General features: G+C 31.6%; 1 long non-coding RNA gene across 1 annotated transcript; it reads left to right on the forward strand.

The window, feature by feature from the left end:
- The first annotated feature begins 41,754 nt into the window (after positions 1-41,754).
- On the forward strand, positions 41,755-56,964 carry LOC123661938. The gene is made up of 4 exons (XR_006744413.1): positions 41,755-41,765; positions 42,201-42,204; positions 44,625-44,627; positions 56,689-56,964. It is a non-coding gene; the product is annotated as an uncharacterized LOC123661938 (long non-coding RNA).
- The last annotated feature ends 15,125 nt before the right edge of the window (positions 56,965-72,089 follow it).

Below are 72,089 nucleotides of genomic sequence, written 5' to 3' on the forward strand. Positions count from 1 at the left end.
GCGTTGAAGAAATAAAGGTTCACTGCTCGTTCCCCGTAGGTGATAGCGTGATAATATGTAGTCTATATGTTGACACGACTTCTTAATAATATTCGTGCCAAATTTTAAGTAATTCCATGCAGTACTTTTTGAGTTTATCCCGGACATACATACAGAAAAACAGACAAACAGACAAAAAATCTACAAACCATATTTTTGGCTTTGATATCGATTGTAGATCACACCCTAAGTATTCTTTTAAAAAATATTTAATGTACAGTTTTGACTTTCCTACCATTTTATTATATGCATAGATTAAGGGTCTTTATGTATTGAGAAGTTTTATTTTATTTATTTTATTCGAAAACCAATAGCCTTACAATTCGTATATATATAATTTAACATAATATTAACAATAATAAGGCCAATAATAGGTTTTCCTATCTATACATCTTAGTATTGTTACAAAAGGGCAGTATTAAGAGCCGATATTAAAATGACTTGAAAAACAAAACAAAATTAAAGTTAATAGGATAGTAACATAAAAGAAATTTAATTACATTATTTAAAAATACAACGTGAAAACAAATTTAATTTGCCCCATTAATTAATTTAGACGTTCTTTTTAAGTATGAAATACTGTTAAGGGTGATAAGCTAATTTCGTTTGTCTTTTAAATTTGGAACTCTTGGTGTATAATGAAATTTGTTGGGATACCCTCGCCTCAAGTTAAATTTACCCTGTAGTTATGAAGAAAACAAAAAGAAATTCATTAATAAAGAAGAAAAATAACACTAAATTAACATTAAATTTTCTATATTAATGTTATAAATAGATAAGATTAGATTTTTTGTTTGTTTGTAACGAAAAAACTCAAAACAGTAGTTTTTTTTGTCAAAACTATTGAATGACTATGGACTTACGTTTAAAAATCGGTACTAATATTATAAAGGGAAACATTTGTATTACTGTATGTTTAAAATTTTGTAACGATGCTCAAAACGACTGGACCAATTTTAAAATTTATTTTTTTCAATTGAATGCTACGTTATCACTAAGTGATAAATAATAATGATCTATAATTTTTAATGAAGAAAACGAAAAAGACAATATTGTGTAATCCACTCGAACGAAGCTGCGGCCTGAAAGCTAGTACAGTATATACATTGAAATTGTTTGAATAAATTTGAACGTAAGATAATTTTGTTAATGTCTAATGATAATTAATGTCGAATAATATAACGTATTTCTAGTTTTTCTCTTGACTACAACCCTCCTAGAAAATACTACAAATACACAAAAGAAGAAAACAACAAATAAAAGAAAAATGGAGGAGGCCTTTACCCTATAGAGGGGTTCTCATTTATTTTAATCTAATTATTTTAATTTATTGATCAATTTTTTTAAAATATTTTCTATTCATTGTATCTCGCAATTATCAATCAATTTAAGTACATATTATATCGTAATTTCAATTTTTTATAAGACTGCAATTTTGAATGTAACTTTTTAATATTAATTTTAAAAATTTTAAACATTTTATTGCAAATATGATTTTAATTTAATTTATAGAGATTATTTTTAGTGAATTGGAAATATAATCAAATAAATCATATGATAATAGTTATATACTTTGTCAACGATAATGAATGCTAAATGAAAGGAGAAATAAAAGGAAAAAAATTTATTATGTATTAATAACGTATTTACCTTAAAAGTTGGCTTAAATTTTTAATCATGCCCCACGACTACTGCGGGAAAATTAAATAAAATTAAATAGAATTTTAGTGAACTCACACGATATTTGTGTTCATCTAATAAATGGATATTCTTTAATTTATTGTATACGTGATCAAGAAAGTTGTGTAGGTGTGAATACATATTAACAAGGAATGTTAATTACTTATCGAATATATAGGTGGGTCTGACACATTATGCATGATATAGGTACAATGCACAGCACAATTTCTAGCGTTTTATTAGAATGGTATGGGTGATTAACTACTTGTTTTTTTTTTTAATCAAAACATCTCTCGTATCAAAATTATCTAACTCAAATTGTAATTAAATTGATTAAAAAAAAGGTTTATTTAATATATAAGAACTAAAAAAAATACCCTTTTACAAAAAGTTTACATGGACAGTACTTATACTAAAAACAATGTAGTGAAAAATAACTTGTTGTCTTTGTAGCTCCGGTTAATCTTCAAAAAGTCTGGAACAATTTTTACGTGATTACTTATAAATTAGTCCCCAGTTAGTATGATAAAATAGTCCCCTATGTTAACTTTATTGTCGAAACAGTTTTTCCATAAAGTTTGAACCAAAGTAACAATATCTATGTGAACAATATTGTGGTTATCAGCCATTGCGTTCTGTTCGAAGATTTTACACTATAACTATAAAAAATTATCACAGACTTAAAGACCAAATGCTGTCCTAAATAGACTAATTTAACTTGCCGACGACACGTTTGCATAAATGGTTTGAAATTAGGAAGATCATTTCTTAGAAGCGTGGATGATATGACGTGATAAAGTTTGACGATGCCTAAAGTGTTTCAACTGAACCCTTCTTTTGCGAATCGGAATGCGCAGTCGGATAGCATCGAGATTTCCAATTAATAATTGAATTCCATTATAATAATTTAATAACTAATATTTATAATTATTATCACATAATTATCCTGTTAATACTTAATTAAACTTGTGTAATATGGCGAATTTAGTTCCCTTACAATATGAAAAAAGTAATATGAACGTGTTGCTGTGACAAAAGTAGAATGAAAATTTGAACTCTATATGTATGTAATTTTATTTATTTATTTATATACTTTATTTTCCAACAATATAAACAGTTGTAACAAAAGGCGGACTTAATGCCTGGTGGCATTCTCTCCCAGTCAACCTTTAGGCCAAACAGAAAATATTGTAGGCGTATAATTTTATCCTTACATTATTTATAAGTAAAAAAATCAACAATTTGATAAAATACAGATTAATATGTGACTCATATATTTGGTCCGGAATTCAAAGCTGCATGCTTAGCTAGAGATTCGTTCGTTTCTCACAGCTAGTAGCCAAATTTTCTCGATTTATTTATATGTTTTTTATGAATATATCAATAGTATGTCCTTATCTTGTAGGTCATCCAGTGCTAATATGGTAAAGACAAAATATTAATATACAATAAAAAAGGAATTATGAAAGACTATACGTACTGTACACATTTGTTATAATATAACTATATCCTAAGACCTGGCTTTGAATGACGCGAGTTTATTACGTTAAATCCTAAGTGATAACCCCACCCCACAAAGCCAAAAGGATAGATTCACTTTCCACCGACCGTACCGTTACACAACCTTTAGTCGACCGAATATTTAGCTTGATAAGCAGTTACTTATGTCGCCTGTACCATTTTTTAGCTTATTTTAGTATTTACCACTCCTGAATGAAAAAATAATAATTTTATTTCACTTTATGTGAGTTTTTTTAGTGATACCTTATAACTTTTTATTGCGTGTACCGATTTTGATGATTCTTTTTCAATTCGAAAGCTGGTACTTGTCATGTAGTTCCATTTTTATTTGATCGAGATCCGATGCGTGCTTTTTGAGTTGGCCCTAATAATAAGTAGTTAGTTGGAATCGACTACGTTGATCATATTATAACTTTTTTTATTTGTCAATGTAACTGAAGTAGGTTTTTTGTATAAGGACAAACAACTATTATATAATTTGTCATTATTACGGAAAGTTGTGTGACACGCATCATACTTTTACGGTTCATAGGAAAGGATAAGTCTTACTAATCTGAAATGCGATGTATTCAAAAGTAGTAATAATATACAATGTAATAGCGCAAGTAATCTAATACAAAAAAGTTTTCGTCTAATACTGGTCAAATATCACAACTAAAAAAATTAAAATTTAGAGTAGATAATTGCGTTTGCTCGCAAACGAAAAAAAAAGCTTCAATTATATCGACAAGTAATACAACGTAAGTAGAAAAAAAATCAAGTAAATGCGCATTATCAAAGATTACTCAAAAAGTAGTCATCCGCTCTAGATCAAATTTCAAAAAGACTACACGACAAGCATCAGCTTTTGATTAAAATGAAGATCATCAACAAGTACAAAGTTATAAGGTATAAACAACGCAGGTTGATGTAAAAATAGTGAAGTAAATACGCATTATTAGATATAACTCGAAAAGTACTCGAGAGATTTTAATTAAATTTAAACATGAATTGCACCACTTTTCAATCATCATCAAAATCAGTCTACCCAGTCAAAAGTTCTGAGGTAACTTACATTAAAAAAAAAACAATTGAATCGAGAACCTCCTCCTTTTTTGAAAGTCAGTTAAAAGTAGGCTGATTCATTTTTAGCAAGAGGATAACAATTCATCAAAATTCTGTCTTAGCACTTTTACCACCTTTTTAGACCTACCTGGTTTTTTGTTATTATCATTTTTATAATATTCTTTTAACAATAAGTATTTATTTAAGAAACAATATAATATCATAAATAAGACAAAATATGTATCTTTCTCGAATCTTCTTGCCTTAATTTTGAGAGTAAACTGAATTAATTCGTTTTTTTTTTCTTTACAGGAATCTTGGGAAGATGAAGCTCTGTTTATATTTACTGCTGAGTTTCTTGGGTAAGTTTCAATTTATTTTTTTCACTTCGTTCTTGATAAAACATTATAAAAAATTAGATAATGAATATGATATTTTGGTTTTGGTCTATTATTCTAAATGATGTTATTAATACTAAAATACTATTTTTATATTTGGTCTGTTATCAATTTCTATTTCTACCAGGATAATAACGTACAGCGTTTGTTTGTGTAATCAGACGTTGGAAAGTCAGGTGTAAAATTTCGTTACGTTGTTCAGGTTCATCATACTTACCGTTCCTATATATCACTTATAGAAGTGAAGTATTAATAAACCGACAAGTACCAAAACTCAATACAAGTAAAACAACGTCAAATATAACATAAAAGTAACATCAAAGAAGACAATTCCAAACTTCCCAGTTCACATAATAAAAGATCAGTCTTTACAATTTTGCATATGTCGGAATATATTATCTTGTTTCGTCTTTGTCGTTTATTTTCAGTTAATTTTCAAAAAGTGATGAAATAAATTCAGTGTTCCCGTGGATCGGTATTTCTTTGGACATACGTCCCTTGGGCGTGGACTGTTACCCCTAAGTTTATTATACTGCGTAAAATATACGAGTATGAAGTATTTTTTATAACTATGAAATAAGAAATATATTTCTAACACACATAAAAAAATACAGTCGGATTGAGAACCTCGTGCTTTTTTTGAAAGTCAGTTAATCTTATATATAAAATTCTTGTGTCACAGTGTTAGTTAAATTACTCCTCCGAAACGGCTGGACCGATTTTTATGAAATTTTGTGTGCATTACGGGTAGGTCTGAGAATCGGCCAAAATTTATTTTTCATACTCCTAAGCTATAAGGGGGGGGGGGGGATTATGGGGCTTAATAACATACCTATATGGCAAAACGTTAGCGGGGTCAGCTAGTAAAGTATAATAATACGTACTTTGCGGTTTTGAGTATTACTAGATACTCCACACATAAACTAGAATGTATCTCACTTAAATTTCATTCTTGAGCCGTAGCGTTAATAAAGTCTATAATTTTTCCCCATTAATTATTGTTATATTTAATTTAAATTGTTATATACCTCCTACTTTAAAATATATACTAAAAAACTATAACTCTCAATATCAAAATATTATATATATATATAAATCAATGTTTGACGGTATGTCCTTTATAGAATCGTAAACTATGCATTTGATCATGTCATGATCTTCAGCAAAGTTTTGTGCATTAGCCCACAAAGGTTTCTGAGTTGGTACGACCAAAAAAAGAATTTAAAAAAAGCGTAGCAACGCGTGCAGGTACAGCTAGTAAAAAATAAATTAGGTATAGGGTAAAATAGTTTATAAAAACACTTTAAGCTTTAATGAGCCATATACATATCAAAGTTTGTCGAATAAATGTTTGTCAAACAGAAATCTTCAGAATATCAAACGAGGGCCATATACAACATATATATAATGTTCTGCATGTTAAATTTTAGTTAGCTACTCGTTGCCCGAAACTCCCGTCATCGTGAAAGAAGTCTGTTTGCAATCTGTTAGTGAATTTTACGCTTGGTCGAGACACGCGATATACTCTTATTGAGTAAGAGATATTTGAGGAATATTCGTACTCTACCAAAACCCAATGATATGTAACGTAATGTAGTTTTATTTTTACGAAATACACAACTAATATAAGATTTCATTTATTCCTACTCAATATATATAAGACACGATGAATACAATCAAGGTACAATCAATGTGCCATTGGTTGTTTGTTAATTACGCTGTGCCAAAAACTAGGCCAAAAATCAGAACCACTACTTTTTTAATAATTAAAGAAACCAAATTCGGTAACATATGATAGAATATCTTGTAAAAAGATATATAGAAACAATATCTCTCATTTTTAATTGAAGTGACATTCTCATACTTGACTGTTTCGCTAGTTTTGTATTTTTTTTTTTGGGTATAGGTACGTGCATTTACTGTGTGGCTACGGCACTAAAGAATTTAGCCACCCCCTCTCTTCTCATGGGTGTCGTAAGAGGCGACTAAGGGATAACAAGGTTCTACAACCACCTTGGAACTTAAGAAGCCGACCGATGGCGGGATAACCATCCAACTGCTGGCTTTGAAATACACAGGCCGAAGACGGGCAGCAGCGTCTTCGGTGCAACAAAGCCAGTACTGCGGTCACCAACCCGCCTGCCCAGCGTGGTGACTATGGGCAAAACACATGAGTTCACGTTATTTTTGGCGTAAACTTGTGGAGGCCTATGTCCAGCAGTGGACTGTATAGGCTGTAATGATGACGTGCATTTATATTGATCATTACACATATAATTTGATGATTAATTAATTTATTTTTAATAATCTATAAGTTATCTATAAGTTTGTTAACCCGTTTATTAAGGAAAGTAATAACTGATTAAGTATATCAAGATACAATTATAACACGAAACTCAAAGTAAGTAACTATCTTGGTCTTGTTTATAGTTTCTAAAGTCTAGTTTACAATAAAATTTAACGATTATTATTGATTATTGGAATAGATACACTGTGAATAATATTGTTTATTAAAAATTATTATCCAAGTTTTGGAGTCAATTAAGTATATCAAATCAACTCTCTAATACCCAGGCCCCTGGCCTGTAAACCTGGCGCTAGTAAAATAATGGATTTTCATTCGGGATATTAACATTATTATTTTATTAATTATAAACAATACACTTGTTCAAATTTGTATAGAACTCAAATTAAGATCTAATTACAAACTAGACAAATAAGTAGGCGTTTATTAGCCACATTTCTAGTACATTTAAAACAACATTTTGTGTTCCTTTCACTCGGTCGTTCTGTTTAATTAAGAAGAACATATTTAATTTGTACACCAAGCCGAACCTAACAAAGGACCCAGTCGGAATGTTGTTACGTGGTAACTTGAGGAGAACAATGAGAGATAAGACGGGATAAGTTTTCTCGTAAACCCTTTACCGCACGCAGTGTTACGCGACACAAAAGATTTTTGAGAGGTTGCTTGGAAATATAGAACAAGTACAACTGCGGGACTTTTTTTATTTCTCTGTATTTTTTTTACTTTAAAAAAAAACATTTTAAATGCCTGAGTATTCTATTATAAGTATAATTAATACTATTGATTATTAAAAAGTCCTCATATTTTTAGCGACTTAAAAAAAGGAAAACATTCCACAATTTTCCAAAATTTTTCTTGCCTTTTTTGCGTTATTTTAGACGATTATGACCTAAGTTTTTTTTTAAACTTAATAATGTACATAGTGTCTCAAAGATAGCCTCAAAATTAATTAGAATCTAAAGGAACCTCTAGAGATAAAAAAATAGATTTCTGCAATTAGTGGCGGCAATTCATTCGTAGTTAAAATTATCATTGTAATGTTTTACCTATACCGCTTCAGCCTGTACTATCTCACTGCTGGGTATAGGCCTCTTTCCCCATGTAGGAGGAGGATCAAAGCTTAATCCACCCCGCTGCTCCAATGCGGGTTGGTGGATTTTTTCCCTACTATGAGTAACGATCGCTATCAGGTGTACATGATAGCAACCGGGACCGACGGCTTAACGTGCTCTCCGAGGCACGGTGGGGAGACCCACAAGGACTGCACAAACACCCAGACTACGGCAAACACCTGTATGGCCAATACAAATGTTTGTCATGTGCGGGGATCGAACCCGCACCCGCCAGCGCAACAGGTACAATCCATGGCTGTAACCGTTGCGCCAAAGCGGCGTAGTAAAGGAAGATCGAAACTTAATCCATCACACTGCCCCACAGCGGGTTTGCGGATAGTTTCCCTACCGCGACTAACAATACTCGTAACAACTAGAACCGCCAACTTTACGTGCTCTTCGAGGAACGGTCGATATACTCACAAGGACAAACATCCAGACTAGAAACACTAATTAGTACAATTACAAATATCTGCCCAGAACGGGTATCGAACTCACAACAACCGTTGTTTTCGGTGACTTTATACACCATTCTACCATTTGATTTATTTTTATATATTTTTACAAATACTAGTAATTGTAAAAATATATACAAACTTTAACATTGCCTCATATTGAACCACTGTCCCGAGCTGTCGCCCTCCCAAATTAGTTTTATAATGTAATAAACCCACCATTTAATGTTATTACATAGTGGCCAGTATATGTAATTAAATTCCTCAATCCACATTTCATTTTAATTAATGTTTACATTAGTCTCTTGAGCAAACGCTCGTTTCAACTAATTGAATAATATTATTTTGTTTAGAATATGGACTTTATTATTAATTAAGAGATGTAGTACGAAACTTTTACGATTCTTACTATTAGTTCACACCCTTAGTTTAATTATTTTTATATATATTTTGAATATCTTGTTAAAATTTTGATTTGTTTCAAAATATTGTCTTTATTCATTCAATTTTTAAATATATACATTTTTTAACTTGTGGTGGAGGACACTTGATGTTAATATAGGTTTCTCGAATTTTAGTTAATTATATAATTTTAATAACTTACCTAATTAATATTTTATATACGATAAATTTACCTAAATAGAAATAAACTTTAATTTTTTTAATACTTTTTTACTTCTTACTTTACTTATTTTATTTGAAATATAGTTTGTTTGTAAGCTGAACTGGGTTGAAACATGTGTCACATAGAGTTGTCAAGATAAAGTTTGTGCGCTGCCTGGTACTCGCACAGTGAAGGCAGCTTTAATGTTAATTGTTTGTCTAATACATATTGTGTTTATATATAGAGCTGTGACTGAACTGACTGAACTATAATCGATACTGAAGCAAAAAATATGTATACTTTTTTAACATTTTACCAACCTGTATCCTGTTTTTTTTCTAATTTTTTTTTCCATGTAAATTGTAATTTTAACAGCAGCCATTAACGTTAAGGTAGTTTAAACAAATCTGTTGTCACAATAATGTTAAAAATTGCGAAATTTATTATATTAAGTATATAAATTAAAAAAAAAATTAAATAAAATTTATTATATAAAGTAATAATCTAAAATGGCTGCATCTAATTTTTTTAAATTAAATTTAAATAGAAAACATCTGCGAAACCTACCAACAAACTTTAGTACACATTGTAAAAGAAAAAAACCCACTTTGGACAAAGACATCGTATTCAGTGCAGACCTTAGTTTTTTTCACCTTCAGCGCTTGTAAGCGTAAGATCTAAGAAAGAAATATGCATATTACTCCTCCAAGGATATCCCAAGGATATTATAACAAAGCCGTACAGAATGCTTTGTGCTAGTCTCTGACAAAGGTCGTATTTATACGCTTACCTTAGATTAAGACCGCGATAGCAGTAAAAACAAGAGAACGAAAGCATTAGATGTGTGGTTTTGATCTAAATTTCTGTATGCTTATGATTCTTTGGTTTTAGAAATCTCTTCACAAAAGAGAACTTATACAAAAGTTTACGACTAACAAATAAATAACATCGTAATTAAAAATATGCAAAAAACTGAACTTTGCTTTTTATATATTGTTAACAAATTAATAATACTTTTATATTTATATAAATATTTATACAACATATATCTACATAATTATAAGCATAAAAATTATTCCACAGTGTAATTATAAAGCTACTCATTATAATGAAACAACTTTTTCGGATTTTATCGCGGCTTATTAAGTTTTTTATGGATACTTTACAGCAACTATGGTCACGGGAGTATCCGAAACTTTGGGCATCTAAAAAACTTAATAAACCACGATAATATCCGAAAATGTTGTTTCATTATTATAACATGTAAATATTAGAAAAAAAATATAAAACTACTCATATTTAGCTACAAATAAATTCTATAATTACGAGTATAATTTTGTTTGCTACACTATCGTAATTTTAAAGCGAATCTAGTTGTAAGCCTATTCTAAATTTAGTACTATAATTATGTTAGGGCGTATAGATATATCAGCTACGCAATTGTGTACAATACACATAAAATTATCGAAGCGATGAGTTTCTGTTTCAACTGTAAATAAAATTATTATTCTGTATATTCATTCATGTTTTCATATGCAAATTACTTCAATGTACTATGAAATAATATTAGACTCGTTTCATAATGAACAGTAAACTTTACTGCACATTAATTGATTATTTTTATAATTATACATACGATTAGTTAATGGTGAATTTTAATAAATTACTTTTTCCGTTGGGTATTCGGTTCTCGCATGAGTCTGGGTGTAATATTTGTAGTATTTCTATCTATATTTATCAAAAAAATTGTTTGGTTATAACAGTCAGCTGTTACCAACACAAACATTTACATTACTTACCGTAAGAACAGATGACCGTGTTAGTGTGTTAACTATGTTATAAGACATTTACTATTTATTTATTTTATTTTATAATATTTCATGACGAATTATTTTAATACGCATCGAATTTGAGTTAAATTTAATTTAATATATTATCTAATCTGCGTAAAAATAAAATGAAATTTTTTGCTTCATTTCAATTTTTTTGTTAATCACTAGCTTTTATCCGTGGCTTATCCCAGGTGGTTTGAATTAAAATTGTTTTGAGAGAGTCTATGTTATGTAAAAAAGTTCTATGTTAACCATTCGAGACATAATACCTACAATGCTTATAATATCTATATATATCAAAATGAATGTTTGTCTGTATGTCCTTTATAGAATCGTAAACTATGCATTTGATCATGTCATGATCTTCAGCAAAGTGTTGTTCATGAGCTCACAAAGTTTTCGGAGATGGTACGACCAAAAAAAAAGCGTAGCAACGCGCGCAAGGTACGGTGAGTTCATTATAAAATTAAAGTTTTAAATGTATTCATCACAGCTTCTTAATGTGTAAGTAAGTCTAATAAATAAAACAAAATATAACATTAGCTACACCGTTTGCCAGCTCCAGTAATTTTAATATGAAAATTTCGCGATAAATTTTCTAGAATGGATGGAAAGTGTTTCGAGAACAGCTTGTTGCATCAGATCTTAATGATTCGTGAAATTTAAATGACATATTAACGTCTTAGGGCTGCTTTAAATGTCCGCTCCGGAAATTCTCAATGTACCTAGTTTTATTTCATAAATTTTTATGAATTATTTATTATTTATTTTAATGTTAATTTTTGCAAATAAAATAAGATTTTCTTTTAAGCGAGACTTATCGCGTTTATCGGCTATATGAAGATTAAATATTACTATAACCAGGCTATCTAAAACTATTTTAGAAACAAGCGATCGTGTTTGTATATTTAACTTATTTATTTCGACCACGTACCGGACGCCATAGTGACTTTACGACAAATAAAATAATTGAAACTAGTGTTCGCCCAGTTGTCAAAATTCGACCATAATTAATTTCAAATATAAGATTGAACATAATTAAGGTTCTGTTGTCAAAGACTATAATAATAATAATAATAATAAACAAAAGAGTATATATGCGTGTTGTGTCAAATACATAAATATAGTAGTGTATTTTTTTTCATTGATTTAATGTATTTTTATGCTTAATTTAAAAAAAAATATTAGCATTTTACACTCCTTCTCTATATAAACTACTAGCATCCCGCCCCGGCTTGCCAAAGATAATTAACAAAAATATCAAAATATTTTTTTCCTAACTTTTTTTAAAATATATCATAGACTATATCACACATATTTTATGCAAACAAACGAACAATCAAATCTTTCCTCTTTATAATATATATAAATATAGATAAGGGTGCGAAATTTCATATTCTACCGTACGTGCAATTTTCATACAAAATAGAATACAAAGGTTTTGCTTTACGTATTAATATATAGATAAAAGTATTATTAAAACTAAAATTAAGTGTTAGCAATAAGGATATTATGGATCATGGAATCAATTATGGGTGTTTTGGAAACATATGTTTATCACCCATTAAACTTGGTATTAACATCTTAAATTGATGTCATTTCGTTTTAACGGTTAAGATAGCATTATGTAACAATTTACACACCCCTTCGCAAGAAAATATTCTTTTGGAGAAGATACTAGGTGACGAGGATAGTCAAACTTATGGTTCACTAAGTAAAAACGTAAAAATAAATAGCAAGATAAGTTTGACATTCATGGTCGTCTGCTCTTAAACTAGGAAAAGTAAAATATATTTTTTAGTTAATAAACAACTATATAATATTTTATTTTATTGTAAATAATAACAAATCATTTAAATATTGCACCCAGAAACGAAGCAGGAATCCATAACAACAAAAGCTAGGTCAGTGCCAACTGTGGCAACGGAACAGGCTTGTCGTCAATTCGTGTAAATTGCTATGTTGTAAGATAAACGTTAAGATTACTTTTTAATCACGTTTTCTTATATCCATACTAGATACTTCTAGTGCGGCATATTATTTCGGAGATAGTTGGGGGTTGTTATTATGAGTATAACTATATATATTCGCATCGTCATAATCGTGAACCAGCACTCCTGCCTCCAGCAGGAGCCTTCCTGCTGTGATCCTGGACTTTATAGCGCTGCTGCTTCCAGATTCAATTTCTTAGAGCATTGCAGGAATATAATTTTGGTGAAACAAACTTTAAATTACAAATAACTGCGTTGTTTAGCCAGCACATTCCATTTGGAAGCGACTCTAGATCTTCCAGATTCAATAGCCAGTGGCTAAAGCGAGTGGATCGAAGGTCATAAACTATAAAATGGTCTATACTTCCTACATAACCAGCGCTTTTCTTACAAAATAGATATTTATATATTCAACTTCAATACGTAATTATACCCGATAATTATAATTCCATCTTAAAAGCTTTGTTTGATGATCAAGTGGAAGGAACGTAAGATCAGCAAAATCCTCTTTACAGTAACTAGCGAACTTGCTCAAAGTCTCAGCTAAGTGCCTTAAAAATTTAAGTCAATTTTACTCGTAACGGGCGCTCTCTTTTGTAACTCGTCTATGTAATTTGTCTATGTATTCCAGTAAAATTGTATGAGGCTTCTAATGCCCTGTGCATGGTTTAACTGCTTATAGTTTTAGTAAGATTATACTTAAACAACAAACTTGGAGATGTGATCTTTTGTTATAAATATTATATAAAATGAGTTAATTGTATTGAACCATACATTTCCTTTATCACATGAACTTTAGCTGATTATTTGCTTACAAGAAGAACATTGCACCTGCTTTGCCAATTTAACTGAGGTAGGGCACAGCAGGAAATTTCCTGCTCAATATATGAAGCAGCCCGACTGGGGTAGTACCTCCGCGCCCGCCTATTTAGACTTTACCGTCTTTATAATTACGAAATATATTAAAATAATAATTTTCTATTTTTGAATAAATTACACGAGCTTGATTGAGCTTTTGTTTTCGTTTTATTTCCATTTCTATTCAACAAAATATGTTATTATTTATAGGAGCTTTAAGAAATTACGATGTTATGGAAATATGTAATATAGTGGAATAGAATGTCCTTTTCCATTTGTCACCTACAGAAATTAAGACTTCGAACACCTGGAAATTCAACTGGAATTCAACATTTGGAAAATCAAACTATACGGCGTACGGAAATGCATATTCATTATTTTACTAATTTATATATAAATATGACGATGAGTAAGACAAAATGATATGCGTATATGATAAAAACATTAGAGAAATATAAAAACTTTTTCATTACAACCTTTATTACCTATATTACAAACCTATATTACAAACATAAACTAATTTCTTATAACAAATGATATTACAGACCTGTGCACGTGACTTATAGAAAATAAATCTCTCTGGAATAATATGTAAAGTGCGCTACGAGTGTACCGGCTTGGTTCATCTTGTACCGAGCTCGACTCTTCCAACGCGACCACATTAGCATTCGTAACACATAAAGATAATAGTTGGAACCGTATTACGTTCTCCCTGCGAGAAGTAGTTAAAATTATACATATATGTATACAACAAAATTGCACTAAGAATAAATTTGTGTAACTTAAGTTATATGTTAAGAAACCGTCGGTTTGGCCTAAAATGCAGAGTACAAAGTTTAAAGTAACAGCCCATTAAGGCTTTACTGAAAGGAAAAAGCGATGTACACTGCTGATAGAATAAGGTTAAGAGCTCGACTGAAACAAGAATGTGAACAAGTCAAGTATGCAGTGTGTTTATATGTACATATGCTCTGTGTACACGAGGAAGTTTTTTTTCTATTTTAAATTTTTATGTTTTCATTTGGGCAAATAAAAATAAGTAGGTCAGTTCGTTAAAAGAACGTCACATTAGTCGTACGCGTCAATTTGTTTTTAATAGGTACTATTAGATACCTTTATGTATTATTTTTTCAATACCCTATCTGTTGTGGATTTTATATCATGTTACAACGAGTTAAGGTTTTAGGAGCACAGGTTTGACTTAATATGTCTTTGAACTTTTAAGTATTGCTTTCTTTAAACATAATCTGTTGACTTTTTTTGCACCGAGTATAAACTATAAAATGCTACTGCATGCTGTGTAGTTACCCTCCTGTCCAGAGTGGTGACTATGGGCAACACACATGAGTTCACACCATTTTTGGTGCGAACTTGTGGAGGCCTATAACCAGCAGTGGATTGCGATAGGCTGAAGTGACGATGTGATGATGAAAGTAAGACTTTAAAAACGTTTACAAGTTCAGAAATACAATTGGTTATAATTTTTATATAAATAAAATAATGTACAGTTTTTACTGTGGAATATCCTTAATATATTACAGAGTTCGGTTTCTGTATTTTAAAACATGGCAACCATGCAAAACATATAATTCAAGGTCGAGTTTCAACAAACTTATCTCTTTCGACCACAGTCCGTTAGACTGACCGTACCACCGTTCTTATTTGAATGAGCCCTTTATGTCATTAGATCCCTTGTCGAGGAGTACAATGACGTATTGCTCATTATACTGGTCCATAATACTGAATCTGAAAGCTAAACCATTTTTTTTGTTTCTTTATTTAAACTCTTAAATCGCTTTGGACTTGTGGAATTGTTTTAAAATTTTATTTCTGCGCTAGAGATAATGATCGTTACGGTTTATTTTTCGTTAATATAATGATATATTGAGATCCCCTGTACACCAGCTAAAATCCTTATAATAATAAATTACAAGATCTATCAATCTTTAGACCTCATAAACCTTCCTTTAAACATCATGGAGTTAATAAAGCAGTCGATAACTGAGATGGCCCAGACGTTTAATATCAGAATGGCTGAGTTTCAAAAGGATCTTCAGATTGCTTCAACTCCACCATCAAGCCCCGTCTCCCACATAGCTGCTCAATTCACTGCGTTTCGCTCGTTTGTATTGTGTGCGCTTGAAAGTCTGCAAACTCAAATCGAGGCTATTTCGGGGCAATGCGACCAGATGGAAATGAGAACTAGGAAGAAAATGCTACTTATCCATGGTATACCTGAGGACAAAAGCATTAGTGGTATAGTAACTGTTTCACAAATCTTATCGAAACACCTAGATATACCTGATATTTCAGATGATACAATAAGTCGTTGTCTAAGATTTGGACGTCAGGATCCAACAAAACCTCGGCCAATCCTAGTGAAATTCCGTGAGATATCCTTAAAAAATAAAGTTTGGTTTGCTAAGAGCAAACTGAAGGGAACGGGTATTACAATCTCCGAATTTTTGACTAAGACTCGTCATGATGCCTTTCTAATGGCTCGAGAGCGTTTAGGCATCTCTAAATGCTGGACTAAAGATGGCACTATCATCTGCATTGGTCCAGACGGGACGCAGCATCGCATAACGAATGCTACTGAACTTCAGAGAATTTTGTCTGCTCAAACTGCTTCAACAACAGTTTCTGGTTCGGGCGCTGTTGTTTCCAAGAACACCAAACCAACAGGAGTAAGGCCAAAACGCTTAGCAAAAAAGTAACATAGTATTTTATAACCTTATTGCTTCTTTGTTTATGTCTCTTTATCAATATTTGTCACGTATTACTAATAACTAACCTTCACTTTTACCCGGTGTAACGTGATAATGAATATATCCGATTAGTCGATGTATTTTATTTTGTTATTGATTTTATTTATTAATTGCAATTCAAACTTTGTTTATGTGTCGGTAACTTGTATACTGCTATCTACCCTCCATATATAAAATACTATGTAATACGACAACTGACAAGTCATTTTAATTTGAACACAGATTAAATGTATAAATTGTTTAAAAGTATAACAGATAATTAATGTAACGAGCTGTTGTCAATAGATATGAGTTAAAGAGGACATACTTAGCATATAATATGGGTTTTTATTGTAATCGTAGTTTGTATTTCTTCTTTTAATATTATTTCTTTTTTATTATTTTTTTTTTTACTTACCGTTTTTTCCTTCGATTTTGTTCTTTTTTTTGTTTTTTTCGTCTTTTTTTTTTAATGTTTGTAATTTGTAATGTAACATTGCTCAAGTCATTTCTTCTAACAGCTGGTGAAAGAGGAGAGTAATTTTTTTTTTTTTTTTTGTACTTTTTTATTTTATTTTATTTTTATTATTTTTTTTTTATTTTGCAATTCATTATTATTGCTACCTAGAAATTATTGTCTGTATTAAATTATTGTCTATATTATATTATTATTATTATTATTATTATTTATATATTTGATATTTTTATTTATTTTTAATACTTATTACATATATTTATTTCTGTATTAAAGTATTATTTATTTATTGCTTTCAAACATCTAGTATACGCTTGTTTATTCATTTACCTATGGCAAATTATGACAGCTTCCTTGGCGACAATTTTTTGTCATGTTCTTCTGGTGACTCTGACAGTGATGAAAGTTTTCACAGTACATCCTACTCTTCCCTAAACGAAATTCTTAAGTCTCATTTCTCTGATGCCCAGAAAAATTTTAACGTGCTCCATATCAATGCCCAAAGTATTCCGGCTCACTATCCTGAGATGATAGCTTCATTTGACGCCCTTAATGTACAGGCAATTCTTATCTCTGAATCCTGGCTCAAACCTTACCTCCCTTCTACATCCTATTCTTTACCTGGCTTTCATTTGATACGTAACGATCGCAGTGATAGGACTGGGGGTGGTGTCGAAGTTATGGTATCTAATACTAAAATCCTTCTGGGTGTGTTTTACAGTCCTAACTCTAACGTAAACTTCTTTTCTACTTTTGAAAACTTACTCGAAACTTTTATTCCTGTATATGATCACAATATTATCATGGGCGACTTTAATACGTGCTTACTTAAGGATGATCATCGTAGTCGTCTTTTGAAATCGATAGCTAATTCTTGTAACCTTAAAATTCTTCCCCTTAACGCGACGCACACTTTTCCAAACTGTTCTTCATCTCTTTTAGATCTCATTCTAGTGTCTTCCCCTGATTTCGTTCATAATCATGGTCAATGTTCTACTGCTGACTTTTCCTATCATGATCTTATCTTTCTATCGTATAAATTAAGACCTCCTAAATTAAAACGTAAAATTATAATGCAGCGCAATTTTGGTGGAATTGATACAGAACGGTTTTTAGAAGATGCACAAAAAATAGATTGGTCCATTGTATTGGAGGCTGAATCGACTGATCTTAAAGTGTCAATGTTCAATTCTCTTCTTACCCATCTCTACGATATACATGCACCAAGTAGACCAGTTAAAATCCGGCACTGTCCGGCTCCATGGTTAACTGACGACATTAAAAAGTTAATTGCCAAGAAAAATCGTGCTAAGTTAAAACTGAAAAGTGACAATTCTGAGTTGAACTGCGAAAGATACAAGAGGTTGCGTAACCGCTGCAATAAGTTATGCAGAGATGCGCAGCGACACTACATCCACAGGTCCGTTGACAATGAAGATTCTGCCAAAGTGTGGAAATTTCTTAAAGCCATAGGAGTTGGTAAATCATCAAATCTTCAAAATCTTCCAACCTCTATAAATCTTGATTCGCTAAATAAACATTTTTCATCTAGTAACATGCTGGATAGCGTTAGCAAAACGATGACAACAAATTTTATTTCCTCTTTACCAACTCCTGAATATCCAACATTTAGTTTCTGTCCTTTTGCCCAGAGTGATGTTAGGAAGAATATATTGTCCATTGCATCGAATGCGGAGGGTTGCGATAGTGTTAGTCGTAAGATGATTATTCCCATCTTAGATATAATCTGCCCCATCATTACTAATATCCTAAATTCGTCTATCACATCTGGCACATTTCCACAGGACTGGAAATTGGCTAAAATTATTCCTATTCCCAAAAAAATTAAGCCAACAATTTTTTCCGATTTTCGTCCTATTTCGATTTTACCTTTCCTTTCAAAAGTTTTAGAACGTCTTGTTTATCAACAAATCAGTCTGTTTTTAAACAAAAACTGTATCCTTAGTCCTCTCCAGTCAGGTTTCCGCCCCGGTCATAGTACGACTACCGCTCTCGTAAAAATTACCGATGACATTCGCTGTGCAATGCACAATAAGCAGCTTACCGTACTGGTCCTTCTTGACTTCAGCAACGCTTTCAGCAGTGTTGATTTTGACCTACTGGTAAGTGTGCTAAGTTCACTTAACATATCTCCTTTGGCAGCGGACTGGTTTCGTAGTTACCTGCAAGGACGTCGGCAGCGCATACAATTTGACGAAAGTTTTTCTGACTGGTGTGACGTCAAAGCCGGTGTTCCGCAGGGTGGTGTGCTGTCTCCTCTCCTGTTTTCTATTTTTATAAACTCTATTACTTTCAATTTAAATTCTCTCTACCACTTATATGCAGACGACCTCCAACTTTACCAAACTTCGAATCTTGAGAATCTTCCTAATACTATAGCTGCGATTAATTCAGATTTGGCTACTGTCTCCGAATGGTGTAAGCAATATGGTCTAACGGTTAACCCATCAAAAAGTCAAGTAATCCTGATCGGTAGTCAGAAAATTACTGCAAAAATTGACTATACAAATTTGCCTCTTATCTCTTTTGATGGTGTTAAACTACTTTTTCTGGACAAAGTGAAGAACCTTGGTATCTACTTCGATCAAGCATTATCCTGGACTCACCAAATTAGTGAAGTGAGTAGGAAAATGTTTGCTGCTGCGGGGTCATTGAGACGTTTACGTAACTTTCTCCCTATTCCAACCAAAATTGCGCTTGCGAATTCACTTATGCTTTCGATTCTGGACTACGCTGACGTATGCTATCTCAACCTCACTGAATATCAGTTAAATAAACTTGAGCGACTTCAAAATGTTGCGATTCGGTTCATATTTGGCTTGCGTAAATACGACCACATTTCGGAATTTCGTAAAAAACTGAACTGGTTACCCATTCGTCTTCGCCGGAATTCTCATATATTGTCTCTTCTGTACTGTGTACTATTTCATCCGTCAACACCTGTTTACCTAAAGGATAAGTTCGAATTCCTTGGTTCACATAGTGAAATTTTAAGGTCATCAGAAAACCTTAAGCTGCGTGTACCCCTTCACAGAACAAACTTTTATAAAAACTCCTTTGCTGTGCAAGCTGTTTTGCTATGGAACGACTTACCCGTGGCCATAAGACGAGCTGAAAGTTTGTTTCTGTTTAAGAAGCATTTGAAAGCATATTACCTCAGTCTTTAATTATTTTAAACTCACTACATTCAATTGATAAAAGATCATAAAATTTGCCATGAATCTATATATTATACGATTACTGTATTTATATATTAGTGTGTATGTAAATGTTTTTATTTTATTTTTTTTATTGCGTACGTATGTGTATAATGTATATGTATATATAATTGTTATATATTCTATTTTTTTTTCTTTTACTTATTTAAATATGTATACCACCTGCCCATCTGAAAAGCAATATCCCTTTCATTATCAGGTTGTCTGGAAGAGATTGCTTTTTAGCAATAAGATCGCCTGGTTGTACAATTTGTTACTATAATTGCTTGTAATTTTAATTTTGTTCTTTATTTAAATGTGCAATAAAGTATATTATTATTATTATTATTATCGTTGTAAAAAAAGGTTGGATGTGCATCAATGGATTACCATTATGTTGGCTGATTATGACCTAGGGTGTCTAATTCTCGGGAGCGGCAAATATTGTTTAAATTTTATATTTGAAACATTACTATATACTCTTGTACAATTTCAAGGCATCAAATTCTCAGAACTTGACTATTTAACTGCATCTAAAACACCAATCATATATGTACATATAAAAGTATAAAAGACTGATAATGTCTACACAACGATCACAAACAGAATCTTATATTACCTTTACATTTATATTTTTTTATTTATAATTTCTTTCTTCCTATTCTAGTTCCTTCTACATGTATTTTTCTTCAATGTTATATATCATTTTTTATTATTGATCATTTCAATTATTAAATTTTTAAAAATTAGTCATTTCTTATAAAATATGTCATTCAAATTAGTTAGTTAAAAAATTTTTACATTACAATTTCTATTTAATAATTATTATTTGTTGTATTTACATCACGTTCTCAAAATTTCTTCCATTATCGTGTCTACAACAATAAATTATATATGAGACATAAACGAACACGTTACATTGTACAAGAACAAAAACTGCATACTACTGTAGTGCAACAGTTAATTAGAATAAAAAATAACATAAGCCATGGATTGTACCTGTTGCGCTGGCGGTTGCGGGTTCGATCCCCACACAGGACAAACATTTATATTGGCCATACAGGTGTTTGCTGTGGTCTGGGCGTTTGTGCAGTCCTTGTGGGTCTCCCCACCGTGCCTCGGAGAGCACGTTAAGCCGTCGGTCCCGGTTGTTATCATATACACCTGATAGCGATCGTTACTCATAGTAGGGAATATATCCGCCAACCCGCATTGGAGCAGCGTGGTGGATTAAGCTTTGATCCTTCTCCTACATGGGGAAAGAGGCCTATGCCCAGTGGTGGGATATTACAGGCTGAAGCGTACAAGTGAAACCATAATCTAGTCAGGAATATAATAATTAAATAATCTTTAAAATTCTGTTTACGTTCTTACGGATACGGCCATTAAACGGAAAAAATAAAAATAAATATTATTTGTTAAATAAGTCCTAAATGAAGGAACAATATTTTTAAATTTTGCCTTTGCATACCAAGTAATGATTTATTTTATGAGGCTGAAAATTAAAGAAACCTAAACGTGAGAGGAATAATGAGAGATAAATTAATTAACTTTCCAACCTTTCCATAATTACTTTTTGCGTTGCGTACTTACGTGTCCTAATACACTTTTGTAACTGTTAATTATTACACAGTAAATTTTTTTGGGACTCTGTAATCAAATACTGGACTTGTTTAACTTTGTATTTATTATCTGCCTTAAAATATTTTTCGTGTTGTTTTGATAAACGTTTCAATACAAAATATGGTATGTTTCTCAAAATAATATCCTATAGTTATAACTATCAATATATTCTTCTATTATTATTCATTACATGCAAATTTTTAAATACATTTGTCTTATAATATGTATTAATATTTGATACGATGAAACTAATTAAAATAAATTTAATTTTTTTTTATGTAAAATCCAAATAACTACTACTGAGCGGTTACCATGATATTAAAAAAACTGAGAAAAATAGAGGGGGTGTAAAAAAAAGAGGACTATTACGCGATTAGATTAATAACAGAATAAAACTTACAATACTGCATATGTACGATGACATGAATGTACAAAACGACTGACTACAAAATCAACAGAAATTGAACTAAAATGTAAAAAAGATTTTTTTAGGATACTGAGTAATAAGATCCCGGTGAAAAAGAAACCAATGTAACAGTTTTTAACTTGAAGCTCAACTTCAGTAACTATATTATAACAAGGTTGTTTTCTAATTTCAAAGTCTCCTGTAGCTCGAGTTTGAAACTTTTAACAAAATTTAAACTAGACCAAAACCGATAAACACTTTACAATTCAAATATTCTGTCTCTTGTTTAAGTTTAAGACTAGTTTTGATTTTATAATTTATGGGAGATTCGCGTGATTTAGACACGTTGGTTACTGTTCCACGTCTGTTGTTTATAAGCTATAAAAGATAATATGAAATCGATTCCTGGATAAACAGGCTTTCTGGTGTATTAAAATTTCAAAATTAGATTGGTAGGTAATATTGAGGGTTAAAGACGCACTTTTGATAATCCTGGTATTTTTAGTATTTTTTATTTTTGGTATTTTTTCAGCTGACTGACTGACTGACTGACTGGTATTTTTAACCCCTACGGTAATCACTTATCAACTGCTGGACAATATCCTTTTTTTGCCACCATAGTGGTATAAAAATAATTAGTTGACGAAGCGTTGGCGTAACGGTCTCAGCACTGGTTTGTGGCTGTTGCGCTGGCGGTTGCGGGTTCGATCCCCGCACACGTCTAACGTTTGTATTGGCCATACGGATATTTGCCGTGGTTTGGGCGTTTGTGCGTATTGTGTGTTTCCGGACCCCCAATAAAGGAGATAATCCTAGTGGGGACCGCTGAGTGTGAGGCGTTAATTTTTTTATTTTATTTAATTGGTGTTTAAAAAAACGTTACGACACAAGTGATAGCAATTAAATAGTAAGTATAAATTTATGTTGGATGAAACCGACCTTGTCCTGCCGGTTAACGTAGTTGGTAATAACCCTGTTTTCCAATATATAATAGGGTCGAAGGTTATACTGGGTATAATATTTACATGTCACTGGACATAGGCCTTCTCAAGTTCGCGCCAAACAATCTGGTTTTCCGCAATCGTCATCCAGCCACCACCGGCAATCTTACATAGATCGTCGTTACGTTGATCGCGGGCCGGAGGGCGCCTCACACTGCGATTGCTAACACGCAGTCTCCACTCCAGGACACGTCGGCTCCAACGACCAACGGTCCTGGGACACAGGTGACAAGCTCACTGCCACTTGAATTTGTTAATTCTGAGGGCTATGTCGGTTACTTTCGTTCTCTCGCGGATAGTCTCATTTCTGATCCTATTTTTGAGAGAGCACCAAGCGTAGCCAGCATTGTATATGCTATGTATACATTTAAATAAATATAAAAATACAAATATCAGTCACGTAATTACTTTTTTTAAACACAGTCATAAATTAAATTGCCTACAATATATATATACAAAGATGACCGTACGTGTAAACAGCAACATATTTATATGTTTATTTATGTTTTACACGTTTGAAAAATATTATAATGATGGAATCTTTTTCTACAATTTTTAATGTATTTTAATTATTATAAATATAATTTTATCTTGAAAGGGTCTTAAAGGGTCTTGATCTGAAGCAATATTATGCCATTACCTTTTTGAAGAAAATTAAAGTATGATCACTTTAATGCGTTCTCGAAAGAGAGATCAAAGGGACAAAGCAAAGTGTACACAATTGAATATTGTGCAGACCTTTGTGTATATTTTATGCTGCGCTTTTTAGCTTAGGGTGGTTTATAAAATTAGGTGGGTATTTACTTTTGGTCACTAAGTGATAAGAGTTTTACTTTTATTTTTAATATTTCTTTGTTTGTTAAAACATAATTTTCACTCAATAAGCATTGTTTGCAAATAAATTAATTTTGTCCTAGTGTTTATAGTATTCTAATTTTTAAGTTTTGCATTTTTTTTTATCATATTTCTGAAATTGAATTGGGAAACTTGTCCAGAGATTTTGGTGTAGTCGTTCGGAAGTTGTGCGCGAACATATTTTGGACATTTATTTTTATATACAGAGATATAGTAAGTAGTGTACATAATGTTATAAAAAAATCTAAAGAAAAAGCCTGAAATTTTCAAACGATTTAAATATTTCGCATGCTACGTAAAAAATCCACAGCCAACGTCGCGTTTATGGGGCTATGAAATACAGCGATTATCGTAAAGGCGACATTTTCGTCATTCAGGGCATGCTATTAGATAGCGGTGGGGGAACTGACATCCTTATCCCATAATATGGCGTATGTATTACCAGACGAAAAGCAGTGAATCCCTATTTTGTATATTCAGATACACATACGTACATATATGCTAAGCTTTCATCTAGTAATTTTAACAAGATTTAGAGCGTGTCTTTCTTTTGTGTGTTAAAATATTTTTGTGTTTTTTATTATCGCATTAGTATAAATGAACTAATATTCTTAAGATGCTTTGCAGCAAATTAAGCCCGCCTTTTGTACAATTCTTTAATGTATTGTGCAATAAAGTATTAATAAATAAATATTTTCTGTGTAATAAAAAAGTATTAAACGGCATCTAAAAATTATATAATTTAAAAAGAAAGAGCAAATAGGAACCGACAGTCAATTTGTAGTGGCGCCGATGACCCTCTTATTATCGGTTTATCATTAATAAGAAAAAGCGACATTGTGTCTGATTTTTGTATTGTTTATTTCTCTTTCTTGAAAGCAAAATCCTTTGTTTCAGAATATTACGTAAACTTTTTAGGCTTTTTTATTAACTTGTTTTTCTATCCATGTTTATAGACTTTGAAAATAATACGGAAATAACACTTATTATGTACGAACTAATGCAATAAATAATGTTATTATGGATTTTTTATTTGTTGTCGTCATTTTGTGTTAGTATAATTTATAATAACTTAGATTGATAGTGTGTACAATTGTATCTTTACATTTTTTATTTTACTTGTTCAAACAACCTAATTTTGAAGAAATTTATCTTTTTACCGATGTATTTTTCTACTGAGACTCTTTTTCTACTGATATCTATGAATGGATCATAAATTATCTTGTCTGTTTGAATAGGATTACACTATAACTGTTACCATATTCTCTAAATTACATATGATGAGAGAGTCTCAAATAAATCGAAAAAATAAAACTTGTTACATTTTTTACATATTTACATCGATATCATCAAGGTTCCTATTTTTTTCAAAGTTTATACTAGCAAAATAGTTGTATAGAAATATGACGAATTGATAAAGGACCTGATGATGAATTATTTATTTATACATATTTGAGAGAGCGCTTCATCAGTTATTAGTTAGCCAAAAGTGATACGAGATTGCTGATGGATGTCATTACGATAAAAATATGTCATTATGTTATATATGTGTGTATATATTGTTTTACACCAAAGTTATTCATAAAAATTAATAATTTTTTAATACTTATTTTTTATAATTATATTTTTTTTCAATCTCAACAAAACACGTATTTATAGTTAGTTGTGTTGTATAGACTTGGTCATTGATACAGGATTTTCATTCTATTAGGAGCCGATAAATGTGAAGAGATTATTTGAAAATTAACAAATCATACGTTTAATTATTTTTTTAATAATTTTTATTTAAGATCATTACAACATGCGATGAATAAACGCAATAACGTATGTGTTTTTTGTGCTTGGTTCATTCTACTAGGAACCGAAAAATGGGAAGAGTTTTTTTGATAACTAATCACACTTAATATCGCTTATATTTCACTCTATTAACTTAAAGTTAGAATGTATAGTGGAATTTAGGTATTGTCTTTTCATTACCTGTAACTAGGAGTTACTTAGTTGTAGCGCAGCGGGCGCTAACTCAATTTTGTTGTTAGCGCCAACTTGTTCACAAGTTTTAAAACCTATTAGACATCAGACACTATAAGGTTTTCAAATACAGGTAACTGTGTTTTAAAATAGGTTAAACATAAAGTGATGAGAAAATATTATTCTATGAAATAAAATTGCATTTTTAGTTTTAGATTAGATTTATTTCATTCAAATTGTTTTATTTAATAATTATCTGACTTGACAGACGCTATGCTGTCCTGTGAACTGTCGAATACGTGCAGTTAAATGGTCTTTATGTTTTCAACATTTTTCTAATTTTGGCGCGATTCAATTTTTCATTAAGTAAGAACCTTTACAACGCATAAGAAAAAATTATGAAAAATCCGAAGGAGTCCAGCTATCATCGAGTTTTGCACTTAGCAGCATACATGTATAATATAATAAAATATGTTATCCTGTGTTGAGTATCTAGAAACACCAAACAGACAGAACAAAAACACAATTGTAAGCATGTGTTTGCTTTTCATACCATCTACTTATAAAAAAATGTTAGGCCATTGGCATTACGAAATATCAAAAACCGCTGGACCCATAAAGGTAGGAGAGGTAATTTATACTTAGTAGACGTCTGCTAAGAACGGACTTTTCAATAGAGTCAGATTGAAGGGATCTAAGGGCTCTTACAACTTGCTTGAAATTTGCAGGAATATAGTAAGTAGTTAATAAATGTCTACTAAACACTAATTTCTAATCCCTAGATTAAAAGTTTAAATAATAATTCGTTATTTTTGAAGCTGAAAACATCAAATATTATTTCGGGACTATTAATTAAAAATGAGTGGACATGTTTAATTTTTTGTAATAAATCTAGCCTTAAATGGGTGAAATAGGGCATGAAATTTGTATGGAAATCTGAAAATCACTCACATCACAATCATTGATGTTTCTCATAAAAGTGCCTATTATTTATACATAAATATTATTTTACTCTTTCTTTAGACCCTTTCTTTAGGCTAGATCATCATTACAGCCTTTACAGTCCACTACTGGACATAAGACTCCACAAGTTTACGCCAAAAATAGCGTGAACTCATGTGTTTTGCCCATAGTCACCACGCTGGGCAGGCGGGTTGGTGACCGCAGGGCTGGCTTTGTCGCACCGAAGACGCTGCTGCCCGTCTTCGGCCTGTGTATTTCAAAGCCAGCAGTTGGATGGTTATCCCGCCATCGATCGGCTTTTCAAGTTCCAAGGTGGTAGCGGAACTATGTTATCCCTTAGTCGCCTCTTACGACACCCACGGGAAGAGAGGGGGTGGCTATATTCTTTAGTACCGTAGCCACACAGTACTTAGGCTAGATATCGGTTAAAAATAAATGTTGTTGTATACAATACTTTAACACCTCTACGTAAAAATTATCAATTTCTATGCACGCAAAACGTTATTAGAATTATCAAACACGCAACCGCTAACGCAACAGCTAGTTACTCGGGCCCCTTTGCGAATCTCTCGTTATTACCATTTACAAAACCATAACCGATATGCACTATAAATATTTGAAACAGACACCAAAAAATAAACGAATTTAGTAATCAATATATTGTTATATCGTATTTGTAGTTGTAATTTTCACTGTTTTCCATTTCACTTAAAACCACAAATATTAACTTAATAAAAGATATATGAAATCTCATACCACAATAAAGAACATATATGATTAGTGAATAAGACTATACACGTAGCCATCATAATAAAACGTGCCAACGGGACAATGTACAAAATAATCAGTTAAGGGTTATATCCAGACACAAACATTACGTGACCAGAAAACTTAGGGACACGTAACTTAATATTGCGATGTGGTACATAAATTGTTTGTTAAGAACAGTTTTGTGTACATACTTATCATATTAAATTCATATGGGTACAATAGAGATATTGTTTTAATATTGTTGTAATATTTAGATTGTTGTGTTTTATTTATGTAAATCTCTAAAAATGTATTTTTCTGAATTCCGTTTTTTTGTATGAACTTCTAGTAATCATATTGTTATAGTTTATGTCTAAAAATCATTTAAAATGACATTCTTTCCAGCAAGTCTTAGGGTTGTCTGGCAGAAAAGGCTGCATGTACATATGGTTATGCCATAAAAAATTATCGCTAGATTTAAGAATCGAATTTTTAAAAATTTAAATCAATATAAATTCTTAAGGAAAAGTTTATTTTACTATTTTTAGTGCATTTAAAATAAAATTTATCTTAACTCTGAATATTGATAAACATATTTTATATCTATAGATGTTTAATAAAATTTAAATAAATAAACAGATAAAAAGTAACCGAACAAATAAATTCCGTTTATATAGTCTTCATAAAAAAAATTGATATTTATAAATCTTTTTTTTTTATGAATAGTTTCGTACGCTTGAGTTTTATATTAGCATAAGGTAGTTCGCTATCTACATTCAATAAGAACTATTATTTATATTTCTTATTAAATGTAAATAAATACTGTTTATGTAAACTAATTAATATACTCACTACCTACAGATGGATATTTTAATATTTAACAAAGTATAACAGTCTTCATTTTCTTCTACTCATTTCATATTTTCTTAAATATTAAATTAAAATAAATTTTTATTACAGTTTGCGTGATAACGAGGCGATATAAAAAATTATTTTATTGTTCATAAATAAATAGGTAGAATACAAACCTACATACTTTTACAAGTAGTGTATTTATGTATGCAAAAGAAATGTATTTCAGATTAAGGCGTAACTGTCATCTGAACTAGTAATGAAAAAAAAATATTAATCTGTAATAAATAGAAGATCGGGTGGATCTTTTTTTGTATAAATATCTATTTCCGATCTGGTTTTCTGTCCTTGTGCGTTTTCCCACCGTATCTCGGATAACACGTAAAGCTGTTGGTCCCAGTTGTTATTATAAAAATCTGACAGAGATCGTTGCTCATAATGGGTAATATATCCACCAAACCACCGTTACAGTAGCGTAGTGGATTAAGCTTCAACTCTTTTCCTATATGGGGAATATAGCAGTGGGATGTCACAGACTCAGCCTATCGATTAATAAAATACAAGATTTTCGAAGGATGAATAAAAACTTATAAAAGTCACATAATATTAACAAACACTGAAACGTGTGTTAATTTGTTAAGTTTCACACATTTTTTCATATTTCGTTCACGTGCTCGCCCTCTAAATAACACGGCCTCACATTTAACATTTTGACGGGTAATTTGGCAGTGGAACACGTGCACAACCGCTGAAAAATAGCTCCGAAGATATTACATACACTCTCCGAACCACTACTTTCATCAAGACTGGGATATATTATATAACTATCGTTCTACTCTTTTTAAATTTATGATAATTAAGAGGATATAAAATCAATAAGTTCGTTTTATTGTGTACGACAGTAGTAAGTGATTTTAAAGATACATTGATGAAAATTATTACTTTTTCTTTTATTGTTGGAAATGAGATATCCTACGTGTGGTACCATGGAAGGAAACCAGGATCTGATGATGGGACCTCAGAGAAATCGAGGGAAACTCTCGAAAATCCGCGTAGCTTTTTGCTGGGTGTACTAATTTTGATGATTTTTAATTTAATCGAAAGCCGATGTTTATCATGTGGTTACATTTAAATTTCAAATTTTGGAGTAATCTTTGATAATGCGTATTTACTTGAATATTTTTTCGTCTACCTACGTTGTATTACTTTTCGATGTAATTGATGTCGGTTTTTTTTTCGTTTACCAGCTTACACATTTATATCAATCATTTATTATAAGTTTATTAAAGTCGTAAGACTTTAAAATATCATAATAAACGAAAATATAAGTAAACATATAAATAGTAAATGCAAATGACTAAAAAAAGGATTAATGTAAAAAAAAACCTTTTCAGTTAAAGAATAATTTTCTAACTGTAACTTCAAAACAACTTAATTTAAATCGATATTTATTTTCTTTTCTATTGTTCTTTAAAAGTTTATATGTTTTTAAAATTTATTAAGATTTATTATATTAAAATTTTCTTGCTATACAAGAATATTTTAGTTTCGATTTCAAAATTTGACTCGATGTTGTTGAAAATCGAGTTTCAAGATGTTTTTGACCACTTCCAAAAAAGGAGGAGGTTCTCAATTCGACTGTATTTTTTTAATGTATGTTACTTCAGAACTTTTGACTGGGTGGACAGATTTCGACAATTTTTTTTTTTTGATCGAAAGGTGGTGTGTATCATTTGGTTCCACTTAAATTTATTTGAGATCTAACAACAACATTTCGAGTTATAATATCTAATAATGCGTTTTTACTTGACTATTTTTTTGTCGACCTACATTGTATTTATACCGTATAGCTTTTTACTGGGTTACCGATTCTGATGATTTTTAATTTAATCGAAAGCTGATGTTTATTGTGTGGTCATATTTAAATTTCATCGAGATCTGACAACAACTTTTTTAAGTAATCTTTGATAACGCGTATTTACTTCACTATATTTTCGTCTCCCTACGTTGTATTACTTGTCGATGAAATTGAAGTCGGTTCTTTTCGTTTGCGAGCAAATACAATTATTTTTATTTTCAAACAACACACTTACCAAGTTAAAAATGTAACAATATGATATATCATATACTAGTCTAAGATCCAAACTAGACGTTATACTTATCAATCTGCTTAATGAATAAATAATTTCAGTACGCTACGACTACGATACGCTAAAGTAATGATGATGAAGTGATCTTTTTTAGTATGTTGACGATAAATCGCGAAAAGGTTGGCTAATTGCTTGCTAAAAGTCTGGTTTGAATGAGGGTTGTTGATATATTATAATATATTATAATATAGCCTGGCCAGGAATTATGTCAACCCACTTGCGATTATTTTTCTAATACACAAAAATAAACATTAAAATATTTTTATCCATGAAGCAGATGGATGAAGTTCGTCTCTAGTTCAGATCTCCTACTAACTGAATATATAAACATTTTCAACTTTCAATTGTTTTAACAGTTTGTTATAATTTGCATTCTCTGTTATTGAATAGAATTTATAACTTTAAAAAAAATTATGTTTAATCAGTTACACTTTGTTCTATTTTCGATTAAGAAAAACATAAAAAGGTTCTATATTATTATAGTCCAAAATAACTTCTGAATCTTCTGTAATAACTATAAATACATTATATACATTATATCTATATAAATAAATAAAATATGCAATGCTTGAAGACAAAAGTCTTCGAGCAATGTGTCTTGCCTGTGTTTACATACGGAGCCGAGACGTGGACACTGACGAAGGGACTGGTCCACAAATTTAAAGTCGGTCAACGTGCAATGGAACGGGCTATGCTTGGGGTTTCTCTCAAAGATAGGATTAGAAATGAGACTATCCGCGAAAGCACGAAAGTAACCGACATAGCCCACAGAATTAGCAAGTTGAAGTGGCAGTGGGCTGATCATCTGTGTCGCAGGACCGGATGGCCGTTGGAGTGGACGGGTCCTGGAGTGGAGACCGCGTCTTGGCAAACGCAGTGTGGGACGTACTCCGGCCCGTTGGACCAACGATCTACGTAAAAATGCCAGTGTAGGCTGGATGAGGATTGCGGAAAACTGGGATGTCTGGCGCGAACTTGGGGAGGCCTATGTCCAGCAGTGGACTGCAATAGGCTGAAGTGAGCGAAGTGAGTGAAATTAATAAAATAAGAGTGTCTGTACACGGTATATATACCAAAATAACATTGTTTACAGTTTTTGTCTGTCTGTCTGTCGGTCTGTCTATTTGTTCTGGCTAATCGGTAATCTCTGAAACGGCTGGACCTATTTTTACGGGACTTTTACTGGCAGATAGCTGATGTAGTAAGGAGTAACTTGGGCTACTTTTATTTTGGAAATTTATTCATTTTATAACACTGGGAACTGAACAATAACTTTTTTTTAATTTCCACGCGGACGAAGTCGCGGGCACAGCTAGTATACATATATATTTACATACATACAAAAAAAATGTCTTTAAAGTTAATACTTTACCCTGTTTCTTATAGTAGCAAGTCATTAGCCATGTCTAAATATCAACACACAACACAGGAAGTAACTGTAAGAGACAGCTCGTGAATAATAAAATCAGCCATTAATCTAATTACGCAACATGCGAGAAAACTTGAAATAATATTTTTAAGAGCGTTTCTAATAAGAGTGATCGTTGGTGACAGCGGTGATGAATGCTCGCATCAGATGGGACGCGGTTTTGTAAATAAATGGTATCAATCATTTTACACATAAAATCCTATCTAAATAAGCATATCATGCGGCAACACGTATTTGAGCGATGAATTGCGTTATATTTTATATTCTCACACTGTCTATTAATCATTAGATGTTTTTATCGTATTGTTCAGTTTTGTGACCACCCTTAATGGCGGAAGTTATAATATAATTTAATTTTATATCTTAAATCAAGATAAACACTCGTGTTCATCTTTATTCATTACGAAATCGGATGAGTAGGTGCTGTTCATTATATTACAATATTTATTTAAAATTGTAAATCATCATTTAATTTCAATCACAATTTAAATATTTAATAAGTAATAAAATTTATTTGTCACATCCAAATTACTTATTCAGAAACTCAAATACTCACTACACTGATTTCACTAATATAAATAAAATTTGCTGGACCCCTATCAACCGTGAAACTGCTTAAATTTTTCGCTGCGCTCTTTAAATCTATGTTTTCATCCTACACAAATTAAGTAGGTTTTTCTTGACGGTTTTTACTTGAATCATTTTTGTTGTAAGCAGTCCCTTAATTTCGGATCATCTATGTAATATCTATACGTTTAACTCTGTTTGAACGAAAAACCAACTTTGGTTTTCTTTCATCAGTAAGTCATTGCAGACTGCGTGCAACACGAAGGGCTGTAATTAGAGACCACTGCAGAGAGATCATCAACGCCGTGCAGAGAACTCAATTCTGCAAAACCGTGCCGTTAGCGGTCACCGAAAAGAATGCATTTTTTATCGTTCATTAGTTTAAGAAAAGCTATTAATTTGTGATTGTAGCTTCTCTTATCTCGTATATTTTTTTAATATAAAACTTAGAATCATATTTAATAATTATCTACGAATGTAATCGGTATCAGAAATGTTAAAGGTTCAAAGTCTAAGTTCAATTTGCATTTATAGAAGATCTCTCTGCGATCGTGTTTTGTCTCTTCTTCTTTATATTTTTAACCGATTTCCAAAAAAGGAGGAGGTTCTCAATTCGATTGTATTTTTTTTAATGTATGTTACTTCAGAACTTTTGACTGGGTGGACCAATTTCGATAAAAAAAATTTTTATCGAAAGGTAGTGCGTGTCATTTGTCCCATTTAAATTTGTTTGACATCTAACAAATACTTTTCGAGTTATATATATCTAATAATGCGTTTTACTTGACTATTTTTTCGTCTATCTACGTTGTGTTACTTGTCGATGTAATTGAAGTCGGTTTTTTTTTCGTTTGCGAGCAAAGACAATGACAGTTTGTAATAAAATAAAAATAGTTTGATGTCGAAAACAATAATCAATGTTTTGATAATACAGTAACATATAATGTTATTACACTACAACATATAACACTACGATCTATCATTTTAAATAAATTACTCCGAAAGAAGGTTATGTAACGCAAAAACAATTATTTAAATCCGATTTATTACGTCTAAGATAGGCACCTTAAGCGAGATAAACAAAGCCTACAACATACAATACTTTCAAATAACACCGTAATTAGTATAAATTTCCAAGTAAACAAATTTATATAAATATTTCATAGCACGTACATTGGAGAAAAAATATAGTACGTATTGTAAAGTATGTTTGTTTTGTTATTTCTATCGGTATGTACGCGTCGACCTAAATAGTTTTCTGCCTATGTTTAAAGTCACTTGAAACAATTTCTATTTATAAGAAAAAAATGTATCTATATCTTATCACTTTTAGGTGTATGCGTAAACTTTATATTGAAATGAATATTAAAACAGGTAAATACAATAGGAACTAGCAATTTTGAAAAGGACGAAGTTAAAGAGCAGTGAGTTGTGATAATATGGGAATAGTAAGAGGAATAAAGAATGTCAGAGAGGCAACACGAAAAAAGACGAATTAGGTGATAAATGTTCTTAGTAAAAATGGGTTAACTGTTAAGATGTTGTAATATATTGTTGGATATGAAGATAGAATAAAATAATATATTATAACAAGCACACATAATGTGGGCCAAGGATAGAACAATGAAATGTTTACTGTGTAATTATAAAAAAAACTCATACGAGAAACTACTGTATAATAAATGATGATATTACAAGTCTATATAAACTTAAAATGAATGCTACCCTGCAACTGTATGGCGAATGCTACTGCTAGTAACAATGGAATGCTAAATGAACCTTTTGTTTTAAAATAAACTTTAATTATGTACCTACTGTACACTGATTGAATATTACATACCTAGGATTATATATTATATGGAATAATGTTAAAGTAATTTTCTTCGAGTAACATTCTCAAAACGTAAAGTCGACTATTCGTAACCCCGTATTTGCCACGAAATTGAGTTGGAATATCCCAGAGAGAATAATACGTAATAACATGAACATTTCGAAAAGTGTGTACTTTAATGTTTGTGAGAATATTAGTTATAGGTACCATTTATGACTACGTAAAAGGCGAGGAAATGTATTAAGTTAATAAACGACCCAAAAAACAGGTGAAGCGTTTTAAGTAATTATAAAGCCGTAAGGCTCCTATTTACTTACAGCTTTATTTCTACTTTCTTAATTTTGTCTGGGTCTTGAAGATAACTTCATTAGCGAAAGTAATTCGTGGTTTTTCTCGAAAATTTTCCACACTAAACTTTCTCCATTGGCACGAAGTGTTCAATTCTTTTGAGTTTTTGTTTTCTTTTTTCCCGTTCCAATCGTGATTTTTTTTCACCTTATAATTTTCTTAGTACAATCGTTTTCCTGCGATCCCTAATGAATTCGAGATAACTAATGAACGCAATTTGTTTTAATGAAAATTGTAAGGTTGTTAGCGGCTTGTATTTTAAATGGCATATTTATAGATAAGATTTAGACCGCTTTATATTATCAGGTCACGTAATTTTGATTTATCAAGGCTTTTATTTGCAGTAATTTACGTTTATTATTATAATTAACGTTACAGGTTTAGTTGCTTTTGTTAACTTTAAAACATTGGCAAACAATACAGATAAATAACATTTTTTATATCATTTGATTTTTGACTAAATACTATAAATATAGGAGTATATAACTTATGTAAACGCTATATTAATAAAACCTCGTTTATTTTTTAAAAATAATAAATAAATCACAAGGAATAATTGTTGTTGTAAAAAAAATACAATAATTTTTCAGTTAAATTAAATATATTTTTTTTTGTTATTGATTTAAAAATTAAAGACATTAAATTAAATAATTATTTGTTATCGACCAAACTCTTACATTTTCTTAAACTGCCGTTTCTTTAACGAACGTTACAGCGTACTTACATGTCGGACGTATGTGTGTCTGGAGTATTAAATTTAAAATCATATCCTTTCATCGTTATATTCGAGCTCGCAAAATTCCTGTTTAAACATTTGAGCTAATAGATGGTTCATTTCCTAACATTTCGAACTAAACGTCAAACTTTCGCGGGAGGTGTGAATGTTCAAAAAGCAGTTTTCAATTAAAATTTGCCCTGAGTTCCTATGACAGACGTTTCATTAACCCGGTTCCATTTCGGTGTGTTTTCGTTGCTCTCTCATATTTCGATATATTACTATCTACACTATTTTACGTTATAAATGATTGTTTGTCTGTATGTCCTTTATAGAATCGTAAACTATGCATTTGATCATGTCATGATCTTCAGCAAGTTGTATGAGCCAACAAAGGTTTCTGAGTTGGTAAGACCAAAGAAAAAAATTAAAAAAAGCGTAGTAACGCGCGCAGGGTATAGCTAGTTTGTGTATATAATATTAGCAACATACTAACATCTATATGTTTATTACGATAATCTATTGCAATAAAAATTTCAGATTAGTAATTTTAAAACGAATTTCATTTTGTTTTCAATGTTGAATATAAAAATATAAGTTTTTATTACTCAAAAACTTTTACTTTTTTTTGTTGTCGTATTGTTGCTGTGGTCCAGCAACTGACTCATGCACCATCAGTCGTTGGTTTTAACCCTACACATGAAAACTGTATAATGTAAAACTGTATATTTGTATATACTATGCAGATGTCTGTCGTGATCTGGGAGTTTGTGCATGTACCTACGTTGTGTGTGTTTCTGGACCTCTGACACGGGAATAATATTCTTTTTAAGGCTTTTCTAATATGTATACTATTGAATACAGTAAATTTTTATTTTAATAAGTTAATAATTGCTAGGGTAATTTATGTAAATAAAATTTTATTTAATTCAAAATATTAATTAGAAAGAAAAGTTTTAATTTAAATAAATGGTGAAGCAAAATAAAACATGAATGTTTGTCTACATTCGTGGACGAGTTTGCTTCGCGCCTGCGAACGGTGTTCTATGCATAATTCAATATTTGTCAGATGCACTCTTGCATACATACCGCTACATTTGATAGTGTAAGCGCACATACGAATTCTTTTATACCAAAAACCGTATACCAAATAGCTCACAGTGCAAATCATTTAATAAATAAAATGTCTTTAAAGATAATATCTTTGGGCAAAAATATTTTTATCTTTTATATCCTATGAGTGTTGTGAAACGTACTTCTTTTGTAGTTCACAAAATCGTTACCACATTTTGCTTATTATAAGGGTTGATAAAACCTATGAAAATCAGATTTTTAGGTACAGCTACAAACCTTATAATACACTATTAATATAATACACTATTTCTTTAATTTCATTGCGTGTTATGCAAACGTTAAAAAATATTTGTAAATGTAAACAGCAAATGAATGTTGAATAAAGAAATACAAACTCGCGTCAACGATATGTTTGTGTAAAGGGTCGGGTTCGCCAATTTGTGAGCTCCAATGAGGCAAATGTGTTCGGGTGATTGACCTCGTCATGATACAATGTCCCACGGGAAATAGTGCTTGAATTAAAGTTCTGTTGACAAAAAATACGGGGTAAATCTATTGTTTACTCAGTCTAACAGCAAATTTTTAGTTTGACATTATTTAAAGTTTGATTAAGAGGGTTGTTTTAATCAGACCTGATTAAAATTTCTGATTAAAATATGTTGAATACATAACTTAGAGTAAATTTATTGTTTTATTTAAAATTAATAAAGCATTAATCGATACGATAAGCGAATACATTATTCTACTGCAGAGCTGATTAGCAGATATATGTATGTAGTAAAGAAATAGTTTAGACGTGTTTTTGCTAGATAGAAATAGTTTACTCGGCTTAGATACACTAAGTCGGCGTAGATACGCGAATGTTACTGTTAGTAATGCTTTAATCTTTGTAACTGCATTTTGTACGACGAATGAAAGAGCCGGAAATAAACATAACACATCTACTCATCCATAATATTCCATACTTCTTTTAACAATGTATAAAGACGCACATATAACATTGATTTTTTTACACATTTGCGTGAGAATACGCTATATTGACACCACGGCCATCTCTTTACCAGCTCTAGTTGCCTACTCCATCGCCATTTTTGTGTATATAAATGGTAAGCGGCCTAATCACGGCCTTTTTTTTCAATGAAACACACACCACTAATTGTAAATAGAAGCGATGTAAATAAAAATTATTATAAGATTTCATTATCCAACCCCGCGTGCGCTGAGTAGGGTCAAATAGACCCGTGATGTTTTAAAGTGTAGGTATTTCGTAAAATTTCTATGTGAGCGTGCCATACTTTAAAAGTACTTTTTTTTCGGTTAAAAGCGAGTAAAGTTTTTTTTATTTTTATCATATTACCGACATTCACGGGCTATTAGTTGCCCATGCCATTTTTAGTATATTTGTTACTATATGATGTGCATTTTTTTACAATAGTTTAATTTCAGACTAGCAGTTCTAAAACCGTCTAGAATTGCTAGAATCGTCCGATACTGACAGCTTTTTTTTGTTATAACGATATTAAATATGTAATAAATATGTAAAAATACATGGCTGTTTGTTTTTTTGCCACATTACTATGTACTACTACTACTACTAGTAATACGTACGTATTTAGCATGTTATTGAATTGCTATTAGTTTCAACCAGTACAATATACACTGCAATACTAATAAAACCATTATCCATTGGGAGATTACGTTCTAATAAGAGCAGTAAGATTTATTTAAATAAAAGATACATGTCCGCAGCAGCAGCAGGTTTAAATGGACTTCAAATGTGCTTCCAAATCCTCCTCTCCCTGGCCAGGTCACGTCGACACATTACTGATGTCCCGGGAATAGTTGATATTCAAAGCTTAAATGTAAAACCTCTTTTATGTATAGCACGTTTGAAATAGACAAAACTGTGATAGTATAATAATTTTAATGCGTTACGTGTTGTAATTTTTGTCCATATTATGATTAAAATAACAAGTATAGATTATTTTATTGTGAGTTTTTGAAGCTTTATGTTAATCAATGTGTTATGGTTATTGATGTTATTTATTTTTTTAAAAATTTTGCTTTACTTTTTTACGATTGTAAAACATATGATGTGGTCAAGCGGAAAGAACACTTGGATATTAATCAACAGGTCGCCAATTTGATTAAATAAATAGCTTAGTTGAAAATTAAAATGTAGAATTATTTTAAGAATACGCGCAGTTCGTTGTGACGATGCAGCAATACCTTAATTAAATGTGCACATTTTGGGAGAACTTCTGACACATATATTTATATCCATCAATTTACAATGGAACAGCATAGTAGATTTATCTTTCTGTTGTATGAGATAAATTTCTTAATAAGATAATAGATTTATTCTTATTTGATCAGTTATACAACATATTTACAGGAATACTTTCCATTAAATACTCAAAAAAAAACTTCTTTATGTAGTAATAGAAAATTGCAAATATTTTTATAATTAATATAATAAATATTTTATATAATAAATATTTTTATAAATTGCAATATATTCAGCTGCTGTGTTATATATAATAAGGCTTTAAACCATTGATAATATAAAACAAAACATATTTAAAAGAGAAATCAAAAGGCGATTTACTAACAAAAGCAATAATAAAAGTGTACCGGCATCACCCTTTTGGTTCTTTTATATGAACGTCAGCTGTAGTTGCGTTTCATTTCGCTAGACGTCACCCGTTTGAAAAGGTTGTCCAGCGCGAACGCTATAAGTGTATAATTTTTCAACTGAGAAAAATTAGAAAAATGTTGTTTTGCATTTAATAGCCGTATTTTTTTTTGTTATATTTGTTTTACTATCGACCCGCCCCGGCTTCGCACGGGTGCAATGCTGATACTAAATATACTACAGAATGTCTTTATTTATAGTGTGAAGCTATCTTATAGCATGGTTATTAACATAACAACAACATTCAAATATGCGTCGTGAGATTACACGTTGTTACAGAATGCGTTGAAGAAATAAAGGTTCACTGCTCGTTCCCCGTAGGAGATAGCGTGATAATACTCGTATGTAGCCTATATGTTGACCCGACTTCTTAATAATATTCGTGCCAAATTTGAAGTAAATCCATGCAGTACATTTTGAGTTTATCCCGGACATACATACAAACAAAGAGACAAAAATTCTAAAAACTATATTTTTGCCTTCGGTATCGATTGTAGATCAAACCTCAAGTATTCTTTTAAAAAAATATTCCATGTACAGTTTTGACTTTCCTACCATTTTATTATATTATGTATAGATTTTGTATATAATAGCTGTTGTCCCTACGATGATTGATCATTCCAGGTATAATAATTCTATTATTACTGACAGCAAGGAGTTTGATACTCTATAAATATTGGTAAATGTGTAACCTGGTGTCTCCAGTTTTGGTACTAGTCTTTATGGTCTTTCTACCATGCCTCAAAGAACACATACAATTTTTATGCATCGATTTTGTACTATTTGTTACAGTGGTACTACTTAGTAAACGAATTATCTGCCAGATCAAACAACTACAATCTATATTGAACTAAAGTATCCTTATACTCGTAGTATGATCTATGTAAATGGTCGCAAATTTAAATTCAGATAAGTACCTTAAGTACAAATCTGGTCAACGAAATTCTATTTATACTTAGCTAAACATGTATAACCACTAACCTGTAATGGGTTCTTCTATTAGATCAAGATCTTAATCCTTCTCTTTCATAGGGAAAAATCCTTTGGCAAAAATAGGAACATTTTAATTTTAGTACACAGCACTTTACTTAATACACTTTTTTTTAATACAGTTTAAAGCTCTCAAAAGTTATACCCAAAATTATATATTTCCATATAGCCATTGAAAATCAGCAAGCTTCCTTACTTTAGTTTAGATAGATGATTTAAGACTATAGCTTAAATTTGACTCGATTTGATTTTAGAATTAATTGAATACATAAAAAACATTTTTTTTTAAATCAAATTGATCTCCTACAATAAAAACGCAATCAAATTCGGCATACTTTATATTTTAGGCCTTCGGCAGTTACTCACCTTTACGAGGGTGAAGTCGTTTTTAAACGAGTTAGTGAGCACGCAATCTCAGCCCAAGTGCCGGATTTATTTATGTGCTGGAAACACGATTATTCTTTAAATTTAAGACGGCAGTAACTCGTACTTACATTATTTCACCGGTTACAGCTATAAAAGTTGGACGGTTAATATTTTTCGGTACATTAGATAAATTATTCCATTTAGGATCAGCGGGATATGAAAATTAAAAGGTGCTTTTAATAATAATCTCTGATGTTGGGAAACTTTGACAGGAGTCTTATGTAATGAAAAAATATTGTTGTTGGTAAAGTTGCTATCTTTGAGTTTTTTTACAACTCGATTACTGCGTGGTTTTACGTGCTTAAAATTAAATATATGTATGATTAGTTGACGTTAGCGATTAAAAAAAAATATTTCTAATAGCGTAAAGCGCAGTTTTACAATGGCTTGCGAGATTATTTTGACTAAGTAAGTAATAACAATTTTGGAGGATTTTTATGTAATTTTTTTTCGGACATATCTTATTTTCAACAATAACAGTCTGATTGCGTAGGTAAAAAATCCGATAATTTAGTGATAATACATGAACACTCCGTGTCACTAATATTTCACAATCTTCAAGCATTCACTCGCCATTACTAATGCGATCAAGTATATATCAGAAAATTTATTTATTACATTTTGTCTATATGATGTGATGTGATAATAGTTCAATAAAATAGTATTTCTGTTTTTTTTTTGCACATAACCAACCTAAATTATTATCATAATATAAACTCAACTTTTAAACACTGTAAGATTTTCTTTGTAATTCGAATAACAGGTTGTTACTCGATTTAAGTGTCAGATATCATCAGCCCTGACAAGTTACATTTTGATTTTATAAAAGACGACGCTGTTGTATGTTTACCTGCTTCACCAGTTGTGGAAAACGCTATTTGACGGATGACGATACAAGTCACTGTGTGGCTACGGTAGTAAAGAATATAGCCACCCCCTCTCTTCCCGTGGGTGTCGTAAGAGGTGACTAAGGGATAACACAGTTCCACTAGCACCTTGGAACTTACAAAGCCAACCGATGGCGGGATAACCAGACGGGCAGCAGCGTTTTCGGTACGACAAAGCCAGCCCTGCGGTCACCAACCCGCCTGCCCAGCGTGGTGACTATGGGCAAAACACACGAGTTCACGCCATTTTTGGCGTGAACCCGTGTGAGGCCTATGTCCAGCAGTGGACGGTGATCGGCTGAAATGATGATACAAGTCATAACTTTAACTACTATTTTGCTAAGCTTCAACTTTAAGATTAAGATAATTCGGTGGTAAAAAATATAAGCCGAGTGGGTTTTAGACCACACGACTGAAGTAAAACTTCTTTAGCTCCATCTAACGTATATCTCCCTTTCAACGGAAGTTTGCCTCGCCTGAGCACACTTTTCGTAATGCTCTCGTTACGCATTCACCAGCTTACTCCCCAAGTCAAGCGCGTGTAAAAAAGTTTTACTTCAATAATGAATCAAATTTTTTTTTACTGTCCGATATTGTCATCGACGGATGATTGCATCTGACAGTAAATAGCGTAATCCACAGCTGTAAATCAGGCCATAATTCTAATTAGGTGTAGTTGGCGTTGTACCTGTTGCGCTGGCGGTTGCGGGTTCGATCCCCGCACATGACAAACATTTTTATTGGCCATACAGGTGTTTGCCGTGGTCTGGGTGTTTGTGCAGTCCTTGTGGGTCTCCCCTTCGTGCCTCGGAGAGCACGTTAAGCTATCGGTCCCGGTTGTTATCATGTACACCTGATAGCGATCGTTACTCATATTAGGGAATATATCCGCCAACCCGCATTGGAGCAGCGTGGTGGATTAAGCTCTGATCCTTCTCCTACATGGGGAAAGAGGCCTATGCCCAGTAGTGGGATATTACATGCCGAAACGTAGACAAATATATATACTTTTATGTTAAAGCTCAAAAATGAAGATGTGATGATTTTTCCGTAAAGTGTACCACAAAACTGTACGAGTTGTGGGATATAATTAGAGCTCGCATCGCTCACCCGAATAAGAGGCAAAGTGATGGTTATAAGCCCACAATATTTCCTAAAAAAGAATGAAAATAAAGTGTTTTAGTTCCGTATTAGTAAATATATATAGAGCGATAAAGCTATATCAAGAAAATTATTCTACTGGTCACCTATGTCCCCACCAATTACCACCAATTATCACCTTATTCCATCCTCCATTTATTTTATTTTATAACAAAATTATTTAACTTTACGTTAAATAATTTTTTTCGCGCACAATTTTACTGAAATTTAAACATTTTACTATCAATTTCATTTTATCCTTATAGTTCACAAACCACATTGAAATTTCTAAATGTCGGTAAAATTAGATGGTTCTATATTAAATTTAGCGATACCATCACAAACTTTTAGGGCGAGACGAAATTTTAATCCCATTCCGTTACGGTTTTATTTATTCAACTAAAGTTTAGAGGACAAAATATTGGTCAAAATAATTTCAAGCTTTTGTATCGTCATTTTGATCTTTTGTCCTAAATGAAACAATACCTAACTATAAAATACTATAACACAATAAACAAAACTCAAATACATTTTTAAAATAGATTTGAATAATAATTTTCAAGCTCAAAATTTTCATTTTATGAAATAATATGTAAAAAATGTTATAAAATTATTAAGATTATTTATTTCCATTTCACGCATAATCGTTAATTTTTTATTGTCATGACTTAGTAAATTGAAATCGCCTATACTGATTTGAGAATCTAATACCTTTAAACGAGCAATTCTGTGTTTAAATATATATATATATATAATCTAATTTTCATGAAATTTAGTATACAGGCGGTTTAAGGAGCGATGATTTTTAGAAAATGTCATTTTATCCGTGTTTTCAGCCAATGAAATTCCACTACAATATAATTAGGATACGGAGGTAAATTTCGCCATTATTTATCAGATTATAATAGCTCAGGTGGGAGATCGGACGGCCCCGAAACGAGGGAACCCCATTTCAAATACACATGTATACATATATGTATACATATATATATATATATATATATATTTTTTGATGTATGTTCAGGGATAACTCCGTCGTTTATGAACCGATTTTGATAATTCTTTTTTTGTTGGAAAGGAGAAATTCCTGGTGTAGTACCATGATAAGGAAACCAGGATCTGATGATAGGATCCCAGAGAAATCGAGGGAAACTCTCAACAATCCGCATAACTTTTTACTAGGTGTACCGATTTTGATGATTTTTAATTTAATCGAAAGTCGATGTTTATCATGTGGTCACATTTAAATTTCATTGAGATCTGATTACAACTTTTGGAGTAATCTTTGATAATGCGTATTTACTTGACTATTTTTTCCTCTACCTCCGTTGTATTACTTGTCGATATAATTGAAGTCAGTTTTTCTTCGTTTGCCTGCAAACGAAGAAAAACAATTATATTATTATTATGTCGGTAAGATTGAAAAATATTATTCATATTTCATCAGTATGTAGTTCGTATTTAAATAAAATTTCCAAAAACCATGATTTACCAATAAAAAAAACTGAGCTAAGCTCGGTCACCCAGATACTGTAAACATTAAATACAGCTAGTGAATGCATTTAACAGACCAATATACATATTTACATCAGTTATATCAGTCATCAGTTATACATATGTCTTCATCAGTTAAATATCACATATATATATGATAATAACTAGTTTTTTACAGTCTGTTTACAAAATAGTTCTTCGGTTTTAATAATACTTTTATCTAGCGTAATACATCTATTTCATAAAGTATTCGAGCTCTAAGGGCTAGACAATAGAAATACGATGTTAAATGCTAAATGTGTATGTAGGCAATTATTTACTGGTGGGATAGGATATACATCAAAATCAAAATATTATTTTTTATACATTTTTTGGTGCTGCTTTTTAAAGGAGAAGTTAATACGGGACGGCAGCTTCCAATTCATTTAAATATTATAACTTTTACGGGAAAACCTATTGAAAACATAATTGTAGGAGGATATTTATCCTAGACAAAAAAAAACTACTTCATTAAAAAAAAACGTAAATTGAAAAATACACTAGGTATAAAAGAAAAATTTCTAATCAACATTCTCCTTAAAAAAATAACAAGAAAAGTATCCATAGGGAAGCTACAAAGAGAAAGATAATTGCCTCAGTTGTTAGGAACGCTTAAAAAACTAATATTAATTCGGTTCACGGAGCGTCGGGTAGAGTGAAGCGTGAAATTCAATAAATGTTGTGCACGAGACGAGGACGAAACGACTTGTTGAGTGCTGTATTGGATTATATAAACTGTGCACTCTTCAACATTTTAGAACCCACACACGCTACAAGCTCTTGGCATTATAGCGCTAATAACTTAATCTTAGCGTACAATTATATATATATTCTGAAAATATACTTGTTAACAAATAATATTTAGTTGTAACTTTTTATTCCTTACATGCTATCCAAACGCTGTGCTGCAACTTTGAATTACTTTTTGAGCGTATATTTTGCTATTTAATCCATGTTAAATCCGACGATGCTTGGGCAAAAGTTTGACAATTTTTACCATAGATGTGATTTAATTCATCACAATAGTGTGGATATATGGTACATCGGTAGCTTAATGTCTCTTAAGTTTTATCTTAAAATTAAGATATAATACCAAATCATATTTATATACATAATTAAATAATTTCAGAAAACGACCATATTTAGCAATTGACATGCCAAGCTCCATTACAGTCGATTCAGTAGCATTTGCGTAAAAAATGGACAAATGGCCATCTATCTAGTCTCACAAACTTCAAAATTTATCATGGTATAAAAACATTTCGCGTCTAAGATTAAATTTTATGAAATTTAATGAATTTTACGATTATTAAACCTAAATTCATTTATTCCAGGCCTTTATCACAACTCAGTGAATTTAACAGTTTTGTTATTGTTTCGTTATACTTGCAAATAATATTTCAGACTAATGGAAACGTCTTAAGCTGTAATATTTTTGTCAGAAATCCGAAACTTAAGTCACCTTTAAAGAAAGACGTAAGATATCCCCGTACCGTGCAGGTAGCGCAAAAATATGTTTTATGACTTACGACTCGTATAACTTTCCACTAAAAATTCCTTTATCCCGTATAATAACGTCCATAAAACGTACGAAGAACAAAAAGTCTCAAAACGTTATTTTATGTACTACAAAGAACATGCATTTTAATGTTATAAATACTAAATTACAATAAGCATATAATGCATATAACTTATGCGAGATTATGATAATTCATTTTTATGTTTACTAAATGAAAAAAACAAATCTTAAATCCTCGCTTTATTTTATGTATAATATACACGTATTAGTTAGCTGTTACTTAAAAATATGGGTAATAAGTTGTCTATATTAGATCACCTTGTGTGTACGTTGAAAATAATAATAAAAATTAAAAGGTACTATTTATCTTTTTTATTATCTATTAATAACATAACAATATTGTACATCTATTTCAGTCTTTTATGTGTTATAAGTACTTAAAACACATTTAAAGAAGATACCTACTAATTCTTTTAAGCTTGTAGCCTATAGTAACGTTTTATAACCTACCATTAAAATAATACAAAAACATACATATTGCAAAATTTTCTTAAATAATCGGATTTTCTGACACATCTTAGAATACGATGATATTGACGTGGAGATTCTCGAAAGATGTTATCCCTCGCCGTAGAACTATGCAAATGAAATATACCGATAAAACATTTAAAATACAGAAGAGCCAGCAACACTTAACATTTTTATCTGTTATGTAAGTTACACACAGTGAATATTCTGGCGTAGTGGTGCGAATAATTTACCTTTATACTTGTGTTTGTACAAATACTTCTTTCTAGTCTAAATGGTATAATTTTCGTTAGTTTAACATTAATTAGCAATCGTTACTCGTGGTAGAGAAATTCTTCGCCAACCCACAGTTTTGTGATTTTTACAGGCAGTGAGATTATTTTATACTGTTTCAGTTCAAAACACGAAAAATTGAAAAGGGGACCGAGGGAAGCCCATAAATTTGTTATTAAGTGAGCAATTTGCCAGGCGTGGCTTTTTATAAAATATTAAAATATATATTTGCGTCATCTGAGCAGCCCGTACGATGTTTGGAGGCTGATTTTAACTAATTTCAGTTCAGTTCATATTAGTTCTGTGATTTTAGCTTGTAATATTTTTGATATATCACTGAACGGATTTTTATAAAATTTATCACAAACATATAGTAGATCTTAGGAAGAGACATAGGTTTTTATCGCCAAAGTAAAGTTCTATTCGCAAAATAAGTATTCCAAAATATACTATCCTAATACCGTTGAATGAAACTCCTCTTCGTGGAACAAAGTCGAATCGAATTATATATCCTAATTGTCGCGCAGTGATCGAAGTTCGACTGACGTTCTGTTGTCAAATACTTTACTTGTATAATAATAAACAAAAGATATATATGCGCGTGTGTGTGTCAAATACAGTGGGTGTAATATTTTTTTTATTGATTTAATGTATTATTTATGCATATTTAAAAAAAATATTAGCCTTCTGCATTCCTTCTCTATAAAAACCATAAGTGTGCGAAATTTCGTACTCCTCCATCCGCACAATTTTCGTTAAAAGAGGTACAAAGTTTTTGCTTCAAGTATTTATATTTAGATGTACGTTTTAATATGTATATATTATTCAGCTAAACATTTTATTATTGGATTACGATTTCATTTGTATATGTTGAACTATTTTTTTTAAAACCGGACATTTTAGTCTAAAGACTAAAATAGGTAAAATATAATAAGAATATAGTTAGAATATATAGGTATATCTATATAATCTATATAATATGACTGATAATAATTTAAACGTATTATATTAAAAATTATATAAAACATAAGTTTAAATACCGTTTACATAAATATTTATTTATATATTTATATATGTATTATTTATAAGTATGTGTATCGAAAAAAAAAATATATGTAGCTATATACCAGTCGGCTGTTATCTATAACACAAGCATTAAGTTGCTTACTTTAGGAACAGACGACCGTGTGTGTATTGTGTAGATATTTATTTATTATTATTTATTTATAAATAGTTTTGTTTTAAAAATATACAAGACGTTGAATGGCTTACTTTTTCATTTCACTATCCAATAAAGTTTTTATTTAATTCTATATATATATTTATTATAGTGAACGATCGATTGATCAATTCTGCCAATCAAGATGCATACATTATGTAAATTAATTTGTATATATTGACCTATATTGAAATATACTGCTGCAATAATTTCATATAATGGAGTAATCAGTAATAGTATATACGCTTTTGTGTATAAATACCGTGAATAAAATAAATACTTTTACTTTTACATAGATTCATAGCTTAATCAGAATAAAAGTAACCGTAACAGGAATTATTAATATATTTTAATATTATACGTAATTTGATGCATTTATAGACGTATCATTGATCTGCACGGTATATTACGCACTCAAGTTTTATATACCAACTAGCTGTGACCGCGACTTCGTCTTCATGGAATTTAACAAAAGAGTTCAATTTGCAGAGTTATAAAAGAAATAAATTTCTATAAAAGTAGCCTGTGTTACTCCTTATTACATCAGCTATATGCCGGTGAAAGTCCCGTCAAAATTCAGCCGTTTCAGAGATTAGCCTGAACAGACAGACAGACAGACAGACAAAATTTGTAAAAAAATGTTATTTTGGTATATGTACCGTGTATACATCCATATGCATTTATTAAAAAGTTGTTATTTTAGTATTACAAACAGACACTTCAATTTTATTTATTTTTATAGATATAGATAAAATACTAACAAAACATAAAAAATATAATGTTAAAAAATTAATCCTATGATATCCCCCAAAACGCATGTTATAATAGATGGTTGAAATTATATAAGCAAAATCTTTAACAGGGATAATCCTTCCATTGATGTTTTTTTTATATGACTGTGTGTTCTTGTGTATGATGTTTAACACAATACGTAAGACGATGTATACGGTAAAAAGATTTAGAACTGTCGTGGATGATGGATAAAGTAAATAAGTTGTTTAACAAATATATGGTCGACTGTTTCGAAGGTAGGCAAATTAATACCTGTGTTATTATAGGTAACAGCCGGCTGATATAAATACAATTCTAAGTGATAAGTTTATATATAAATAAGGCATAAAGTATATATTAAAACTTGAGAATAAAATCAAACCCACATTGCATGAAGAGGAAAGCCATGTTACTGCCAACTATGGCTAAAGGCCAGTCCTCTAGTGTAATTGTCTAGAAAAAAGTACAACGATTATGGGGTCCAATCTGACCTAATAAAATGAGAGTCTACCAATGAAATTGTACAAATAAAACGTAACAAAATCCGCCTCTTATTTTCCGACAAAAAAGACAATACGTGGAGTTTCATGAAAACATTAATATTTTGGCAGATTTTTTTAACATTTGAGAATCTGTAACGGAAAGTAGCAAATTAGATGTTGCACTTTAATTAACACTTAAGGATCTGTACTGATTTTATTGATACGAAACAATTTAACACAATAAAAGTACATAATCAATCAAATACTACATCAATCTTAATGCTTTGAATTGGCCCTTAAAACAACGCTTTAGTGATGGCCTCAGTATATAAGGAGCAAATACCTTCTATTAATTTATACAAAGCTCCGCTAAGCCTCCTCACCGCTAGTGAATAAGATGTCGAGATAACAAGTCGTGTTGTTGCGCCATGAATGGTGTATTTTGTTTTGAAATATGTTAGTAATGAGGTACTTGTATAGAAATAGTAATGTTTTGATAGAACATCAGTATAATTAGAGTTGTTCGTATGTACATTGGAACTATCCAGTACACTAGTATTAAATGTATATATGTAATTCCTTTCATCAATATGTATTTTGTTCACGCCAAATCGAAGTAACAAATTCTTAGAAAGTAAAAGCTTTCACTGTACATGTGTAGGAAAGTATCTTTCATATTTGTGTGTACACTTAGCTATACTTCGACTTAATAAATAAAAAAACTTTTAATATAAATCCATATTAGTCAAATGTTTCTCAATCTGTAGACAGTTAAAGGTGTTAAAGTAACTCTATTAAAAGTAGAGTCTACTTTTAGCGAACAAACCACATTTTCGCAGAACATTAATTTTTATTTTAGGATAAAAAAGTAATGCTATAAAACTAGTTTCGTTTTGTTCATTTCAAGATTTCTGAACATGTTCTGAGAAATGCATAATATGTAGGTACTACTCGCAGAGAGAACGTCAGATTAATCCCCGCTACAGAAAATATTTCATATTTTAAAGAAGCAAAGTGCCCGCAAACTTTGTTCTAGTTTATAAGTTTCAAACAAAATGCTTGACTTAGAGCTACTGGACATTATGAATTGAAACTTTAAAAGTATTTTGTAAAATGCTATCACAATTTTAAGGTTCTTGAGATGATTTCATAATATGTAACTGTGTATTTTTATATAAAAAGTGGAAGACTCTCGTGTCATACATTTGATGATTCGAATTTCATGATATATAAAGATAATTCTGCTATTTTACTAACTAGAAAAATTTACATGTTGGGACTATTTCATATGTGTCAATAAAATATGTCAATCACTTTAGTGACTAACGAAGCATAATACTTCCGAATGCGTAAGGTGTTTTTAGTATAGTGTTAAAAACATAATAATATAAACGAGAAATATTTGATAGAATACACATATTATTGTTAAAGGCAATATATAACAAAATGGGCTCATTGCTTTAGTTGCTTACTGTGTGATCTTAAGTTACTCAAAAATGATAAATTAATTTGTGATTTTTCTTACCTAAATAAATTACATAACAGGCTTGTGAAATGGTCCGACGCAAATGCTATGTATGATTTTAAACCCAAAAAATGTTATCATCTGGCGTTAACTAAACAAAATTGTTTTGTCAGATTGTCAAATGAGAGGACAGCGCTTCCATAAATGCAAGAAGATCGAAGATCTAAGCGTAATATTTGAATCTAAGTTAACGTTTAATGAATATTTGTCGAATGTTATAGATAAGGTGTCGCAAATCCTTGGTTTCGATATAAGAGACTGTAGAGTTTTTGGTGACATGGAAATAAAAATTATGCAATACAATTGTCTGGTACGTAGCCTTCTTTAGTATTGTTGCGTAGTTTGAAGACCGCACTATGACTGTCATTCGTTAAGACTCAGAAGAGTACAAAGACGATTTCTTTGCCATCTAGCACAAACTAAAGGCTTTGGATATCTCTTCATTTGCAAGTTAAGTTACTTCAAAATGATATAATTAGTGGATTTTTTACTAAAATAATAAATTCTCGATATTGAAATTCAAAATTTCCAAGTATTTTATCGCACTTGAAACTAAGAATACTATATAAATATCCACGTAGTTCTATTACTTCTCTTGCACCACCTATCCGCCAAACAATATGTGGTATAAATTCACCTATTCCGCGCATTAGCCGGTTATCCAATAAATACTACAGCCAAAAAGACATTTTTTGGAAAAATCTCAAGTATAGATCTTTCTTTATTCAGTGCGTAAAAGTATATAGTATAAGTAAAATACATAATATGGTCAACATAATACAAAAATACAAAACAAAAAATAGTCGTTTTTATTATAAAAACTTTTCAACAAACAAGCCTCTGTTGGGTGGTAACCCGTGTTACTGGGTAACCTGCTCATCCACTGAGTATTACAATATTAATCAATATCACACAATATGAAAAAATTTAAAATAATAGGTCGATGATAAAGTCATTTCGTATTTTCTAGTAAAAAGTTGTAATGAAATCTTTTTGGTTGTTTTGTTTGTAACTGGCTGGAAAAAAAAGCTTGATATGTATGGGTGCCACATGAACTTACTGAAATAAACCCAATGAACTGTCTACTCATTTGCGATTCTCTCTTAAGAAGCAATGACATCGAAGCAATTTTGAAGAGATTGTCTGACTATTTAAAAGAAAATTAAAATACTAAATTTATTATAAAGTATGTTTCATTCTATTATCAGTTCCGTGAAGATCGACTTAGTTTCGGATCTTCTACCATTATATTTATTAATTAGTAGCTATTAGCTGTATTATCTTCTTTTTATGCTTATTTCTCTCTGTTATAATGCATGTGGTGTTTGTCTACCTAAAGTTGACAAAACTTTTAATAAAAATAAAAAATAAAAATATATAATGTGACATTCGTATTAACTCAATTCTCGTAAATTGCAAGCCTAATAAAATTTACCACGGGCTAAATTTAAAACTGTCGACGTGGCCCCTAAGAGCGTATACCGCACTCCACGCCACACCCCAACATTAATGCGAAACCCTTTTTAGGGATCAGTACTCGCAGTAATGTGGTTTTTATATTTTTCAAAATGCTCTCGAAAGGTAATCGTTTTAACTTAATTATAAAGACAACGCAAAAAGTAACACACGAAAAGCTATTTCAAGATTTCGTATTCACTTGCATAATTCTTTTCTATCATGAAAGTTTATATAAATAGTGTAAAGAGTAGACTTAGTAGACAACAGACCTAATATGTACAACCGAACAAATCAAAGCGAATAAAATAAGCAAGTTTTTAATGAGGTACACAAACATGGACCTTCTTCACTAGGAAGAGAAGAGGAAATCTTAAAATATTCGAATTTAATTTCATCGTTTCATACATTTTAAACGAATGTAAAAGTATTAAAATTTCACCAGATTGCATTTCTCTCTCAAGGATCGCTCGCAAGGGTCATTTGAAAAATTTTTAAGGATTTAAATTATCCTGAAGATGATTAGCAATGGTGATCTGAGAGCTTCACGAGGACAGTCGTGTCCTATCAGCGCCATCACTCCGGATGTACTTCTGATCTCGCGCAAATATCTTATTCAAGGATCATAAAAAACGTGTTTAATTGAAGAAGGTGCTACCAAATAGATTATTAATAATAACAGCTTGTTACTGAATGTTACAAAGATTTATTTAAAACACAAATAAGGTTAAACATAATTTAGTGTAACTTTATGTTTATATTAGAGTAAGTTAATCTTATAACGAAGATTCAATACAAATCTAATATATTTTTTAAATGGTTACATTTAAACGATTACTATCGGTTAATGCTGATTGTACTGAATTCGAAGGTACTGTGAGATTCAAGGCGGGAGGACTCGGGGAATAGTATAATCTACCAGATCCGAAAACCGCAGTAGTCTGTAGTGGTCTGTAGTCACACATGGTAACGCATGACGGTAGTTAAAAGTTAATATAAGTTTGAAATGACATTTTTAACAGACAAATTTCACAAATTCTCAATTCGATTGTATTTTTTTTTTTTTTTTGTTATTCATCAGAACTTTTGACTGGGTCAACAGATTTCGATGAATTTTATTTTAACTGAAAGGTGTTGCGTGTCATTTGGTTCCATTTAAATTTAATTGAGATCTGACAAGTACCTTTAGAGCTATATCTAATAATGCGTATTTACTTGAATATTTTTTCGTCGAGCTATGTTGTGTTAAGCCGCATTTAAACTGAGTTTATCGATTTTGATGTTTCTTACTTTAATTGATAGCTAATGATTGTCATGCAGTCTCATTTAAATTTGATCTAGATCTAATGACTACTTTTTGAGTATTCTTTGATAGCGCGTATTTACTTGACTATTTTTTGTCTACTTTCATTGTATTACTTGTCGAGGTAATTGAAGTCGGTTTTTTTTGTTAACGAGCGAACACAATTATAGTTATACCGTTAACAAAAAAATATTACAGTTTAAAGAGTGCCCTGTGAATATGAGGCATATCTACAATAAACACAATTAAAAACTATATTATTAAAATTAAAAGTGTAAAAATATATGGTAATATCTGGCGACCCCAAACAAGGCAAGCTTGTCTTTGCTTCCAATTAAATGTCATAAATCGTCAAAGATGCTCAGACGATAATAACAAATAAATGAACGAAGTAATAATGAAATACGAGTAAACTTGGAATACATTTAAATATTTCTTAATTAGGAATAAAATATAGTTACCAACTCGAAGACGTAAGAAACTGTAATACAATATCTTGATATTAACCCATGGGAATTCTTTAATTTTCTAAAATAAACAGATCCTTTGTTTGACCTGAGGAATAGATTATTATACCAAGCTTCATTTAAATTCATTAGATGGATATCATATTGTTTATACTTTTACATAGATAATAATAATAATAAATATAAGACGCCGCGTTGGCGCAACGGTAACAGGCATGGATTGTGCCTGTTGTGCTGGCGGTTGCGGGTTCGATCCCCGCACATGACAAACATTCGTATTGGCCATATAGGTGTTTGCCGTGGTCTGGGCGTTTGTGCAATCATTGTGGGTCTCCCCACCGTGCCTCAGAGAGCACTTTAAGTCGTCGGTCCCGGTTGTTATAATGTACACCTAATAGCGATCGTTACTCACAGTAGGGAATATATCCGCCAACCCGTCAGTCAGTCCGTAACCGTCGGATCGTTTGCACGCTTACCGTATACTCACGCGCTATAGCTCGTAGACAGCAGTTCTCAAACTTGTACTCTGGTGGTTTTTTCTATAAAATTAAATTGACCTAGCAAGATGTTTCGTTGCGCTCGATGTGATGCAGAATTTAGAGACGGCGTCCAATGCTCATTGTGCCAAGGGCACTATGACTTTCCTTGTGCCGGCATCACTGAAGGTGGTTACCGAAAATTGGGGGACCGAAAAAGCACCTGGAAATGCTCGTCTTGCAAATCTGCGGGGGTGGCCAGCTCTTCTACCACAACTTCAAGTACAGTAGCAGCAAAATCGCCAACACCTACGAACATGGAGAGTATAGCCTTGGAATTAAAACGACTTTCTATACAGATGTCTTCACTACAGACGCTTGCTACCAACATACAGGCTATACAGGCCGATATTGCCGAATTAAAAACAATAAAGGCCTCCGTTGAATATGTACAATGCTCTGTAGAAGCCTTGTCTAACCGCTGCACTGAGATCAGCCAAGAGGTACAAAGCCTTCTCAAAACTAGAGAAGAACTTCAACAACTCCAACAACGGTTTTCTAAGCTGGAAGTCAGTATAAATGAATATGAACAGAGGTCTCGGATCAACAATATCGAGATTAAAGGTGTTCCATCTACGCCTTCGGAGAATTTGTTTGAAGTAGTTGGCAGGATTGGAGACGTCATTGGCTGTTCAATCCCCAAAGAGCACATAAATTATATTGCGAGGATTCCTACGCGCAACGACAAGGGCAATAAGTCTATAATTGTCTCAGTACACAGCAGATATTTGAAAGAGGATTTCGTTGCAGCAGCAAAGAAGCGGACTATTGTGGCAGCTAACCTTGGACTCCACGGTGAAAGTCGTATATTTATTAATGACCATCTTACCCTCCAGAATAAATTGCTTCTGAATAAAGCAAAGAATTTGGCTAAAGAGCGGGGTTTTGCCTTTGTATGGGTGAGAGGATGCAAGATTTTCGCACGAAAAAACCCCACGGCACATGTGATCCGTGTCATATCAGAATCAGATTTAAAAAAAATTATTTAATTTCCTTGTTTTCTTTGATGCTGCTTATGTTAACTTTTGTTTATATAATTAAGTTTAAAAATAACGTTTGTGAAAAGGTTGAGAAACACCGACTCGCTCGCATACCGGTTTCATACCAACATATTAGCTCGCTTGGCGCACGCGCATCTCTTTCCTCCTATAGCCTTACGCTATCGCCGTATCTCGCTCGGTCAACTGCCTATCTCTCGCCTATTGCTGCTTTGCTAACGCTTTTTATATACTGCCCTCTTTTATTGTTATTTATTTGTTTTTTTGCAACTTGCTCATTGCTTTTGTGTGGCGTTATACCTATTCACAGTTATTATAATACAATTATACTTACAATTTATTGCTTGCCCCTTATGCCTTACTATCGCTTATCAATGCCTATTTTTTTTTCCTGTTATAAATGATGCTTAAAATATATTATCAGAACGTCCGCGGCTTACGTACGAAAACATCTACTTTCTGTCGAAACGTTTGCATGAACTCTTGTTATGACGTTATATGCTTAACGGAGACTTGGTTGGTGCAAGGGATAAGTGATAGTGAACTTTTTGACGATCGTTACATCGTATGGCGGCGTGATCGTGATTATGGAAGAACCAATCAAGCCTTGGGTGGAGGTGTCTTGATTGCGGTTCGGCGTGAACTTGCTTCAGAGGCGCGTAGTGACTGGTGTTCAAACGCAGAAGATCTTTGGGTAACCTTAACACTTCACTGCCGGAAACCCAATGTAAGGTACAAATTGCATTTATGTACAACCTATATTTGTAATCAGGGCACTGAGAGTTCACTTTCTACTCAACTGGCTACCTTTTCCAGTAATCTCCCGGATATAATTTTAAAAAACCCCTCCGACAAATTTATTATAATTGGTGATTTTAATATGCCTAATTTAAGCTGGCAAATTTCGGATGATGGCTCTTATATTGCCTGTGGTACTCAAAGCTCTGTACAGACGGAATTATTTGATGATCTTAGTCTGTGTAATTTGTCACAATACAGCTTTGTTACTAATACCAACAATAGGCTCTTGGATCTAGTATTTAGTAATAGCTTGTTAACCGTAACGCGCTGCCACGACTCCCTTGTACCAGAGGACTCGCACCACCCAGCACTTATTATATCGGCAGATTTTGTTCAACTACACACTTTGTGTCCGTTACCCTATACCAAATACCTATATCATACAGCTGATTATAACGCTATTACGTCCGAATTAAAATCGATTAATTGGCAAAACGAATTGTTTAGTAGAACCTTAGAAAACGCGGTAACATTCTTTTATGATATATTAAATGAACTTCGCAACAAATACATTCCATCAAAAACAATATTTCCTTCGAATAAATATCCACCTTGGTATAATAAACCTCTTATAAAAGTAATAAAAGAAAAATACAAATATCACAAAAAATATAAAATATATAATAATTGTTCGGATTTACAATCTTTTATAGTTCTTAGAGACCGTGCGAAATTGTTAGAATCAAGTCTATTTACTGATTACATAACTAACATTGAGAGGAATATATCCAAAAATCCGAAAGCTTTTTGGTCCTATATAAAATCTAGAAATCGGAACAACGCAGTTCCAGCCGTACTGCGATTCGGACAGCGTTCCTCGGGCTGTGGAAAAGAAATCTGTAACATGTTCGGCGATTATTTTCACTCGACTTTCTTAAATAGTGCTGACTCCGAGAACTCCTTCAATTCTTTTATCGAACCGGACATCACATTATCAGTAGCTGATATTGGAGACATCGAGGTTGATCCTGTAGAGGTTTGTAGGCTGTTGGAGTCGCTTGACCTGAGTAAATCAGCTGGTCCAGACGGCATACCAGCTTTCTTTATAACCAGATGCGCTAAAAGTCTCGCACTGTCTCTTTCTCTATTATTTAGGCGTTCTTTGACAGAGGGTGAGGTGCCGTCTATTTGGAAATCCGCGTATATCACTCCTATCCACAAAAAGGGACCAAGGGATGACGTAGTGAATTACAGACCTATATCCAAACTTTGCCTTTTTGCAAAGATATTGGAGCGAGTTGTACATAAGCAGTTATATGCGTGCCTTAAACATACTTTCATAGTACAACAGCATGGTTTTATAAGAGGCAGATCCACTGTGTCAAACCTGGTTCTGTGTAGTGACTACATATCAAAACATATGTCGGAGCCCTCTCAAGTCGACGTCATATATACAGACTATAGTAAATGTTTCGATAGAATAGATCATATACTGCTGTTGCGTAAACTCCAATCCATAGGCATAAGGGGTAACTTGTACCGATGGCTCACATCTTATGTTAGGAACAGATGCCAGACTGTGGTGCTTAACGGATATACCTCATTACCCATGCCAATACCATCTGGAGTACCTCAGGGCTCGCTGCTGGGTCCGCTTTTATTTAATATTTTTGTAAATGACATTCATTCGTGTTTCCAGAACTCCAAAATTTTGCTTTACGCTGACGACATGAAAATAATATGCCCAATAAAGTCTCATCAATGTACCCAGCTATTACAAGACGATCTTATTAGATTTGAAAAATATTGTATAGAGAATAAATTGGACTTAAATGTAAATAAATGCTTTATATGCTCATATACTCGTAAGCCATTCCCAATCATATCCACTTACAAGTTAAAAAACACAGATTTAACTCGGGTTAAGTCCATTCGTGACCTAGGAATAGTATTCGACTCCAAATTATTATTCGACGAACATATTAACACTATCGTAAATAAAGCTTCAAAAACCCTTGGGTTCATTTTACGTATGTCAGCGGACTTTAAATCTATCAAAGTTTTCAAAATTTTATACTGTGCTTACGTTCGAAGTCACTTAGAATATTGCTCACAAGTCTGGAATCCGGCGTATAATGTTTATAGTACACGCATTGAGCGTATACAGAAAAGATTCCTACGTTACATACAATTCCGTACAAATCTATATATACCAAATTATACGCACCGTTGCAAAAAGTTTCATATATTACCACTTTATGAGAGACGGCGTATAGCTGACCTTGTATATTTGATAAAGATCGCTAACGGTTCGATTGATTGTTCCGAACTTTTGCATGCTGTTGGTTTACGTGTTCCATATTCTTGTAGACGACCAGCCACACTTTATATACCCGAAGCTAAAACAAATTATAGGCAAAATAACTACCTGATGCGAGCGAGTGGATGTTTCAATGCCATTTCTATGCAGTTCGATGTTGACCTATTCTGTACATCACCTAGACAACTAAAACAAATTGTTACTAACGGGTTTTTTAATGAAGTTTAGTTTTTATATTCTTAGGTTAAATTTAATATTAATATTTTTTTTTTTGAAAAATTCTATTAATATCTTGTTGTCTAATGTGAGTTTCATACTGTTGCAAATATTTTTACCAAATATTATTTACTTTGTGATAATGGATTTTATCGTTGTAGCGCAATATCTTTAAGTTTATACTTTATTTAATTTCTACCTAACTGTGAAAACTTGTAATTGGCCTTTTAGTAGTAATTCTAAAGCTATATAATAATTGTCTAGCTGTAAGTTTTCCTAAAAAATGATAAAAAAAAAAAAAAAAAAAAAAAAAACCCGTATTGGAGCAGCGTTGTGGATTAAACTCTAACCCTTCCCCTGCATGGGGAAAGATATGCCCAGTAGTGGGATATTACAGGCTGAATCGACGAATAATAATATATAGATATTAATAATAAAAATATATACATATAAATAATAATTATTGTAGTATCTTAATAATTTGTACAGGAAAGCAAAACATGTGCATACTAAACTAGAAGTTCGGACGACATAAAAATATTTTTGGGAAGCTGTTTGTTGCAGGAGAAACAAAATGGCGAATATTTTAACTCCATATAGGAGACTTATATTCATGATGAGCATCTCACTCTTTACCCCATGAGATAACCATTAAGTAGGTATTATATAACTATATACTTGTAGATTAACTTTAATTGCAAAATAATAATTCCGCATACAATTACTACACGAAACAAAAACAAAAATAGTATCAATGTCAGACAACAGCGCTTGACACGAGGGATGTGTGGACCCTCCACTCGGTGCTCTTCAAAGTAATTCTAAAGTATCTTGCAGACGCACGTGCTTTAAATTGCTTTGTTTTTATTTGGAAAAAAGTAAAAATAAATGGAATGCTATTGGATGAATCTCAGAAAACTTTCTTTTTAGTTGATGCAATAATAACAGGAACCACACTAAATCAACCACAATTTTCTAACAGTTTTACAAAGGAAAACGTACAGTATAATACTAAAAGTTGATTAAATTGAATAAAAATAATGTATTTTAAAGAAATAAAAATTTTAATTGACAAACTATTTTTTTATGCGTCGGCAGCATTTGTTACTTATAATTTTAACCGACATAAAAAAGTAGGTTACCAATTTGTCTGTATTTTTTGTGAATATTTTGCGCATATTTTAAATTATTTTATTCTTATTTCTTACTGCAGAAACTTCATCATTTAAATATGCAGTGGATTATAAACAAGTTGGTGACCGCAGGGCTGGCTTGGTCGCACCGAAGACGCTGCTGCCCGTCATCGGCCTGTGTATTTCAAAGCCAGCAGTTGGATGGTTATCCCGCCACCGGTCGGCTTTTTAAGTTCCAAGGTGACAGCGTGGTGACTATGGGCAAAACACATAAGTTCACGTTATTTTTGGCGTAAACCAGTGGAGGCCTATGTCCAGCAGTGGACTGTATAGGCTGTAATGATGATATAAACATGTAAGTTAACGCTAGTGTAGCTTTAAAAGTCTAACGTAGGCGAACTATGTATGCAAAAAACCACAACACTTTAGCCTGTAATATCCCACAGCTGGCCTCTGGCACATAGGCCTCTTCCCCATGTCATGTGAAGGATCAGGGCTTAATCCACCACGCTGCTCCAATGCGGGTTGGTGGATCAAAAGCCACATACATAAAAGTATTAATACGCTTCGATCACAGATCCTACGGCGTTTTCTAATATACTGACAGAAGAAGGATTGTGAACAGTATTTGTTTAAATTGCACTTGCTAAATATGTAGATTCTCTTATAAAATATATAAAGGCAGATATTATTGCGTATTGCTTAAATTCACATGTTCTGTGGACTTGGAAATTGTATGTGAAATTAGAAAGATGTGTTTCATTATTTCTTCATTGGTGGTAATCTATTTCTTGTTTGACTATGACAGTTATTAGTTGTTTGCGAATGTATATTATTAGTTTTTGAAGTAAAACTTCTTTACGCACGCTTGACTAGGAGAGTGAGCTAGTGAATGCGTGACGAGAGTGTTACGAAAAGTGTGATCGTGCGAGTTGAACGGAACTTGAGAATGACATATAAGTTAGTGAAAGTAGAAAGTTTTATTTCAGTCGTGTGGCCTAAAGCACACTCATTTTTTTTTTCTATTTATTACGTAATACCTTTCATTGAACAAAATACCTTTTATTACTTCATTCAGTATTAGCTGATGTTCTGTGCAAGTATTAATTAGTCCATTTTAAAAGCATATTTAAATAATATGGAGCACTCTCTATTTTCTATTGAAATATATTACATATATAACAGCACATACGCAAAACAGACTAGTTTTAATTAAAGATTTGTATATAAATTACCATAGTAGTTCGTGTGTATTGAATGGTCAGCTAGTGTATAATTTTTTAATCAATAGTCACTATGAAACGTACATTGAAAAACGGTTCGTTATCAAGTCTTTAATAATTGCGCGCAACACCCACAACAGTAGCGCGTCAATGGTACTTGGCATGTTGATCGGACTCCACAGAGGATATCAGGGGAGACTCTAACAATGGCGGCAATACGTAATTAAAAATGGCTGCCGATCTAACAAAGAACTTCGAGCTACAGGCCTACTGAATATCGTTAAAACTTTCTATAAACGTACAATGTCGTAAAAAGTTAGAAATTAAGATTTTATATTTTATTAATCAAATATTTTTTTGCTTTCTCTTGAAGTACTTAAATTTTTCTTTTGTTATGTCGAAAAACAAAACATTATGTAATAGTAATTTATGAAATTAAATTCAGAAAACAAACAAATCAGTTGTAATTTATTCTTTGCCAAAGTTAAATACCTTAAAGGAAAGATTTAATTTTAAACTTAATTAAGTTTTAATTAATTTAGATGAAATCGACGCCGTTATGTTTCTGTAAACGTGACAGAATTTAGTAATAATTTGGAGTTATTTCATACATTCTAAAGAGGGTTAATTTACGTCACATGTAGATCATAAGAAACTTCTAAAATGAACGATACAACAATGTCGATACATTGTAAAGTTGGGAATAATACGTTTAACCTAAATTGAAATAACTTAATGTTTCGGCCTTAACAATAAGGCCACCTGTACATATATATGAAACATATCTAAAAATGTGCACAACAGGTGCTTTTGTTGTTGTTTAACAAACAGTTTATTTACTATTTGTTACTTTTACATTTCAATTAATACGTTTTTATGTCCTTATATAATAGGTCCATAAAAATAACCAAAAATTCAATCTTCCCGTTTAATGCAAACGAAGTAGCACGGGCTCATAAAAACATAAAAGTGAATTAGAATGATATATTACAATGATGATATAGCAATTTTATTTTTATGTGCTCAGGTTCGCCGCAATCGTAAGTGCGTCGCACGTATTTCAGAAAGAGCTAGAACTCGGCTATTATTTGCGTCTCTAATGAGAAACGTGCATGAAACTTACACAGACTCAAAGTACACTTAATTAAATAGACAAACTTTCCTCCTGAGATCTTATTTAGTAGAAATAGTAATTGTATTTGTAATTAATAACTGTATTTGTACGTTTAAATTAGTTAGCCATTTGTAAGTAATTTTATTTATAGCTTATTTTAATACAGAGTTTTATTTCCATAATTTTTCATATAGCTATGTGTGACGACGTGCCACATAGTACTGAGCAATCACCATTGCTTAAAGTATACAGAACAAGAGATTCCATAAAAGCGTTACAAGCTGAAGGGATGAAAGAGAGTAGAGCTTAAGTTGAAGAAAGGGGGTATGTTAGCCTCATGTTTTATTGTAACCTGTTCAAAATCTATCTGTAGTCGCTGCTACACGTTGATTGTCTGTGACAGTATGATGCTACGGTCCAGCCAGCCGTATACCTTACCTATATATAGCCTTACCTAAAGTATAGTTAAAACTAGGGCTCACAGTTAATTAGCTTTAGCTAGGTACCATCACAATAATAAGAGAGAAAAAATAAATAAGATCGTTTTATTGACATGACAACGACCGTTCTGATTTAGTGGTGCGAGTAGTCTCTTAAAGCACTGACGGTTTGCGGGTTTGATTCCCGCTCAGGATGGATAATTTGTATTTGGACAAATATTTCTTTTCAGTTTGAATCTCTGTCCTTGTGGGCCGCCCCACCATGCCTCGGAGAGCACCTTAAGCCGTTGGTTCCAGTTGTTATCATAAATACCTGACAGTGATCGTTACTCATAGTAGTGAATAAACCCGCCAACCCGCAGTGTAGCAGCGTGGTGGATAAAGTTTCAGTCCTTCTCCTAAATGGAGAAAGAGGCCTATGCGCAGCAGTAGGATTTTACAGGCTGAATGTGAATGCATTATACATAAAAAATGAGCCACATGTTACTGTAAAATAAGTGGACAAATAACATGCTATAAAACATTTATTTACAAATTCAGAAATGTAACTTTAAACCTTCCATAATTTAACAAGTATTGATGCGGAACAAACTGCAAGCGAGCGTTGGGTGAAACGAATTTAAAAAATTTTAACTTAATTTTATTTAACTTTTGTAAAATTAACGTAACTATATCTTTACGTGTTTTATAGAATTATAACCTTATAAGATCAATTTTCAGTCATCACGAGCTAACGTTGCTAGAGAGTAGTATATATATATATATATATATATATATATATACTAGCTGACCTGGCGAACTTCGTATCACCTTATTTTTTTCTGAAATATAATAATAACATAATATATCAAAATAAAATATAGCCTATCTTTTAAGTTGGATCAAACTGCACACGGTGTGCAAATTTGACTAAAATCGGTTAAGTAGTTTAGGAGTCCATTGAGGACAAACATTGTGACACGAGATTTATATATATTAAGATATATATATATATATATATATATATATATAGAGAGAGAGAGAGAGAGAGAGAGAGAGAGAGAGAGACGTAGGTATCAGTCAGCCATCACCAATGACACAGGTGTAATTTGTCTACCTTAGGAACAGTCAAACGTGAAAGTTTAGTTTCTATATTCCGAAAAAAAGCGGCTAAGTGCGAGTCTGACTCACGCATCGAGGGTTCCGTACCAACAAAAATATTAAAAATAATTTTATATTATATATTATATTTTATTATTTGATGTTACTAAAATTTTTTATTTTCGCAATTTTTCCTTTCTGTACTATAAGACGTTAATTCGTACCAAATTTCATGATTTTGAGTTCACGGAAAGTAACTGGTTTTGATTCTTTTGCGGGTGTCTAAAATTTGCAGCTTAAACGGCTTTATCTTTTGATTGCGTTGGGTTAGAAGTTTGCTTTTTTCACAGTTCTAAGGGACAGTAGACATACGTATTTGATATGAATTTCAGCTAGATGCCTCCACGCGTTCCTAAGAAAAAGGGTTTTGCCAGACAGACGGACAACAGAGTGATCCTATAAAGGTTCCGGTTTTTTCTTTCGAGGTACGGAACCCTAAAAACGATTTGTTTTACTCACGAACTGCTTAATTTAGAAAACAAATAATTCTAAATCCTATAAGGATTGTATATGGGAACCGAGCATGTTACACATTATTGTATAAGCGTCACTATTTTTGCAGTGTTGTTGTATAAGCGTCACTATTTTTGCATACTTGTCAATTTGTTCGTTTGTCCTTACTACTCAGCTGCCGTTAGTATACCTACAGCCTGTATAAATATTACTTAATAATTACACACACATACATCGATAATAATTAATTAATCTGAACTCAAGCTCAAAGTCTATAAACAAACAAATTATTTTCCTCATTATGTTTTATAGTTTCCTATATAGTGGTTTAGTATATTTTTTAGTAAATTCAGTAGTTACAAGTATTTTTTACTATTTTTACTGTAACATATACCTATAATTAATTTGGTAGAAAATAGACTCAGAATAGTCACCATTTCAACCTATAGCAGTTCGCACCAAAAATGACGTGAACTCATGTCTTTGTTCTGTCGTTGTCGCAACTCACTCAGAATAGTAATAATGTTTATTTCAAGAGGATAAATGATGGTACAAAGCTAAGTTTGATTTCGCTGGGGAGCAATGTTGTCATGTTTACATCGCTTCTCAATTTGTTGTAAAGGTGTTCTCGAACATTAATTTAAAAATGATAACTTATAATAATTTCATAAAAATGGGCGGTGCAAGGTTGACGCATTTTACACCAATTGGAAAGACAGCTTGAGAAATGTCACAGCGAGTCCCTGAGGTAGTGGCGCCTTCTACGGAAAATTGTTTTAATTAACTTGACACTAACGATGACTATAACAGGAAATCTTTAGTATACTAAAAAAAACTTCTTTTTACTTTTTCATATGAAAATCATTGTTGTTACTGTGTATTTTGCCACTAAGTTCCAAAAAGTATGGTGCTATCACTACGACTGTATTTGATACTCGATATATTTTTACAACAGTTTTTTATTTAACCTCTCAGAAGCAGGTGTGTCTGAATTTCTTGTCTAGTAAATTTTCCTTCTGAAGTTTCATGCTTAAAAATGTTATTTATTTAAATAAGTACTCTAATTAAAATACACAAGTGAAATTAAAATGCAGCCTTATGATCAAATTTCTTTTAAAGAAAAGGAAAAGTCATAAAATTTTAATTAACAAATATTTCAAATGAAATATTTTTCATTCGGTAAATGGTTTTAAAATTAATCATAACGCACACATACACCGGTAATAATTTAGTTTATTTTAGTATTAGCTTTTTAATATTAATGCGAAGTATATTGAATTCAAAGTGAATGTAAATCAATTCATAATTCGGTATTAATATTTGTCGGTGGCGTGCACATTATAATAACAAAAGTGAGCTTCACATTTCTCTTGCTAAGACGTTAAGGTGGAGATGTAATCAAAATTACATTACGGGAATAAATTATTCAAATGACTAACTCCAATATATTTTACGTAGCCGGGATGTTTAGCAAAATGGTTGTGTTTTACTCATATAACTTGTTTTTGTATTATTTATTCGAGGATCATTGTCAGTAGTGACGAAAGTTACTTTAACACCTACGGTCATAGGTTCTTTTTCTGATCACACATGTTTATAATTTTTACTATTATCCAGTTTTTATCATAATCAGGGACCCTTGATAGACAAATTGTATCTAAGCGTTCATTAATTATTTATATATTTTCGATAGAAAATACTTAAATTAATAAGCGCTTCACACACAATTGCACCCAGCGATTCTAAATCCTATGGCGGACTATGGAATGAAAGAATAATCCGAACACTTCTTTAATTAAGAAAATAAGTATCTATATAAATTACCTATGTACTTCAAATATATTTGGAAAATCGAATAAATTTTTGTATAATAAAATGCCTAATAAATATTATTATTCTGAAATATTTTTGTAAGAACCATTTCACAATTGGTACTCATGCTAATTAGGGTATAGAATACAATGGTTACGAAGAAGGGTCTTAGAGTATGTTTTACCTAACTTAATAATCGAAAAAGCAATATTTATTGGAGTTTTATGATTATTTTACTACAGGTATTTTTATCTCTATTATAATATATAATTACGGTTATACTTACAATGGAGTGGTAATACTTCTTTTGTAATTTTATAATTCTAATAAAAATTATTGATTTACAGGCTATATTCATAAAATTCTAGTTTTGGTGGCTGAAGTCTTCACAGCTTCTCATGGTTTCGGAAAATCATGATATTATAAAAACCAAGGAACATTATACCTATATATCTGATCAAATAGCACAAAACAATGCTATAATTTTTTTTATTCAATAACGGTTCCGGATTGTCTCGTCTTATCTAATCAACTTACTGCAGCTCTTGCTTGTTATAGGACATAAAAAAGGAGAATCAGTCACTAAATTTCTATTTATATGTAAAACGTTGAATAATAAAACGTCGCTAAATCGACGTAGGAGCAACAAGGCCTCAGCCGTGCATCGGGGATTTGGCAAATATTCGCCGAGAGCTAGCGGCCATCATCCGCCAATGAATTAGCCAATAAAACCAAATTGGACCAAATAAATTCTCCTTTATAACTTTTTTCTATTTCCTTTTTGAGTGATTCCGATGCGTTTTACCGGCTTTTACTTATATTTTGATCAATTATTATTGATTTTATTTGTGAAGGCAATTGAAATGCTTGGAATTATTTTTATTTGTCACTATTTATTTATACAAAAATTGTTGTCATGTATTTTTCACTTATAATATTATAAATAATATACGTAATTGTTACTTTTGGTAACATATACCTATTATAAAGAAATGAAATAAATAAATATATTACAACATACACACACGGTCGACTGTTCCTAAGGTAAGCAACTTAATGCTTGTGTTATAGGTAACAGCCAAATGTTATAGCTAAATAGTTTTTTTGATAACTATACATAGAAATAATACATTTATAAATAAATATAAATACTACATCCAGACTCTGGTGGGAATCGAACCCACAACCCGCGGAGCAGAAACTGCGCCAACGGGCTAGTCTTAGTAAAATGAATTTTTAACGATAAAATTTTCACAATTTTACAAGTTACAAGATATAATGTAAAATATATCGCAATAAATATTCGTTTAAAATGTTCCCTGTAATTAAACACGTACACAAACAGTGAGGTGACAATGTGGATAGAACAGGTATATTCATACCGAAGGGTCATACGTTTTAATCCGAACTAGTCTTAGTTATTTTCCTAAGGAACCATTTAAATTAAAAGTGTTGTTGAGTAATTAACAAATAATAAATAATTTTTAATATTTTTGTTTCATTAGCACTGTACAACTAATGTTTTTATAAGAAAAAATCTTTGATTAGCATTGTTTTCATCATCATCATCATCATTACAGCCTATACAGTCCACTGCTGGACATAGGTCTCCACAAGTTTACGCCAAAATTAACGTGAACTCATGTGTTTGCATTGTTTTATTGTTAACTAACTAGCTGTGCGGTTGCGGGTCGTCGTTCGCGTGGAATATAACAAAATATTTATTTTTCAGTTCGCAGAGTTATAAAATAAATAAATTTCTCAAATAAAATTAGCTTAAGTTACTCCTTAGGACATCCGCTACCTGCCAGTGTAAGTCGCGTCACAATCGGTCCAGCCGTTTCAGAGATTAGCCGGAACAAACAGACAGACACACAGACAAAAATTGTAAAAAATGTTATTTTGGTATATATACATTTAGTAAAAAGCGGTTATTTTAATATTACAAACAGACACTCCAATTTTATTTATTTGTATAGATGTAACACAAGTTACAGTCGTACAATTACAATCATCGCACGTATTCTGTATTATCTATGATACGTTCGCTTACAAAGCGTTAGTCACAATAAAAGTCAAAGAATAAAAGAATCTTTAAAATTCTAAATGGTCGCGCCTGTGCTAGGTAAATTGTGAAATTCCTATTGAATTTGAATTGAACAAGAAAACGCTTACTATAGGGTCTGGAACGGAAAGTTCAGCAAAGTTCGTTTGCAAACTGATAATACCCCGTAGTCCTTGGCAGGCACAAAGAAGCCACAGGTCTTTATGTACTGAGTTGCGGTTAATAAATTTAAAATGAGTAAAGTGATTTCTTCTACTTGCATATTTGATTATTTTATTTAGCAAAATGACCTGAGTGATGTCTGACGTAATATTTAATGTATATTTTACGCTTATTAATACGACTCATAACAGTGTGCACTTATGCTGTGTACAGAGGTCTGTATCATCTTTTAAATATACAGGAAAAGCGATATAAAATAGTTAATTATTCTTACTACTAGTGATGAATATAGTATAATTTCTCTTAATTTTTTTTTAAATCTGGATTACGTGTTTGCAATTCAAACGATTTCAGTAATTTTTTTCTCAAAGAAATGTCTAATAATATACGGCGAATAGATTGAATATATCATAATTGTATTATAAAGTTATTTAAATATTGTTTGTTTAATTTGTTTGCTTTATAATTTAATCTGACAGCTGTGTTCATTTCATCGTTATGTGGTTATGTGGTGACTATATAATTGTATAAAATTATGGCCTCGACGAAAGTTTAAAATATTTCAACTAATTACTAATATTTAACAACAAATGACTCTACAAGATACTTATTAAACGACTAACTTATTTATTTACGATGACTTACTAAATTTGATATTCCTAGAAGTAAATTATTTTATTTTTAAATATTATAAGTACCTATTTTATATGCTGATTCGATTCCATTCAGCCTGTAACATTCCACTGCTGGGCATAGACCTCTTTCTTCGTGTAAAAGAAGTACCAACCCGCAGTAGAGCAGCGTAGTGGATTGAGCTTCGATCCTTCTCCGATATGCTAATACTGTATTTTTTTAAAATGATGTATTCTTGTTACATTCTTGGAGTTTTTTGTAAAAAATATTTTTATTTAGTATATAATCTCGGAACTTTACGGAGTATTATGTAAAGCAATCTTCATAGATTTACTAGCTCACCCAGCAAACGTTGATTTGTCATATATGTTATTAACCCCCTTAATCCTCCCCTTATAACTTAGAAGTATGAAAAATAAACGATGGCCAATTTTTAGACCTGCCCGATATGCACACAAAATTTCATAAAAATCCGTCCAGCCGTTTCGGAGGAGTATGGTAACTAACATTGTGACACGAGAATTTTATTATTTAAGATTATTTAATACAAAAATTTTACTATGCCGATAAAGCTTAATTTTAGCGTGTTTATTAAAAAATACACAGAATTATCCCTGTCTACGACCAGTAAAACCCTTTGTTATATTTTGACAACACAGTTTTAATTGATAAATTCCGCCATTACTGCGTGCTGAAAGACACAAAGGAAGATTGATCCAAATCCTGGCATCCCAGCTATGGCTTCGTCAATCATTTGATTCGCGACATTTTTTCATTTTATTTGAACACCGTTCGATTTGATATCGATTTCATTGAATTTTTTATCCGTTTTGAATGAATACGTGATTCACTATCGTGAAGAATATTTTAGAATTGTACACGTGATAATAATTATTGATATACTTTTTGAGATAATTACACATTATACAAATAAATATTTTAATAAAATTACATACATAAGTACGTTTGTACTCATAAGTCCATTGTACTCATATCTTTCGTATTAAGGCTTTTAGGCATTTAGTGCTTTAATAGATTTATGAATGTATAAATAATGCACGGTATTTAACTCGACTGTCATAACAATACCTAATAAAATATTTTATTAAAAAACTTTTGCATTTTTGTGACTTTTACTATCCATAACAATAACAATGAAATTTACCGTCGCATTATTTAAATTTAAATACTGTGCAAACAATATTTAAATTTAAAACAAAGCAGATACTGTAATATTATAAGAGAATCGATAAGAGGTGAAGGAACCTCGGAATCATTCCTCATTCACAGAAATATAGAATTATCTTTGACAAACAACATCAATGTATCATTTATTTCATTGAGTATATCCAAATTCATTTCTAAAATAGTTAAAACATACTCTTATCGCACACCCAACCTTTTATAGTATACAACTATTTCTATTCATTGATTTAAGATATCTTTATTGGTTAAAATTAAATTAAATAGACATCTCGCATGAATTATGTATCAATAAACGTCACCATAAGTTAACAAAGAAAGTCACCTTCACATTATACTGGACGTTGTAGATTAACCTCATATGTGAAGAAAGTGTTTCGAGATTATGCATTTGATGTGAGAACCCCTGAAGTATATCCTCGCATCATGAATTCATACTAGTAAATAGTAAATTTCAAAAGGAATATTTAACTAGATACAAGTATTTTCTTTCCTATTATCTTACTAATAATTTGAAAGTTTGTGAGCATGGATGTTTGTTACTCTTTCACGAAAAAATAATGGACTAATTTAATATTTAAATTAATGAAACTTGGTACGTAAATAGCTGGGGATTTATAATAATACATAAGCTACTTTTTATCCCGATATTCCTACGGGATCGGAAATTACGCGGGTGAAACCGTGTGGTGCAGCTAGTAAATACATATAATAAAATTTAACCCTTAAGCGTCCTTTAAACTCTCTTGACATACATTCAATAATAACCTGACACAGAATAGAATAGAAATTAAAATGTTTATTACGACCTAGTACCATTATAAATACTATATTAATATACTGAGGTATATAGATGTATAAAAAATATAAACATTGGATGAAAGTCTACACTTATACTAGTCTATACTTAGTCTACTACTTTCTGTACGTATACGTAGGTATACTACTTCAACCTACTTACAAAATATAATTATATTGATTGCAATATATATATATATATATATATGTGATTTTAATTATACTGAAATTCTGAAAAGTAACAATAGATGAAACCGAACAAAAGAGAAGCGTAAATGAAGCTACACTAAATATCGCGTTTCATAAGAAATAACCGGCAACTGGATATACTAATTAGGAGAACTCGAGACATAATTAAGTATAATTATTTCCATTTAGCCTCGGTGATTGCGCAAGTTAGATTGCGTTTTGTATTTAGGTCGCCATTACCACAACACAGTTTGTAACTGTGTAAGGAACCATAAATATAACATAATATACTAATATCAATTTAAAACCGTCTCTAGTTGCTTTATCAGTATTTATTTAAGGGAATAGGTTAAACATTCTGACGTCAAACAAATACACATACAAACAAAAGAGCATGTATTATTTAGTTTAGTTATATGTTTAGTATATTTGTTATATATTTATTGTATGTTTGATATACTTATCACATATTCAATGTAGTTACAATAACAAAAGCTGTCAATGTCGGGCCATCCTAGCAGTTCTAGCCAGTTTTAGAACAGCTGGTCTGAAGTTAATGTATTGTAAAGAAGACGCACTCCGTATAGCAACAAATACTGTATGTAGTAAAAATGGTACGGGCCACTAAGAGCCCGTGGATGTTGTTTATATAATTTAAAAAAAAAACGTTTGGAAGTCATACTTTCTTCTTCAATATTTAGGAGTTTATGACAGCAATATAGTTTTAACAGCATAACTATATTATCGTTTTCTTCAATTTAAAATTTAGAATAGCACTAGTAATGTATCAGTTATATAATAAAATACAATACAGCAACATTGTTTTACGATAACAACTACGTTGCAGATATGTTAGAAGTCTTAAGCCTACGTTTAAATATACAAA

Source organism: Melitaea cinxia, chromosome 17 (genome assembly GCF_905220565.1).
Source record: "Melitaea cinxia chromosome 17, ilMelCinx1.1, whole genome shotgun sequence".
NCBI lineage: Eukaryota > Metazoa > Arthropoda > Insecta > Lepidoptera > Nymphalidae > Melitaea > Melitaea cinxia.